Source organism: Artemia sp. Qi Xiang Cuo, chromosome 4 (genome assembly GCF_049724085.1).
Source record: "Artemia sp. Qi Xiang Cuo chromosome 4, ASM4972408v1, whole genome shotgun sequence".
Lineage (NCBI taxonomy): Eukaryota > Metazoa > Arthropoda > Branchiopoda > Anostraca > Artemiidae > Artemia > Artemia sp. Qi Xiang Cuo.
The window spans coordinates 62,408,817-62,480,905 of record NC_142797.1 but is presented as its reverse complement, the minus strand read 5'-3'; the positions used below and the strand labels follow the sequence as shown (position 1 = coordinate 62,480,905).

The window sequence follows — 72,089 nt, the reverse complement described above, 5'->3', positions numbered from 1 at the left end:
ATAATGACACATAGTATATTACACCTTATTAATATATATGAATAAAAACATTTTTGGTCTAACATCCTCTTATTCGAGATCGGTATGTTCTTCTTGTGACAGTAATGGTTGGGAGGTATATCATGGTGATTGTAGATGAACATTAATCAAGTTTTGACTATAGCTTCTTGACCCTATGTATCGCTCACAAATCTGATAGCCTCCAGTTAAAGCAGAAGGTTTCTCTGGAATATTTCACCCATCGACTCTCTGAGCAAAAGAACTTTCCATCAATTCATCTTTATATTCATTGATGATACTGTCTGCAAATGCCCTTTTTATTTTACCTGTGATTTCACTGTCTTTTGTTACATTATTTTTACACAGATAACAATTTTGGCACGTAGACAAGATATGATTAATGACATTAGAGATGGAGTATGCCTGTCTTCTTCTTGTCTTCTTTACAATGCTAATACCTAAAAGATGACGATAGGATCTATCGACAGGTAGCATGTTACCAGAAGCACTAGCAAGAAGATACCCCTAGAGATAGGGGGAGGGGGGGGGTTAGAGGGAGGGAGGTTGGAGGGAGGGGGCTGGTGGAGGGTGGAGGGTGGACGACTGTGGCATACTGGGGGGGGGGACTTTGGGCCGGAATAAAAAAATAGGTATGATTTACCTCATGTACTAAGCTCGCAAGCCTTTTAAATGCAGTGTTTACATACCTTTTTCTTGTTTTGATATTGCTCTTTACCGACCTCTGGAGATCCAGGTTAAAAAATATTTAATAATCTGTTAACTATAATGGGGTCTGTATAAACCACCCCATAAATTTTATTAGAATTAATTTCTTTACCCACTAAGAATATAAAAGAATAATTTACTTCTTGCGTGTAGCTCTCGTCAATATTCCTTTTGTTTGAATGCATCATTATATTTCAAATGCCAATTTTGAACCGAGAAAATAACTCATTGTCAGAGTTTTTATACCCGTGTTCAAGGTTAAACATAAAACTTCCACACCTAACAAATTAATTTACAGACAGAAATTTCATAACATCTCACCAGGAAACGAATCACCATACCATGAAAATATGCACGACTTTTAACAGAAACATTATTTAACTCCAATACCATGGTTTCGTGAACAGCACGAATTTTCATGGTAGGTTGAATCCGGTCATTGTACTGTCTGCTTGTATGGCGGGAGTACTGCCCGCTACTTATCGTTATAACTATATGGTGGGACTGCCCGCTCTCTATCATTATAGCTATATGGGGAGACACCCCGCTTCCTTATATTATAGCTACACTACTCAGGGCATAACTTACAACCCGTGCCCTGAAGGCTGTGGGGGACTGTCCTCCTCAAAACATAATTTCTATCTGGAAATCAACTGCGTTCAGCAAAATGGCTATCTCAAAATTTTGATTGGATGTGTTTCGGGAAATGGTTGGCGTGGAAGGGGTGTTAGTCGCCTTGCAATCACTTTCGACTATTAAAAAGGGCACAAGCCACTCCAATTACCAATTGAATGCGCCCTTTTCGAAGTTTCAATGACAACTTCTTCGATACGAAGTGCCCTGCTCTAACAGAAAAAAAAATAATAAATTGTGCCAACATCGTTCTTATACGCCCTCAGGGTATAACCTAAAACCCTTGCCCTAAGGGTTTTGGGGGAGTGTCCTCCTCAAAAACATATTTTCTATCCGAAAATCAACTACGCTGAACAAAATGGCTATCTAAAAAACGCGTAGTATAGAAAACCTTATATCCCCCCGGGGCATAACTTACAACCCTTGCCCTGAGGGCTCTGAAGGGGTTTTCATCCTCAAAGACCTAGTTTACAGAACTTAAAACTACGTTGAATATTCTGTTCAACGTCCTTTGACGTTGACGAAATTCAAAGGTCTTCATTCAAAGACCTTTGAATTTCCAATCGATTGAGCCCTTTTTCAATTTTCTACGACAAAGATTTCAATAACAAACTTATATGCCCCCTGGTCATAACTTAAAACCCTTGCCCTGAAGACTCTGGGGGGAGTGCCCTTCTCAAAGGTATAATTTCCTGAACTTTAAACTACGCGGAACAAAATGGCTATCTCAAAATTTTGATTGGATGTGTTTGGGGAAAAGGTGGGCGTGAGAAGGAGGTTAGTTGACCTCCAATCACTTTCGACTATTAAAAAGGGCACTAGCCCTTTGAATTTCCAATCGAATGAGTGCATTTTTGAAGTTTCTACCACAAAGCCTTCGATAAAAACCTTATACGCCCCCAGGGTATAACTTACACCCCTTGCCCTGAAGGCTCTGGGGAAGTGTCATCCTCAAAAACATAATTTCTATCTTGAAATCAACTACGCTGAACAAAATGGCTATACAAGCCACTCCAATTTCCAATTGAATGAGCCCTTTTCGAAGTTTCTACGACAACTTCTTCGATACGAAGTGCCCTGCTCTAAAGGAAAAAAGTAATAAACAATATATTGTGCCAATATTGTTCTTATATGCCCTCAGGGCATAACTTAAAACCCATGCCCCGATGGGTTTGGGGGAGTGTGCTCCTCAAAAATATATTTTCTATCTGGAAATCAACTACGCTGAACAAACTGGGTATCTCAAAGTTTTGATTGTATGTGTTCGGGGGTTTCTACGTTTCTACGACAACTTCTTCGATTCGAAGTGCCCTGCTCTAAAGGAAAAAAATAATAAATAATATATTTTGCAAAACATTTCTAAAATTCCTTCAGGGCATGACTTAAAACCCTTGCCCCGATGGCTATAGAAAAGTTTCCTCTCCAAAAACATATTTTCTATCTGGAAATCAACTACGCTGAACAAAGGGCTATCTCAAAGTTTTGATTGTATATATTTGGGGGGTTGATGGGCGTGGCCCTCCAATCACTTTGGACTATTAAAAAGGGCACTAGCTCTTTGAAGTTCCAATCGAATGAGCCCTTTTTGAAGTTTCTACGACAACGCCTTCTATAAAAACCTTATATGCCCCCAGGGCATAACTTACAACCCTTGCCATGAAGGCTGTGGGGGTGTATCCTCCTCAAAAACATAATTTCATGATTTCTATATGGAAATCAACTAAGCCGAACCAAATGGCTATCTTAAAATTTTGATTGGATGTGTTTGAAGGAATGATGGGCGTGGGGGGAGGGGGGGGGGCTAGTTGCCCTTCAATCACTTTCGACTATTAAAAAGGGCCCTAGCTCTTTGAATTTCCAATTGAACGAGCCTTTTTTGAAGTTTCTACGAAAAAGCCTTCTATAAAAACCTTATATGCCCCAAGGGCATAACTTACAACGCTTGCCCTGAAGGCTGTGGGAGAGTGTCCTCCTCAGAAACATAATTTCTATCTGGAAATCAACTACGCTGAACAAAACGGCTATCTCAAAATTTTGATGGGAGGTGTTTCGAGAAGTGTTGGGCGTGGAAGGGATGTTAGTTGCCTTCCAATTACTTTCGACTATTAAAAAGGGCACAAGCCACTCCAATTTCCAATTGAATGAGCTATTTTCGAAGTTTCTATGACAACTTCTTTGATACGACGTGCACTGCTCTAACAAAAAAAAAGTAATATATAATACATTGTGCCAACATCGTCCTTATATGCCCTCAGGGTATAATTTAAAACCCTTTCCCCGAGGGTTGTGGGGGCGTGTCCTCCTCAAAAACATATTTTCTATCTGGAAATCAACTACGCTGAACAAAATGGTTAACTCAAAATTTTGATTGGATGTGTCTGGGGGAAGGATGGGCGTGGGGGGGGGGGCTAGTTGCCCTCCAATCACTTTCGACTATTAAAAAGGGCACTGGTTTCTCCAATTTCCAATCGAATGATCCCTTTTAAAAGTTTCTACGACAACTCCTTCGATACAAAGTGCCCGGGTATGGAAACAAAAAAATAAATAATACATTGTACCAACATCGTTCTTTGCTTATGCAGCGCGATTGCGCTGCCTATGATAAACGATGTCATCCTGTATACTGGGAAGTAGTTTCTGAAAAATTCTACTCCACTTTTTATGATTGATATTTTTTTAATCCTCTTGAAATGAGTTTATATGTAATACGATGTATTTTTTCTCTGTTTTGTAAACATGAATTTTTTTAGGATTTAGCCTACAGGCTTTAATAAAAACTCACATTGTCTTGTTATCATTATTCATCTCATTCATCATTTATCATCTGGTCTTCAAAAATAAAAAATAAAAATGCAAGTACCAAAGAAGAACTTCCCTTGTCATGAGACAAAGTTGTTTTCTTAACTACAATATCGCTGATATAAATGCAGCCCAATACTTACAGGAGTCTGCAACTTGCCTGAAATAAGACACCTTCCCTGTTTCAGAATCTGAGTAATCAAATGCAGTATGAAACCATGTGTCACCTCATTCAGAAGAGAAGAGGCACTTAAGTTTACAACATTCACCTAACACAGTGGTCAGCAGCCATTTTAGTTACAGACTCAAGCATAAACAATGCGACTATTATTTAAATACATTCTAAAGACCACACTGGCTATACATGACAAATGAAACTCAGGGAGGAAAGAAAATAACAAAATGAAAAATAAAATAAAAAAAGGTGAAAAAACGAGGATTTTGTCAGCCAGTGGCGAACCACTGACTATTTATTTTTGACTATTATTTAATATATGAGAACAAAATATGTTCTTGTGTGTTATAAGCCTAACGCTGGGACTATTTCTGACCATCAAGAATCGAAAGTGTCATTATAGTTTCACTATTAACTTTTCATTTTCAGTCGGTAAGACTTGATACACAGAGAGATGTTTTGGTCTGACTTATGGAAGCTGGAAGCGAGTGCTCACGAAAAACGGAAAAAAAGGTGCCTTCTTGTCTGTTTCTTATCTTGACTGTGGCGAACAAGGTCAGATAGAATAAATTTATTTATAGATGAAAGAATACAAACATCAGTGCGAAAATACTGAATTGCACCACATTGCACCAGAATTTTTTTAAATGTACGAAATTTTGTGCGACTGTACTAAATTGTACCAGAAGAGGTGAAATGTACCAAAATGGTACAATTGTACCACTGTTAGCATCACTGATCGAGAGGCATGAAAAGGACATTATCATTTGCTATGGCCCAGTTTCAGGGCACAGTTTGTGGCGTAATTTTGGAAACAGTTTGGGAAAAAGCTTTTGTGAGGAGACAGCGTTTCGGATTTTTGCCTAATTGTAGTCACACATTCTCCCTTGACTGCATCAGATCTTGGCGATTAATGGAGACTCTTGTAAAGAAAATGGTAAAATCATGTCGTAAGAGTGTCGTAATTCATTCTGACTTTCTTTTCCAAGCAGATATTGGGTCGAGTCGAAGGAAGAAAAGCTGAAGCTAATCATGATATGTAAACAAACATTAAGTAATAAACTTGTCGATATTAGAAAGACTTGGCTTTGACTTACTTGACTTAAAGTTCTTGCTCGGTAGTGTCGCCAGCGTAGAGGGATTGTCTGTTGACAGTGTCGAAAGCGGATCGAAAATTTACGACGGCAATGTATGCCTTCCTTTTATATTCTAGAGTTTTCTCTATCAGCTGTCTAATTGTATGAATTTGCTCAGCAGTGGACCTACCCGTCATAAACCCAGCTTATTGGTGGCAACAAAGGGGATGGAGGTATTTTGATGCTCGCTTGAGGATTGTTGTGCTATTGTGATTGTTTTGCCGCTGATCTTGCTATGCTTTGTTGTTGATTTTGTCCAGTTTTTGGTACTTTATTACTTTAGTTCTACTTGATAAATGTCTCATCAGGTATATAAAAAGGAAAGAAATGGATGCCATAAAGGTTTAAGATAAATTTCATTAAGGTCTCATCAGGTATGTAAAAAGCAGGTAGTAATTTTACTCTGGAAATGTAGTAATTTTACAGATCGGCGAACTAGTCAATGGAAATAGTCAATGGAAATAGTCAACGGCGAATTAGTCAATGGAAATAGTCAATGGAAATAGTCAAACACTGGAAATAGTCAATGGCTCGCTTGTTGTTGTTCTAACAGCCCACAAACTTGATATTCCAGCACATGCGACTAAAGTACCAAATATGAAACTTTAGTTATTACGTTCATACTATTTTCAACTGATTGATATTGTATGGGGAATTGCAATTATATCTATTTTGGAAATAACACCACGTTCGATAAAGGAATGACGTAATTTTTTTTAGGCACTACTATGATGTTTTTGCAATTTGATATGGCTTTATAACTAAAATGACTTCATACTGCCATGATGTATGGAGAAGAATAAGATAGATTGGAGATGGCAAAATATACATGAGAGCTATGTCAATGGTTCTCTAATGAACCTTTTTCAAAGAAACTAGTATTTAAGAAGAGAGAGTCATAACAAAGACAGATAATATGTTGGTTAAATTTGATATTTTATTCAGACTCGGAAAGACAAATATATTCGTTCAGTTATGTTACGTTAAGTCAGAGTTGAGTTGCGTTGCTTATTAACAATAGTCCAGGAAGGGAACAGTTTGACGTGGAACAAATTGCAAAAGAAATTATTCTTTATATTTCCAACTTAGAAAAATGTGCTGGTTCCCAATAATTCAAGGTTTGCTCATCTAGCTGTTTCAGAATTTATTTTTAGGTTGATCTTGATTTTGAGGAGGTAAAATTCATGTATCTGTACAAAGGCATACAACAACAAAAAGATGTATAGAATAAGGTAAAAGAACACGGTTATTATGAAATCACTTTTATTTGAACTCAAAATTAAAACTTAGGTTTTTTTAGATTGAGGTTGATTTTAAGGAGATAAAACTCGTGATTCCATATAAAGGCGTACAACAACGAAATTGATGTCAAAAATAGGGTGCTAGATCACGGTGATTATGAAATTCACCTTTATTTGAAGGTAAAATTGAAACTTTCATTAATGTAGTTCGGTTGAACGATGAACATATATCAAACTAAGATTAAATTTTAAGTCATCGATATATAATTCGTATCATTTGCAAAGAAGATATAGCGGAAGAGTCAGAAAAGATCGTTTTTTTAGAGAAAGATGCAGTCTCGCCGAATGAAGCTGGTCGATCAATGAACCATGAAAATGTCAAAGCAGTTATTGGGGTTCTGTCCATAACTCATGAAGGTCAAGCTTCTGAATAAAAAATCTATTGAACATTACTTTGCATTGCAAAGTAGTGCAAATGTATTAATTTGCATTTGCAAAGAAGATATAGTGGAAGAGTCAGAAAAGATGGTTATTTTTAGAGAAATATGTAGTCTCGGCGAATGAAGCTGCTTGATCAATGAACCCTGACAATGTCAAAGCAGTTATTGGGGTTCTGTCCATAAGTCATGAAGGTCTAGCTTCAGAAACAAAAAATCTATTGAACATTACTTTGTATTGTTGTCCTAGGTTTAACAAAGTCAAAGCTGATAATCTTCCCATTTATCTGGATACTTCGACTTCAAATCTGATTGTCTTTTTTGCTCTGTGCCAGTTACTTTTGATAGAACGAAGAAGACAGAAGACAGTTTCAAGGTTAGAACGAGAGACTTCGAAAATACACTAAAAGAGCTTTGTAGAAAGAAAAAATATGGCTAATCAGGAGCAATGATGACTAGAATTCTTACTGCCACTGCCAACCTGCACGCTGTTGATGCAGTTTACGACAAATCCTGCTACTAAAACTTTCTAACGGAACGTAATATCCTTCAACAAGTATAGCAGAATTCCTTCACAGTCTGCTAAAGGAAAATCTGGTCGACAACAGAACTTGAATCAGGATGAGGAGTTTGAGAGAGTTGTCAAGCTTTTTCAGGTTAACGATGGTGACCAACTAACACTGAGTGATATTATTAGTATGATAAAAGAGCTCATGGGCGACTCAGAGGATTCTGGATATAGTGAAAGGTACATGAAAAAGCAGATGCGAGAGAGATTTGGTGAAAGCGCAGTATTTTTAGAGATAAACTACAGACAGAACGTTGTTGATCACAACGTCCAAACCTTTGATGGTAACGACACTTTTCATGGTAAAGGAAAAATTGTTTGTCTGACACCACTTTAGGGGTCTTCAGCAATACTTGAGAGAAAGAAGGTTTTTTGTGTCAAGGCAGATAACTGAACCGAACAGAACTATCATTAAGTATTTCAGACAGACCACTAGGACAACCTAACTGTTTGCAGGATCCGCTACCATGGGCTTAGGTTCTGAGCCCCTCAAAATATTGTGACTTGCTATGGAAGATGTATAGATTTTATCCCGCACCCTTGCCTAGCTGGTGACCGAGTTGTATGTTGATACGCAGTAGGGCTCTCGCACAGGGAAAGCCTCCATTCTTTGCGTACCCATGATAGATATTAGACCAAATGATCCCATGTGTATCAACTCAACATTCAGTTTTGTTTGCGAGCAGTGTTCCAGATACGGTGACTCCAGTATTGACCTTCGATCAGCCACTTTACTAGAGAGCTCTTACCATTATTGCTGCCGAGACGGATCCGTCCTATCAAAAAAATCTTCCTGCGGCCGGGTGATTTCCACACACATATCAGTTATCTTGGGGCTGTTGGACAGATTATTTGAGGCTCTGGACTTCAAGGCAGGTTGAAAATAATATACAATCGGACTTTTAGTTGAGGTTCCGAGACAAACGGGAAGAGCCTCGCCTCTGGTTTACCGTGTAAGCCAGATAGAAAAAAATATTGCAAAAATCGTTTCTTCCCTCTAAGAAGTAATCTGAAATTTGTTGTAGATGAGGAACTCTTTGACGACATTAAGAAGCACAATCAGTTGTGGAGAGTTCAGTCAATTAACGACCGTTTTCGTACCGTTTGTTTTTTTTCCCTGAGGGATAAAAACTGTGCAATTGATGAGCAGATGATCCCATTTCACGGGCAAACGTCGTTAAGGCAGTATGTATCCAATAGACCGACCCCCGTAGGCCTCAAAAACTTTGTGTTGCCTGATCCGGAGTGCCTCTTACTTGACTTCTATATTTATCAGGTTGCCACTACGCTTCCGGAAAGTATGCGATGCCATGGCTTTGCAGCTGGAATCGTACTCAGGCTATTCTAAACTCTCCCACGCGGATCTTACCTCTATTTTGGTCAATATTTGATCTAAACAAAACTACTCGACCTTCTGTGTGAAATGCAGATAAATGCAACTGGCACAATCATGCGAAATAGATTTGTAGAAGAGACCGTACCTCTGAAGCCAAAGAAAGACATGAAGAAGAAAAGGAGAGGGTCGAGCGTTACATTCGTGCGAGAAGATTGGAAGCTAGCCATCATGGAAAGGTTTGGTACAGGAATTGTGACACTAGGCTCAAATTGCAAGGCAGTAGAAGAAGAAACACCAGTGGAAAGATACGACAAAAAGCAGGGGAAGCAGATCACAATCTCTTGCCCAAGGTCTTTAGCTGACTACAACAAGTTAATGGGTGGAGTGGACATGCCTGACTGTATGATCATTACCGATTCGCTTCCAGAACTAGAAAATGGACCGTAAGATTCCTGCATCATTTTATTGATACTGTATGCTCAAATGCTTTCATCGAGATGCAGGGTCATGAAGAAAATAGCAGGCTAAGCTTGAGCAAACATCTTATATAGTTTTCACGTTACAGAGCCCCTTCTCTGTTGGCCAAAATTTGGGCAGGATGTTGAGGAAGATGACAGTTTTGAAATACTTTCGGCTGGTAATTTCAATAAACGCCAACCATTACCGCCTGAGAGCTAGAGCAGCCATTCACTTACCCGAATACCAAGACCTGAAGAACACGAATAGGAGCCGCCTTCCTTGCTGCTCAATGAAGACGATGTGATGGTTTGCTGAATATAAATTGTTTCTGTGTCTTGTTGGTGACGGAAACTGCTTTTCTTGTTTCTACCAGTAAACTACGGGTAGAAACAAGAAAAACAGTTTTTGTTTCCATGGAAAATAAATTTCCTGTTTCTTTCCCTTGGTGAACATAAAAGTGTTATGTCGTTGACATGTGTGTCTGATTTACTCCGTTGGGAGATGTACACGGGAGTGGACAATGGATTTTGGAGAGGGAGAGCGAGTGAACATTTTTTAAGAAAATTTTCAAAATCAGTGATTTGTTTAATATATATGGTGTAAAATTCACGCGTCTTCATTACCAATATCTATGCCGGTAGTCAGGAGGCTATGAAGACTAATCAATATAATACCAAAGTAGCCTTATCTTGCATACAAAGATGCAGTTCTTTGTCAAAAAAGAATTACATTTTTAACATTATCGGGGTTGCAGCGATAGATGCAATCAAGTAACGGAAGAACAGGTCCAATAGTAACAAAACTAACAGCTCATAACTCCTATAAATGGTGATAGATTTGAACACAAAGTACACCATTAGAACCCCCCTGTCTGAAAACTCAACAAGGACACTTACAGTCCCTTGGCTTGAACAACAAGGAAAATTTATTGGCTTGAAAAACATGGAAACTGTCCACAACAGCAATATTCTGCATCGAAAGCACTTTTTTTTTCCTTTCACTTTGTTCTCCTCTGTTAGATGGACACTGGAACATCATAGAGAGCTGTTTAATGGCTCAATTCAAAGTAAATTGATAAATATAGTTGTTTGTGCAATTGAAAAATATTGAATTAATTCCTTGTAAAAATTGACATTTTCGTGTATAAGATTGTGGTTGCTGCGATACCTGCAACCTAGTAAGACAAACACCGCCAATATTACATGAATGATCGATATAGTTAGTTAAGAAAATTTTAGTTATCAGATCGGTAACTAAATTAATCATTTCATCTAAAGAAAACTTATAAAAATAATCATGCTTATAAAATTATGAAAATAGACAAACTTTGTGAGTATTTTCTCTAATGCACTTTCACTTTTCCTTTTATCTGCGTTAAGTAAACTGCGTTAAGATTTGTGGCAATATTCAGACTTAAATGTTATAGCAATAGAATTTTTTCTGACAAAATTTTGTGATTTGAAAGAAAAAAAAGACAAGATCCAAATTTAGTTTTCATTTGTATGACATAAAAGATTATGGATTACGTCAACTTATGCATAAGAGAACTGAGGCATGAAGGAGCGGAGAAATGAGCGGATGGAAGTTCAAGTGTAAAACAAAAGAAAGCAAAATTAATGATAGACTAGGCAGGAGCCAAAAAGCCCTGTGGATCTTTAGCTTTCTATTTACACACCCTGGGATGGAAACAAGGAGGGGGGCCTCGGGCACAGCCCTCCCCTAAAAAATTCAATTTTTTTTAATTTCTTGGTAGTTCATGTTTAAATTATCAAAGACTTTTTTTTTACAGAGACCAAAAATCTTTGTGAGAGCATCCAGATATTCTGTTTTAATAGTATTTTATCTCATCAGACTTAAGCCACTTTATGGAGGTTTTGTACCATATTTCTTAAAATTTTGGAAGTTTTTATATCTTAATAGCTTTGTTGCAAAACTAAGTATAATAGGTGACGCGTTTATTGTAATATAATGTATCTAGAATTCTACCTTTAGATATTTGCTGACTATAAGAGAAGGTGACTCATAAAAAAAGAAGGTGACTAAGAAAGTTGGTTGTTATTATTGCCCAACAGCCACCAGAATTTTTTTTTATTGTATAGCCCCCTTTCCTTCCTAAAATCCTGTACCATAACAACGAAACTAACTGAACGCCTACACCGTAGCATCGAAACGCCTGATGTAGGCTACTGTAACAAGGAAACTAACACAAAGTTTATAAATTCAATGCTGGAACAAATAGGCAGGTATGCGTTTTTGTTACTTATTTTGTAACATTTTTGAATTTTCTCCCCAGGGTTGCCAGCTTGAAAGATTTTATGTCAAAAGGACGCATTCCCATGTGTCGGGACACAATAACATAAAAGGGCAAAAAAGTGACCCATGTTAGAAATTTGGGACATACAAAAGGTTAAAAAAGGGATTCATTTTGTATATTTATGACAAACAACGAAAAATTTCGTAACAGAATATATATTCTGGTTAAAAAAAATTGCCAATTTTCCCCAAAGTAGTGATTCCTCTCGATATTTATTTTATTTTATTTTTAGCATAGATAGATAGTTTTGGAGACCACACTGCCTTTCCATTAGTTTTTTTTTGTGTGAAATTTTATCACTGTTTGTGAAACAATGTCTATTATAAGGATTTTATCCCTATTTGAACTTTCATTTATTGAGCATACAGGTTTTGCCAAAGATGTTTTGTCAGTGGATTTTCTCCAAAGTAAGGGATTTACATGTTTATGCGAGATTTGTGCTTTCAGGCTAGTCACTTTATATAAATATTTGTATGGATTCTTTATCCGTTTTCATTATATTTAATTTTAACTAGCCGCTTTGAAAGAGATGTACAAAGTATCTTTCGGTCTGTAATACAATTGGTAAGAAACAAAATCTCTTATTACTGAGATTTCAAGATGGACACACTTTAGCTAAAAATGACACATTTTTGGATGCTCAATGGGTCACAATCATGGACCAAAAGTGTTTCTCACTCTTCAATAGGATGATTTTCTTGCCGAATTTTATTTCTTCTTCTTTTTTAGCTATCAATCCATGTATTGAACCAAAATTTGCACTCCTTGATCCACGTAAAGTGGGGCAAAATAGGGTTTTGTCTTGAACTAATTCATTATTGAAGTACCAAGGACAACAAAAAACATGTTGTACTGCCCTCTTTAATAGTCAAAAGTGAATGGGGGGGGGGGGGGTTAATAAGCCCCTTCCAGCACCCTTGACCTCCCCAGCACCCCTAATTCATGAACTACCAAGGACAAAAAAACATGTTGTAGTGCCCTCTTTAATAGTCGAAAGTGATTGGGGGGTTAATCAGCACCTCCCCAGCACCCCTAATTCTTGAAGTACCAAGGACAAAAAAAACATGTTGTAGTGCCCTCTTTAATAGTAGAAAGTGATTGGGGGTTTAACCGGCCCCTCCCCAGCACCCCTGACTTCCCCATCACCCCTAATTCTTGAAGTACCAATGACAATAAAAAATATATGTTGTAGTGCCCTCTTTAATAGTCGAAAGTGAGTGGGGCGGAGGTTCACCAGCCTCTCCCCAGCACCCTTGACCTCCCCAGTATCTCTAATTCTTGAAGTACCAAGGACAACAAAAACAAACATGTCGTAGTGCCCTCTTTAATAGTCGAAAGTGATCAGGGGGTTAACCAGTCCCACCCCAGTACCCTTGACCTATCTTAGGTTTGCTCATACCTGAAGACCACGACTCTCCAAGATTTTTGTTTTAGTTGTTTCAACTTATAATGTTTTTAGGATAAGTTGTACGGTCAGCTCTAGGGGCTGTGTAAGTTTCCAGACAATTATTCTCATTTTTACTGTTTTTGGTACTGTAAACTAAAGCAGAGAGAGTTTAGGAGCATAAAAAAGTTTGAGGCTAGCGCGCTAAACGCGCTTGTTTATTATGATGCATGCATTCTAATGCAACTTTTTTTTTCTTTAGAGAATGTGCTTTTTTCCTTTTTTCTTTACGTTGTTAAGTTGCTTGACTGTCTGCGTGTGTTTGAGAACCCTTTGGCAACACTACCCCTCAGCACTAAATATGTTTGAGCACAGTTTTGCCAATTCACGAAAATGGAGGGAGGGTAATTTATTCTTCAAAATGCAGGATATAGCAATAGTTCCATGCAACCCTCCCCGTCTCAATTGACACCCTTGTTTGAGTGTAGGCCTATAGGAAATCAAAATGCATCTTAGATATTTGGAGGAATTTTAAATGTATATTATCTACTGGAAAAAAGGATGGGGGCTCATAATCTTTAAAGTAACCAATAATGTTGGGACTAAAAAAACTAAGTTTTGTCTTCTATAAAATCATACGGTGAAATTTTTATCATTAAATGAATATTTTGGCTCTTTATTCACCACGGCCGTACCCAGGATTTTTTTCTCGGGGGGTGGGGGGGGGGGTTACTCAAAGATCTTTTCAGGGGGTTTACAACACAACAAAACTCAAAAACGCACAAAATTTGTTTATATCCACTTTGTTTATATGTCACGTTTTTACGAGCCAGACAAACATTCCGGGGGGGAGGAGGTTCAAAGCACCCTAACCCGCCCCCGCCCCCCCCCGGGTCCGGCCGTGATATCCATGGGTGTTCCTCAGCAAAGCACATGTAAAAATATAAAATATGAGCTACAATAAAATGGCTGGTCATTAAAACTAAAATTAGAACACCTAATTTTATCCTATTTTAATCCTAATTTTATCTAATTTAACACCTAATTTAATCCTAGAATCATTTCTTCAAGATTGAACTTACTTGAGGTAATGATACATGGAAAAGCTGTGAGTTTAAAAGAACGGTAAAAATCTCGACATTACACCAGCTTACGGTACTACTCCCCCCCCCCCTTTCGTACACGCGAATAGATGTAAACATTCATTTTAATTTACCAAGCCTTACTTAATCAGTTACTTTGCTTGTGACGTCAGTTGTATATTCAAGCATGTAAAATATGCCGCTCTGGTTTTTCCAGTTTTGCTTCTTTTGACGTCAGTATGCGCAACTGTTACTACTAGCCAACTTACCTCAAAAAGTACACAAATATCTTCACGTGTAGTCAACCCGTCAGAACCCGCATACCCTAAAGCCATACTGATCTGGTATTTTCACTTACGTCTGTTGCAGCCTCGAAGAGTTTCGACTTCCGAATTCCTTCAGTTTCTATTAGAACCTCATTGCTGAGGGTAATCCCCAGAAAACTCAGTTACATCACTACCTTAAATGTTGTTGTGGCTAAGGAATCAAACCAAACTACACAACTAATTGTGGGTTCATGTCCTATTACATACTTAAAATTGTGCCTTATTTTAGATGTAATCTAGGTACATTGCCATCGATTAAATTACAACTAAAGAAAGAAGCCCTATAAATTACAAATATAAATTATAAGTTGTATGAGGTTTAACCTAAGATTCTTTACCTTTCGAGCTTTTGTGTAAATCTAAGAGATTCCTGTAGGGTAGTCCCCAAAATTCTTCTAATTAACATAACACGGAAGAGTTTATTAACCTAAAATTTATCAGGTGGTTTTAAGGTAAATTTTAAAACTAAAATAGACTTATGAGGTTCATGTTACCTCTTTGAGACACAAAGTTCATACCCTGTAATTTTCTCCGTCATCATCAAATAAAACGTGAGTTAAAAAGTTTTTAGAAAAATTCCCAAAATGTTACTTTTAAGGCAAGGATAAAGGAGCTCATTTCAGCATCAGGTCAACTAAAAAAAAAGAAAAAAAAAGACATGCGAGTTATTAGACCTCCGTCTACAATTTTTTCTATCATACTAAAATGTCAATTTCGTGTTCAACTGAATACGTGTTCAGTTAGATACAGTCGCGTAGTTTAGGAGGCACGGTACAAGAGGACACGGAGACAGGGTAATGGCAAGTTCGTGGCCGCAAAAATGACAAGACTGGAGACAAAGTCCGTCACATTTGTGAAATTCCGGGTGTTATGAGGAGGAGAGGGGCATAGAGTGCACATATAACTTAAAACATCCTGTGATTCTGATTTTTAACTGACTTTATAACCATCAAGTAATTGCGAAGATTAAAACACGATCTCCCCTATCTTAAACACATGAACGAACGATTCGCTGAACGATATGTGTTTTTAGGAGAATATATCTGCCTTCTTGTGATTAAAAACAACGAAACAGGGGGGGGGGGGGGAAGAAATGAGGAAAAGGCACTAAAACCAAAAGCTTATAACTAAAACAAAGAGAATAAAATTGTTATTATTGCCAAAAATGCTGCTTGTTATTCTTAGAAATGGCAAATACGCGTCTACAATCAAGTTGAAACTAAAAATCACTGTATTAGAATACGATTCCAAGTCTTCAGTCCCCATTGCATTAAAGAAAATGGGACTCTGCAGCTATGCAAGTTATTGCACCTATTTCATTTCCCATGAAATTTATATTTACATACGCCAAATCTTGTACTTCGAGAGTGGATACTTTGATTTTGCCGAGAGAAATATCGAGTTGTCAAGTAATTAAATATAAAAAAAAAACACTGAAAGTAAGGAGCAACATTAAAACTTAAAACCAACAAAAATTACTACGTATTTGAGGGGGTTACCCCCTTTTCAGTACCTCTCTTCACGCTAAAGCCTTTTGCAAAGAGTTGGAATAACTTATAAGAGTGGAAACTGGCGCTTGTGTAAAGAAAACACCAAGGCCATCCAGCGTCTGCCGGTACTTGGCATTTTTTCAAGTTTAATCGTATTTCCTACAGGAACTGAGATCAGACACTTACTCCTACCCTAATTTTACCGATTACACTAATTAAACTTTGTCCCGTACTTGCTGCATTAATTTTAACCAGGTCTGAGGACTGACAACGGGGAACACGCCTCTTAAAAATCATCATTTTTTATCTTATTGACCCTTGGTACTTGTCGCATAAGGTTCAAGTCTGTGAATGAAAACCCTGCCTTTACTTAATATATACCTCTCTACTTAATATACTCTACTAATATACTCTTTATTCTTTTTTCTACTAAAAATAAACCTCCCTACTTAAAACTGGGGATGGAAATTGGTCTTGGATAATTTAAGGGTATATTTTGTGTCTCCGGTCGTACAGAAAAAGAAATCATTTAGGTTGGAGGGGAAGATATCTTCAAGGGGATATGGGTATATTTTCTGCCTGAAATCATACAGATTGAAAAGCCTTGCATGTTTTCGAATCAAACAAGCCGCAACCTACCTCATTTTCACTTAAAAGTTGGAGGTGGGAGATGCTGAGTGGGCAATTGTTCCAATTTAGTTTTCTAATGATATAGATTGGAAGTCCTTGCATGGTTCTGATTTTAAAAAGGCACAATGTGCCCACCATGCTGATACAAAGTTAGCATTGCAAGGGATGAGGGAAAGGACATCAAAGGGTCTAAGAGCCTTGTTAATGCCTCCCTCAATACTCATTGGAAATGCGTGATCCTGACTCAATTAAGTTGCAACAGGTCTACCTTTCTGCGAAAAATTTGGACGGAAAGGGGAATTGTTGGTGGAGACAATTGTCCATTTTGTACCTCAAATCATACTGAAAATCATTGCAGGTTTGCTATTCAAACAAGGTGTAACAAGCCTATATTTCTACTAAAAGTAGGAGGTTTGAGACGCAGATATTTTCAAGGGGGTGGGGACGGGCTCAGCTTGATCCTTCATTCATGCATATTCAGCAGTCTATAACTTTGGTCCTGTCGTTCAAACAGGGTGTGACATACATGCCTCTTCATGGTCCATTTTTTACCCCCAGCTAGTTTTTTCAACGAATCAAGTCGTAGCTTATTTTTGAGTCATTATCGAATTTTTCCTTCCGGTGTGTACTATAACAAAGAAGTTGTTATTATCTTAAAATTATCAAAATTGTGTATCTTATGAATTAAGTTATGCAAAAAAACTTCTGTAACCTACACTGACCAGCTCTTCAATGATTGTACCTTAGCGATAAAAAAAAAAATTTATCCATCTTAGTTTAAATATTGATTTTCTTGTCGTGGGACAGTTCTCTAATATAACTACGAAGAAAAAAAGCAAAGCAAAATCCTCAGTTTCTTTAGAAATGGGAAAAAGTCTAGAATTTAGAGGCGCATATAAAACTAGTCTTCTCATTCAGTTCCGAGCCCGGAACAAACCCAACTGGATCACAGATAGAAATGACCTGTAAAACTAGATAGCAGTACTTTCGGACCCATAGGAAAAGGCTTTTTTTTTACTTTTTTTTTATTATTATTATTAGCTTCCATTCTTGCTTGAACAGAAATTTTTCCTCGAGAATAGAAACACAAGTTGAAGAAAAATATCATGGCAAAACGGCGTTAGAAACTCACTGACATGGATTGTAAAGCACGACTTCATCTCACACACTGTTGGCTCATATTCAAGGACAAGTGAAAACCACGCTTTATGGTCCAGGGAAGGATTATATTTAGCTTTCCAAAATTTGAGATTATATTCACCAATCTGGCCAGAGATCTAGACTTTCTATAAAAACCGTGGTGGTTAGACGCTTCCTACTTTCTCGCGATAAACTGAAATCGAAGGCATAAAAAAGGACAAAACAAATTGCTGCTGCCGCAACATAATTTTAATGATTTCAACTTAAAACACGGAGACATAACAGACACAAAGGCACAGTCGGAAGCAAAATAGGCACAGAAGCATGGTTGGAGGGACATGGACTTGCATACTCTGTGATCAGAAACATACTCAGGGGGGATTCATGGGGACAGATCCCCCAAAAATCTAGATTTTGCGAATTTATAGGTTGTTCAAGAGTTTAAAATGATGTTTCTTACCCCCACCCTTACCTTCGAAAAAAGTCCTGCGTATGTGCCTACTTCAGATGCCTGGAGTGCTTGCTTACTGGCGTTTTAATTAATGTACTCTCCCCTTGATAAATACCCACCCCCAATAAATTCATGCGAGCATGTTTGGGCCTTAATAGACATATACATCTATGCGTATCTTGGCAACAAAACGTTAAAAGCAGTCAATTCTAGAGCCCCTAAGGATTGGAGCTCGTAATCCCGGATGCTGTGTACGACAACGGAAAGACGTAAATGGGGTAATCCCCAGAAGACCCCAGACACGGAAGAGTTTATCTACCTAAAATTATTAGGGAATTTTTAAGATAAACTTCGAGAGCTAAAATAGATTTACATAGTTGTTATGACCTCTCTGACCTCTGAAGGTCATACTCTGTATTCTGCTTTGGGACTGAAAAACATGAATTTTAATAAAAAAAAATCTCAAAAGAAAACTCAAAATATTACTGGCATAACCCCAACTGAAAATAGTTCGGTTAAGAAAATAGTTCGAACTCCAGAAGTTCCTCATAGTTTCGAAGTTACTTTGCATTCAAATTTTACAAAGTTTTGTGCGGTGTTTGTGGCTATTTTTAAATCTATATAAAAAGAAGTATGCCAGAATACAAAAATACCCGAAGGAGATTAACAGTTCAGCAGCCAGTGAATATAGCTCGACGATAAATGTCAAAAAATAATAATAACGAGGAGAGTGTTTGTAGCTGTACTTAAATTTGTAAAAAAAAAGAAAAAAAATTTACCCTTTGTGAATAAAATTTGTAGCTTTGAAGTTGGTAGATATACTTTCAGCTCGTCCAGTGGCGACATGATCTGGAGTTGCTGTGCTCATCATGGTACTTCAAAAAATGTTACTATCTTCTACTATCTAGATACTTCAACTATCTAGCCATTAGCTATTTTAAAGATTCAATCAGATTGTACATAGTAACAGTTTATGAATCAGGTAAAAGGAAATACATAAAAAAACAGAAGGGGTAATAGGAGATAGAGGAATACACTAAAGACGGGAAATTAAAAAGTTAAACTTTGTCACATGTTGACCAAAAAAAAAAAAAAATTGCATGCTGATCAATGGTATGCTTAACGCGGGTACCGATCTCCTGATTTTGTGCCTTTGGCCGGGAATACAATGCTTGGTTGGGGGCAAATCATCCGACGCTCCCCGTGTTTTTCCCTCCATATTTCTCCAGGTTCCTACTTCGAACTGAATCGACCCTGGCCGAGCTTACAGAGTCACACCACTGGCACCACTGGCGGATCCAGGGGGTGGGGGATCCCACCCCTCAACATTTTTCTGGTGTCCCCATTCTTTTTTTCTGTTTTTCACTCTTTTTTAAATAAATTTGTCGATTTGGTCAATTATTGGTGTCTATCTTACATAGCCCTCCTCCCCCAAGATGTTGCTTATTGGCACCCTTGTCACATTTCCACCCCCAAGATTTTACTCTAGATCCATCCCTGGCTGGGACGTGTTCCAAACCAAATAATGAGCCACACCAAGACTCGAACCATTGCCCTTAGGGACACCGGATGCACACGAAAAAAAGTTTCTAGTATACCGCAGTTTCTTGTTTCATATAAAATTTGATAAGATTTGTGGAGCTTAATGCTGGTAGACTCTCGTTTAGTCAAGCAATTACAATTATATCTCCCCATTGATAAATTAAACACATATGTGGCACTTCGGTTTGAGTTTTAAACTTACTTCGGGGGCTAAACTTCTAAATCATTCATATTAGAAAAAATGTTTTGTGTTAAGTATAAATTCTTCATAAGTCCTATTAGCCTACCTCTGAAAAAAAAATTAAACAAAAACACTAGTTTTTATTAATAACTTCTGAATTCTATTGATAGCCAACAAAGCTTTGACCAAAGATATTGATATTTTTTGGGTTGGTAAACACAGTAGCTTGAGAATCTAGAGGTGGTCCCAATAAAGGGGTCACAAACTACTATTACCCTAAGTTCACAAAGGAGAGAAGTCATCCTTGCAATTTAATTGCTAATTTTGACCATTTTGATTGCTTTGTCAAGCATTTTATCACGACTGAATAAATTCAACTTGTATCAGCTAAGCGATTTCTCCAACGATTTTTTTTTTAAACCAACAGTAACAGCAATGGAAGAAAAAATTAGTATTGAACATGATTTGATGAGAAGCTGATTATCGCTGTCCAGTTAAAAAAAAAAATTGACGATTAAAGGAAAAACGGACACAAAATGCAGTTTTGGTCCTGACAGCATGGGAGTAAAATATCATCGTGATTCGTTTCGACCATGCTCTTTCAGCTTCGAATATTTTGCCAGTATATTCTGGGGACATCAAAATCCTGTGTCAACAAAACGGCAACTAAAATTGCTTATTGATGCGATTGAGGAATAATGTCTATCCCAGCACTTTTTTTTCTGTGTGAGCTAAGGATTAGAGGCAAAATATTTAACGGGAGCCATTCTGGCCATCCTCTCTTTACTTAATTTATCAGTGGCATCCCTTAAACTGCACATGAGCATAGATCGACTGGTGTGTCGTCTGTTTCGCAGATATATTTTTAAGGCTCATTATTATCAAGCCAAGTGAAAAAAAATTTAGATTTGTTTTTTATTTCGTTAAATATGTATGGTTATTTAAGCTCCCACTTAAACAAAGAAAACTAATAGCCATGGGGATTCCCAACAGGGCATTCATATCAACTGCACTGCAGCAGCCTGGGCATTTTTCTACTGAGTTTCGTATAAACGATTCTTCACTAGGTCAATTCCCATGCATCAACGAAGAAACGGAATGCAGGTGAAGGAGAAAGCACGTAATAAGTAGCTTACAAATATCAAACAGTTTGTGGTAATGAACTGTAAGTGAGGAGCGACCCGGGTCAATGGTAACCGAAACTCTAAAATACGGAATTTTGATACCAATAGACACATAAAAAGAATTAGATTTAAATGCTGATTTCAAATATATAAGTTTCATCAAGTTTAGTCTTACCCATCAAAAGTTACGCGCCTGAGAAAATTTGGATGATTTTAGAAAAAAAGGGAGAAAGACCCCTAAAAGTTATAGAACCTTAATGAAAATCACACCATAATATTTAGCGTATCAGAGAACCCTACTGTAGAGGTTTCAAGCACCTATCTACAATAATGTGGAATTTTGCATTTTTTGCCAGAAGAAAGATCACGGATGCGTGTTAATTTTTATTGTTTTTCAGGGGTGATCCTATCGACCCAGTGGTCCTAGAATATCGTGGGAGGGCTCATTGGAACGGAAATTAAAAGTTCTAGTGCCCTTTTTAAGTGAGCAAAAAAAAGGAGGACAACTAGGCCACCTCCCACACTCATCTTTTCCCAAAGTCACCTGATCAAAATTTTGAGATGACCATTTTGTTCAGCACGGTCGAAAATATTATAACTATTTTAGGATGAGTTAATCCCCTGAAGTCCCCGGGGGGAGGGCCGAACGTTATGAGCTTTACCCAATGTTAACATATAGTATTGGTTATTGGGAAGCATACATACGTTTTAAGGGGGGATTTTTTCTGGTAGGTGGGGGGGGGGTTGTATGGGAGGATCTTTCCATGAAGGAAGTTTTCATGGGAGAAGGGACATTGCTATGAAGGGGGTGCCGGATTTCCCAGCATTATTAAAGAAAAAGATCAGAAACTAAATAAATAAATAAACAAGTTTTTCAACTGAAAGTAAGGAGCAACATCAAAACTTAAAACGAACAAAAAATATTACGCATATGATTGGGCTCACCCCCTAGTCAATATCTTGCTCTTTAAGCCAAACATTACTTATTACTTTCATAAGAGCTATTTATTCTAATTAACGGCTTTTGTGATTAAGGGTTTTTTTCTAAAGAATTGGAACAAAATTCGAACTTTAGCTTAAAGAGCAAGGTATTGACTAGGTTGTGAACCCTCTAATATACGTATTAAAAATCTATGAGTATAGAAGTTCGTTACGTAAGTTAATTCGTAAGTTACGTATATTTATCACTAATAAAAACGTTCTTAAATAAATTAAACAAGTTTCGAGAAAGCCACTTAACCAAATAAAAGTAAAATTAATCTGCAAACTTCATTTTAAGTATTCATGTGCGGTGAGCCAAAATAAAACCCTGCGTTAATTCAAAAACGTTCAAAAATTAAGTATAAAAAAACAAGTTTTTTTAACTGAAAGTAAGGAGCGACGTTAAAACTTAAAACGAACAGAAATTATTCCGTATATGAAAGGGGCTGTTCCCTCCTCAACGCCTCGCTCTTTACGCTAAAGTTTGACTTTCTCACAACTCTATTTTTTTTAAACAATTAACGTAAAGAGCGAGGCGTTGAGGAGGGGACAGCCCCTTTCATATACGGAATAATTTCTGGTCGTTTTAAGTTTTAACGTCGTTCCTTACTTTCAGTTAAAAAAACTTGTTTTTTTTTATTTAATTTATATCCGAGAGTTACCCTGCACTTGTGCCGGAAAAAGTACAATTAACTTAATGTCCCATTTGAGTTTTTGAATTTATTTTCATTTGCTAATTTAGAAAAAAATGAACAATGCTATGGTCATACAGGGTCGTATTCAGGATTTTTTCGGGGTTGGAGTTTGGGGGGGAGGGTTACAAAAGGTTTTTTGGGGGGATGGGTTACAAAAAAAGATATAAAAAACGCATGAAAAATTTGTTTATATTCATCTTTGTTATGTTTTTACGATTCGGACAAACATTTCCGGGGGGGGGGGGTCAAACCCCTAATTCCCCTGGAAACGGCCTTCTGGTTATATAATATATTCATAAAGAAAACTAGATCTCCGATGCAAAGGCCCCGTGGAGTGATAAAACAACTGCTATAAACGCTTATGCTGCCGTTGATATTTGCACATAAGTTATGATTATTGCCAGTTACTATTTGCATGGTCCCCGTGTAATTAGAGAAATTCTTGCATAAATTGTTTGTCCATGAAGTAGATGCATAGCTGTGTTTAGCCCTCCACATAACTGGCTTGAGCCCTCAACATCTTTGAAAATCCAGATCATTGGCCTACCACAATCTTTGGCTTACAGCAAATGGCTTACCACAATTTTTAATGGAGGCAATTGAAAAATAGATAAATAGATATACTGGACATACTCCTATAAACCCAATTGACAATAAATTAATATTGAAATGTTCAATTAAAATTTCCCTCAGTTTAAATTAAAATCATTTGACCACATATTTACTGAAAATCGGGTCAGTTGGCAAGTTAAGTCAATCGCTCAGCAGAGAATTCTTGCCTAATCTAACTGGTGAATGGTCTTTCATTTATTCTGTCTTTTTTTTTTTTTTTTTGATTTGCTTGTCTCAATTCAATGTTTATTCTGGTATGTTCGAGTTTACTTCAAAAGGCCAATTTTCTTTTAGCACTGAAGACGGTTTGACGGAGGCCCTTGTCGAAATATCTGCTTATTTTCACTTCTTTTCGTTCCACAGGCTGACATTATCCTCGTTTTTCGGTTATTTTATTTTATTATTCTTTTATTATTTTTCTGCTTTGCCATACGTCATGTATAGCCAGTATGGTCTTCGATTTTTTTTTTACCGCAATTGCCATTTAAGGTAATGAAATGATAATGTGAAATGTTTGTATCTTTTAGAACTGAAGAAGGTTTGGCGGAGGCCCTTGTCGAAATATCTGCATTTGTCAATTCCACTTCTCTTCTGTCCACTGGCTGATAGTAGCCTTGTTTTTATCAGCTGTTTAATTCTATTATTCATTTTTCTTCTTTTTTTTCGTAAATCATGTAACCCAGTGTGGTCTAATAATGTATTACAAAGTTAATCGTCAAACCCTGTATCCGCGTTGTTTTTCCTTTACTTTTATTAAGACTATCTACTATTTACTGCGGCTAATTAAGCATCCGTGAAACGATTTTTTCCACAAACTTGCATTTCTTAGTGTACGGTTTATTTTCGGATACAGAAGAGTGCATCCCCCAAAATCTCCCCCCCCCCAACCCGGCAATTAACCCTGACGAAAATGAACAACTTTGTATTTTCTGCTAATGTTCGTGTATTTACAAATGTTAACTTTGGGGACACTTTCAGCTCATTTTTTTGGGGTGGGGGTGGTAGAAGGGGATTAGAGCGGAGGAGATTTTTCTGACAAAATTTTTCAAATTGGCTATTCTCTGTTCATATTTAAAGAGAGTGCCTTTTCCAAAAGACGAAATGAAAAAAATTTCCGAAGGGTTTTAAGACAACACACTATTAAATGAAATACGCTGAAACGACCGGTCTAATCCTCTCTTATTTTTGTTTATTTCCTCTCTTATTTTTGTTTAATCCTCTCTTATTTTTGTTTATTTCCTCTGTTATTTTTGTTTAATCCTATCTTATTTTTGTTATTCTTATTTTTGTTTCAAAATAGTTGTTTGTTTCTTTTTTTTCTAAAATAGACAACACACTATTAAATGAAATACGCTGAAACGACCGGTCTAATCCTCTCTTATTTTTGTTTATTTCCTCTCTTATTTTTGTTTAATCCTCTCTTATTTTTGTTTATTTCCTCTCTTATTTTTGTTTAATCCTCTCTTATTTTTGTTAATCTTATTTTTGTTTCAAAATTGTTTTTTGTTTCTTTTTTTCTAAAATATACAACACACTATTAAATGAAATAGGCTGAAACGACCGGTCTAATCCTCTCTTATTTTTGTTTATTTCCTCTCTTATTTTTGTTTATTCCTCTCTTATTTTTGTTTATTTCCTCTCTTATTTTTGTTTAATCCTCTCTTATTTTTGTTAATCTTATTTTTGTTTCAAAATAGTTCTTTGTTTCTTTTTTTTCTAAAATAAATTATAATTCCTTTTTCTAAAACGCGAAGACAGCAGGAGTATTTAGTTTTACACATTAAATTATCTCCGCTATATCTTGAAGGCTAGGATAAATAAAAACCTTTCTTATAAAATGAAGTGTTAATCAATAACAACAACAAAAACATTACTTTGATCTTTTTTGCTTTCTCAGTGCATCTGTATTGTATAAAATACCGCCTTTTGGATCATCACAGCAAATTTAGGTGAGGAGTTTTCAAAATATCAGCCTCTTTTGACGTATCTGGCGTTGCTGATTATGTTGCAGGGAAAGCTCTCATTTGCCTTATATTTTGTAAAATAGTATATTTTAAACATAGGGTTAAGTATAGAAATATCACCGAGGAGCGTTGTGTTACGGAATAACACTATTTTTTTTTCTTTCTTTTTTGTAGCTCTGTAACGGTAATACGTTGAAATTCGAACTTTTCTGGTACGCGGTCTCTGAAACAGAAAAGAAAAGTTCCTCTTAAGCTGACAAAAAAAAATTCCAGAACGAGATGGAGGAAAAAATCTAGTATACTCTATATTATAAACAAGAAGTAAAACAAAATTATCCGAACTTCTAAACTTGTTGAGGACCATATATTAATGGAATCTTGTAAAGCAGGGAATGATTTCTTCGAGACGACACTGAAATCTAGTACCTCTTTTATGCTTCCAGGAAATAATTATCGCAAAGTCAATATGGCAATTCCCAATTCAAACTTTTGCTTTTACGAAATTTTCCATTTTTACTGAACATATTGAAAGTCAATATGCATAAGAATCTCGGGCCTAGAAGTCCAACTGTGATCCAATCCATAACTGTTGGAAGGGAGTTTTTCAATTTTGTCATCTGCACACTTAGTAGAAACGGTTACCAGATTTCAACCAAATTTGACAGGAAATAAAACGTGTGTCCTAGTTGCGTCTCGGGATATCCAAATATAGCCTGGCCTCAACGTGAAGACAGGAGAAAGATCCTCAAATTTTTGTTGTCTAGGCAGTTAACGAGAAATGTTGTCGGATCTCGACCTAACTTAGTAGAAAACTAAGTTAGAGTCCTAGTTTTCATTTTTGGAATCTATACCTAATCTATAATTTGTAGAGGCCACGCAAATTTAATCCCTGAATTTAAATTCGTCAGGACATCTACCATAAGAGGAAATAATACCTGGAACTACTATGTTTAAATGCTGAATTAATAAACAGTAGAATTGCTTCCAGGATCGACGTTTCTCAAGTTTTGGGCTGAAATTAATCCAAGAAGTTATCTAGGAATATTGGTAGGCCTACTGAAAAAAAAATAGATTTTTCATTGGATTCTAGGATTTGACAGAGAATGTAAATCCTATATAGTGAGCATTTTAAGTACGTTAAGTTTAATTTGGAAGATTGTTTTCTTATATGATAAACAACAATGTTCTATCGTTAAAATAATTATATTTGCTGGTACATAAATAAATTATAAGAAAAAACTTTAAAAAAAATATCACAGATTCATTGACAAAGAATTGGCATATTTAAATAAACACTGAAACAAACTTGAAAAAAACAGGAGATTCAATTTAACTGTCGCAGGTAATCATTATCAACTTCTAAAAGCCTTTCCATAAGACACTCTGACTATAGTAAAAACTTAAACACTTTTTAATCTCCAGTACTCAGATACTTCATGGATATGTCGTAGAGAATTATAGTAGTCTTTCAAAAATAGAAAGTCCCTCAAGTCTCTATATGAGTTTTCCTTATTTCGAAAATCAGCAACTAGTAGCTTGCGTGCAGCATCTTCGTGTGGTGTCACACTGCGGTCAACTAAAGAGGCATGTATATTGCAAAGAACGGATCTCAGCTTTAGTTCAGAGTAGGCAAAATTTTTCAAAAAATCACCACCTTGAATAGCCATATCAATCACAACTTGTTCAAGTTCAACTGCCATCTCTTGTAGTTCAAGGTATGTGTCCTTGAGGAAGTGGTCAACGTCCTCTTTTTCTCTTGTGTCTTCAGTGATTAGGTATTTTGGTACTCTATAATGCACTTCACCAAGGGTGTGCTCAAGGTCATCATAATTTGAATGCATCACTTTTTCTGCCTGAAATAAATAAAATCAATAAATAAAGGCAGTTTTGGGGGAGGGGTGGAAGGAGCATTTGACGCCGGCGTAGAAATTTTAGACGCTCAAAATTTGAAACAAATAATCTTACGGTTATAACCATTTTGTAATTTTTGATATTTTATTAATAAATTAATAAAAAAAAAATTAAAATAAAAATGAAGGAAATCAACAAATGAGCTTCACCAATCCACACGCTTTATCATATTATAAGAATTTTTTAGTGGTTTTACGACCTAGTTTTACAAAAAAAAAAAATAGAAAAAAATATCAGACTAAATAGCCTAAACTCGGTAGGTTGCTCCTTTTTGGAATGTTGTACAATTTGTAAGAAGACGCTTAAAGCGCTGGTTTTCTTCTGCAACATTTATGCTATTTTCCAGATAATCTATCTTGCTCCCTTAACACCAATATTAAAAATTTTATCGCTTAGTCACCATTATTAAAGTGTGAAAGCATGGCCAAATCAGCCAAAATTTAATACTGAAAAACCGCAATGAGTCACATTTTACACTTCGGCTAGACCGCTGACCACTGAGAACTGACTCTGAACTTTGGATATGACGAAGCATTTTGCCCAAATTACAGTGTATTCCTCTGTACAACTGTACTTGCGTGGACATAGGTTTGAGGAGGATCTGGATGATCCAAATTTTTAAGAAGAAAAATCTCAGCTGTGACGGTAATTTAAATTTTCTCAAACGAAGGTCTAAAAATAGAAATCCCCCCTTCAGCTTAAAAGATAAAACCCCTCAATGTTTTAAATTGAATTAAAACTTATTATAATTTACTTCCGTACGGGAAAGGGACTAGAAGCAGTGGCATCAATTAGAGGCCGAGATCTACCCTTGACTTTGAAAATCAATTTTGCCCCCTCCCCCTATATTTTGTGGATTGACACCACTGGCTAACAAATATTTAGTATATGTTAACCCCTTTAATCCTGAGAAAATAAAAGTACACAAAAAGTGAAAATTTGTGTAATCGTAGTCAAGGCAATAATGTTTACCTAGTAAAGAGCACGAAACTTTTACGCCAATAATTTTTTTTCAAATTTGTTTGACCCTGGAAAATAATTTGCAGGCTCACCCTCCTCGGAAAGATTTCCTAGGGTATCGATGCTCATTATGTTGTATTAGCTGTATCTTATAATTATCAATTGAACATAGGCATCCGCAACCTGGATCTGTTTATCTGAACACTCTGATGATATATCAAGCTATTATATCCGCTTCCTGAACAGTTTATAATTGAAAGTAAAACACAAGCTCCCCCTTTAGCACGCGAGAGAGACCCTAGCTGTTCCATGGCAGGTGTTTAAGGGTATAAAATCAACTCGGACAGGTCAAATATGAAAATTACTGTAATTTGTGATAGTATCAATTGGCTCGGTAAAACCATAATTTCACCACTATTTGACTCCTACACATGAAAAATTTTTAATATTCTTCCGTTCCCACGACCTGGTGAACAAAAATTATTTACACCACAAAAATGCCAATTAAATAAGTTTCTTAAATCGAAATGCGATTGACAAAGTGTTGGCAACGATTACATGTCTAATCTCCTCTGCAAAATTTGTAATCATATTATTTAAAATATAATATATAAAAACACTCGATAATTTTTGGCATCGAGGGAGAAAACTGTTATTTCAATGGCACCATGGTTGACCAGTAAATTTAGACTTTATCCTCAATTTAATATATGTACACAGGGAATGGCCTTTGGGTCCGTGCTTCCCTCTGAAATATTAACATTTATGCAGATTTTGTATAATTTTTGAAGTTTCCAATTTAACTGGTGTATTCGAATGTTTTTTTCAAATTTTTGCTTTCCTCGTCCCCAAGGGATGGCAAAGGGTAACTCCTCAACCCTTACTTGGGAATATCAAATTTAAGTAACGAATAAGGTATGTGTGTTAAAGTGAAATATTAGTGATGTTTTCTTTTAAACATCAATTCTGTTTCAACTTTACATTCCCCGCCCCTCAAGTGTGATTCCTACACCTGTACTTAGTATAGAATGCTAGCACATCTGCAAGAAGGTCAGGTGATGCAGGTGCAGACAAAGTTTCTCCGCGGCTTAAATGCCCTCAGCTGATGATTTTAGAGAAATCTACGTGACACGTGGAAATACTGTTTCAGATAAAGCCGTTTTCGTAAGCTATGACATACCCGAGGGGTTGCTCTCTCAGAAATTATATACACCAGGCGGCGCGTGCCAAATGTAGCGCAACTGTGCCAAACGTTTTGGGAAGTGGGTATGGCATTTTGTTCAGTGTGTCAAGCGTGGTGGAACTATGCAGCACACATGGTGTTCCACGATGTACGCCAGATGGTAGGAATTCAGCGCCCCCTCGTATATATCGTTAAAAAAGGAGAAGACAAATTTCCTTAACTCAACAAGATCTAGATCAATTTCAAAAATGTGAAAAGGAAAATTGTGGGTTTTTATCTTGTGGGAATTTTCAAGCTTATTGAAACCGATCACGTGCTAAATTATTATAAATAACTATGTTTTACGTAGACATTGGTGCAACCGGAAGTGATGCGTAGGAGTGAGAATGTCTAATTCCGATTCAAATTAAGCGTCGGCTTAAGGGCAAAGGAAATGGTTTTTTAGGTAATGAAAATATAATAATTTGTTTAAGTAAGTGGCCCAGGAGATAAAGATGACTCAGATGAATAGTCAACAATTGCTATATGACAAAAGTCACATCAAGTTTTATTTCTGTATTCCCGAAACGTGAATTGTTAAAACAAATTTTATTGGACTGTAAAACTCATCTATTTTCAGAATACGAATTTACGATATTTCAATTTCATTCCAAGTTATTATGCCTCCCCCTTTTGAATAGTTTTTTGTTTTTATTATTATTTTTTTGGTCCCATATTGATGTTCTGTCCAGTATGATGCTTCTATCGCATTGAGTAAGCGACTCCAGTCTAAGAATTGTCTCTGCTAGAATTTGAACATGCATCGGTAAATATACTAGTTATAGACAAAAATCCCTTGCAAATATAAGTCTTATCTGCAGGTTAACTAAAAAATAATTTAACAGCAAAATTTTTCTGTAGATTCAGTACAGGCTCGTACAAAAAAAAAAATATAGAGTGAGGGCAATTAGCAAAAACAAATTTTGTTTGGTAATTTGAATAAGAAGTGCCTAGAAGTTCAGGAAAACTTAGAATTTTGGGGGCTGGGAACTAGCCCTCCCCCTTTGCGCATTTTTGACTCGGCATATTTTTGTCGTATATTATCAAGGCAGTCGTTCAACCTTGTAAATTCAAAAGCTCTCACTCAAAAGATCCCATCACCGTATCAGTGAAGAAGATCAGTTTCCGGTTGTCAGAGTGATTTTTTAAATTGATTTTTTCTTTATTGTTTTTAACACCCCCCTAATCGAACACGAGAATCATCACCATTTCAAAAAAGAGTCCGACCCCTGCGGAACCTTTAATTAATGTCTCAAGCCGGTCAGTTTAAGTGTCGTTGTATTAAATTTGAAATTCCCTAAATTTTTTCAAAAGGTCGGCGTTTTATTTACACAAACTGTTCTAACCCATAAAACTTAACTATAATTATTACCCTTTACTTAGTGCTGACATGGGTAACGAATTGAATAGTAATGAAACTCTTTAAGGGAGTAATAACTCCAGTCGTATTACATCTACTCTCGCAAAGCCTTAATCTTTTTTTCCGGAATCGCCAATTTTTTTTTATTTGGTAGGTAAATTCTAGGGTAAATCCTTATGGAAAACAGACAATACAAGAAAAATTTCTTTATGATAAAAGAAAAGTTTTTGTGGATTCTCTTTTAATTGCTATCTGAACTAATTTTTAGATAAAAACTTTTTCCTACCCTGAGAAATTCACGAAACATTTAAAAGATGTTAAACACTGATCAGATGATATAAATTTGTAAAATAGTCATTTATCTAAAATATTAAGAATATAATGCTTAATATTATGATATTTACGAATAATCTTTGTGTTGATGTATTAAAAAGCCGAAAAAACAGACGAAATTGTTTCAGTATGTAAAACATTGCTTCCAAAAGTATAAAAAATACAGAAACGTATAAAGTGAAAAATTTCTTTCAAATTTATGTGTTTTTACCCTCCTCTCTTGGGTTGTCAACCCCCACGCCAAACTTTGCCTATTCTGTCTGAAAAGGTCTATTTGGACATTTTCCCACTTTTGATATAATTGCCAGACTGTTTCCTAAGCCGTTCTCAAAGGGTAATCAGCAAGGAAATGTAGATCATGAGAATCAAAATATGACTGAACTTACAATGCCCTCTTAATCCTCCCATTGAGTACAGAAGGAGAACAGAAAAGCAAACAGCTTTTGTCAACAGCCTCAGACATTTGAAGCTGTTAAATAACACCTACAGTAGCCTATATAGGCATGACAAAGGAGACATATACATGCAGGAAATCTTTCAAAATAAGTTAGGTTTTTTACGGTTCTTGAAAAGGACCATAAAGAGCCTCCCACCGTCACCTTCATCACAGAAAGGTACGCATGTTCCAACTTGTTTGAACCTGAGCAATGCAAGAGTTTTCAATCTGTATGACTTGAGAACTAAAGTGGGACAGTGGTTCCTCGAGCCAGTGGCTCCCATTTTTTTAAATAAATATATATATATACATATATGCATATATATATATATATATATATATATATATATATATATATATATATATATATATATATATATATATATATATATATATATATATATATATATATATATATATATATATATATATATATATATTCACTGTCATTGGTACTTAAAACTTATCGTTATGTCAAAAATGCTCATTGTCCGAAATAAATTGATCAGGATTACAAATACATATGTCAGATTTTATAATATACAATATCAGGATTATATACACATATGACTTTTGGATATCCAAAAATTAATAGAGAAGCGGAACAAACTTGACAGTTTATGACATAATTCAGAGTACAGTGATACATAGACCAAAGAATTTCCACGTTTCTTTTATCTTGTGTCAACATCATGACTAGTTATCATGACATCATAGCAATAAACTTAGTCTTTAAGTTAGTAGGGTTCGACTATCCAAAATAAAACATTTTATGTAGATTTTTGACAGTTTAAGTTCAAGGTACTATGCTCAGTTGTCAGCTGTGTTTAGACACGTATGTTGGAATCGAATTTTGGGAGGAGGTCATAAACTCGAAAAAGCGCAAGAAAATGTGAACTATATTGAGATTGTAAAAAACTGTCAGAAAATTTTTTTTAAATGTTTATACTTTTTGTGAAGAGGCGCACTGCTCCCCACATAGGTACATGACAGAGCCTCGTGTGTCCCTTAGTTATTTATAAAGTTCAAAAATAAACTAGAATGGTCAAAATATTTCGACTTAGAAAATTCAAGTTGAAGGTCCAATAAATACATTTAGGTCTCCAATTTTTCGCACCATGGTTCCTTACAGATTCATACTAGAATATTTTCTGTGGGGTTACTAGTGGTTCAACCATGGTTTGTTCACTATGCACTATATGTATGTTTTGACGTACAATGTGACTATGGGGAATAAAAGCGTATTCATAGCTTACAACAAAAAATATTATTTTGTTTCAATACAATACTTATTACCCGTCAACAGTCTGATACCCTCGCAATTTCGCTGCGTTTATATTACTATATCATATTGCTGACTACGCCACGTAAAATGGTGCAGCCCCTGAAAAGCCACGGTGCAGCACCCAAAAGCTTAACAGTTTTGATTTGCCAAATACTGAAGAGATAAATACAGTGCATGTGACAAGACCCACAGCCTTTAAAACAAAAGTTAGCCTTTAGTAAAATAACAGAGTGGAACTTACAAATAATTCTTTAAAGCTGTCAAGTTGCTTTAGCGCTGCATCTACAGACGCTCCGATATTTGACAAAAGCTGCTTTAAGGAAGTTTGACCAGCAGATTCATCAACAATGATGGTACCACATGGATTTACCCATTTTCCAGCTGATTTATCATCTGAACTTGCTGATAGATCTCCATCTGCTTCATCAATATAATCTATAGGCATGGCATTGGAGATAGGCAAGTGTAGTACCATAGTGAAACACAGAACTACTGTAAGGGCTCTCCGTAATCCTGAAAATGATTATATTGGTTCAAGCTTCAGATCGCAAATTAGAAATTAATGATGAGCTGCACTTTCATTGTTTTAAGTGGGGGCACAAATTAAGATGGGCAAGGAGGCAATTACCCCCTAGATTTTGAAAAATATCTTTTTTTGTACCTTTCTTTTAAAAAAATAAAAAAATATTTACCCCCGCACTACATTTTCGTGAATTGGCACCACTCTGTCAAAAGTTTGAAAACATTAGAAAAGAAAATAACATCAAAAACTCAAGAGGCAGATAGAATAACTAGAATATACATCAAGACAGGTGTGTACGGCGGAATTCATTGAGGGGGGGGGTGTAAAATCGATAAGCGTAGAAAACTGATGATTTTTACCAGGGGCGGATCTAGAGCAAAATCTTGGGGCCCAATACGACAAGGGCACCAATAAGCAAAATCTTCGAGGGGGGGGGACGTGATAAGGGCGCCAATAATTGATCAAATTGACCAATTTACTTTTTTTAGAGTGGAAAACAGAAAAAAAAGGAATTACGGCACCATAAAAATCTTGGAGGGAGGCTGGGGTCCCCCGGCCTCTTGATCTGCCAGTGATTTTTAAAAACAATATTGAAAGCCATAGTAAAACCTACAAACAACCTAAGGATAAAGGGAGAACTAATTAAAAACCCACTTCTTCCTTACTAAAATGCTTGTACGCCATAACAAGCCCAGCCTTAAATTAACAATGATTCACATTTAGTTCATGACCTTGCTACATTTACTAACCCTACCTCAATCAAACGGCTGTCAGTTGGTAACCTTGCATAACGACCGCTCTGATACTTGTAATATTCATTCACAAATTTGAATTTGACGAGTCACTGATTTACTTACCGCTATTTGGTATCATGCAATTACGTGAAGATGAATCATTTACATGAAACTTTTGGCTGCGATTCTTTATTGAACCTGTCTCTTAAATCGGAATTGGGTCTACTTTTGTTTAAGATACTGGTTTAAGATTGAAATCATATTTGACTAATTTAACGCTTAACTAATACTAAATAGTGGCAATCGTCACACCCTATCTGGATATAAATATTCAAGTAGCTCTAAAGGGGTATTTGAGATTTTTATCTGGGTTTGACATTGGTTTCTTTTTTCTTTGAAGTAATTTTACCATTGCTTCCTGAAAAAAAACACAAAGTTTTTAAATCTACGGAAGAGTGTTGCAACTGGAAAAAAGAGGCCCTGATCGGCAAGGATCTCATCTAAAAAAAAAACTAGTCAAATAAAGACCCTTTCCTCTTGTTTTCTGCCATTGAAGACTGGAATCCCCTAACATTTATTTATAATTTATCAAAAAGAAATGCTTCGCTTCCTGTCTCTCTCCCAATCTCTTTTCTTCTCTCTCTCTTTGAGAGAGAGAGAGAGAGATCCCTTTTTTTTCGTAGTCTTATGTCTACCTCTTTTCTTTTCTTAAAAGTTAAAAAAAAAAAAAAAAAAAAAAAAAAAAAAAAAAACAGCTTCACGTTTCATTCACATGGGAACTATACTTGGACCACTAAAGATACGTTATCACGTCACCTGATCTCTTTTCCTATTCAAGATAAAAATCTTTAAAAATTAAGTATCGACTCAGTTCATTCAAGTTTTGCCAAGAATAAAAGTCACGGCGTGGGCTGTGAGGTTAACGATCCAAGACACTCAACACTAATTTGCATGTTCCAGAGATTTAGAAACATCTTTTAATAGGAATAGGTCCTATTATAGCTTGTGTAAATCTAAAAGCTGATTAAACTGGTTAATTTTCTAAAAATGATTCACATGGACAGTATTAACAATGTCTAATAATGAATGGAATTATTAGACATTAATTGGTATCTCATTAATTGGTCGTAAAACTGTGGGTAAAATACCTGAAACCGCCACCGAACAAAATTTAGTTAGTAACCCCCTCCCTCCGAACAAAAACCTTGGATACGCCCCTTGTTTTAATGCACTTAATAAGTTTCAGTGCTGAATTAACTGGTGGCAATATGAACAATGTCAGGCTTTTCCTTAAGCTGATAACTTTGGGGATTTTTTATATTTTATATCATTGTTAAAAATAATTAATTACTTGGTCTTTACATACTAAGCGTAGCCTTGGTAATTTCTTTTATGGATATTTCTTTTCTTATATAGATATCTCACATATTAAATATGTATTTAATAATCTCATATATCATACACTAATCTTATCTTGTCACCTGTCATTTTCTGTTTGAATTAATCTGATCTCTCTTTTAATAGTTTATATACCGTCTCAACGGGCAGCCATCCGAAAAGAGGTGTTAATAATTAATTCTCTGTAATAAGTTCATTATCTATTAATAGTTACATCACCTAATTTTAGATCATGTGACATAATTATTTTAGACACAGAATCAAAAGCATTAGATGGAATAAAATCCTTAATTACTAAGTAATATAAGAGAGATTTAATATAATGAGAAGAAATTCATTGCTTTTTCTATCAGTACTTGTTTTCTATTAAGTGTCATTAAAAAAAAAAAAAAAATCTTACGTTTCAAAATTTTGAAGGAAGACTTCACTTGTAAATCGGTAGCGAGCTCTCGAATGAGGCTATTTTCCATCACCACTATATAACTATTTTCCATCTTTTTCTTAATTTCTAGTGGTTTTGATGACACTAGGTTACAAACTGATTCACTTTTTCAGTGGCACCTTCAATTTATCTAAGTTACCTGTAGCGACAGCCTGATATATTTCGATAAAAGGTTACGAATTTTCCCAAACAGGGATTGGTAGAAAAATTTCCACGCTTGATCCTGATTGGTCGATAGAGCCAGCGGTCTGTCTCGGTAATTTTTATACCACTATGTTAAGCCATAAAAACAAATCTCTTTTCTTAATTATTAGCAAATGATTGAAATAGGGATTGACTCTCGTTTTTAGGTTGATATGGTTTGTTTTTATTAAGAAACCAGAATGAAACTCGCTTGAGTAACAGTTCCAAAATAAATGATTAAGAAATGTCCCGAAGTTCGGAAGTGATTAGTTAATATATATTATAAACTAATTTCTTCAGACGCATAACAAGTAAATATTATAACTAAAGCGGGACAAAAGACATTATAAAAAAACGTCTGCTTAAAAAACAACTTTGTTGGATAGCGTTTGGGAACTATCGAGTTTTCTAAGGATTTAGGAAAGGATGGCCTAACAAAATACAATTAGATTGAATAAATAATTTTGGGGTTTAAAGCATTTTTGGTGTGGGCTTAAAGTAAATAAATATATAAGTGGCATTGGAAAAACGGCCTTATAAACAATGCATATTTTGAGCATTCTTAAAATATATTATGCGGATGTATTAGACGAAAATATGGAGGCTCTTGAGAAATAGTTCCTAAGCCCGCGAATTCTGAAGTGTATATAGAATTCATTATATTAGAAACGTAATGTTTTTGGGTATTCTGAAATAGATGTTAAGAGGAGAGCTTCAGAAAAAAGGAGGATTTTAAGAAATGATTTAAGAGTTGTTGATGTTATGAGAAATAAGCACACAAAGCTTGAAATGAAATTGTTTTTAATAAAGGCAAATGACCGAAAACCCCAACTTTGGCGTTTTCTAAAACTGTCAAAGTTTTCAAATAGCAACTTTGAAAGTTTTCAGAGAGTAAAAGAAAAGTTTAAGCGTTTTCCCCTTTATAGCGTTAATAAATCCGAAATTGTTGAGACTTTAAGAAATGAATACCAATGTATATTAAACTCAATCCATATTCCTTTTTCTTTTCAATAATCTTGGTTATTAAGGTGATTTTTTTATTGTTGATGTTATGAGAAATAAGCACACAAAGCTTGAAATAAAATTGTTTTAATAAAGGCAAATGGCAGAACCCCAACTTTGGCGTTTTCTGAAACCGCCAAAGTTTTCATAAGACTTTGAAAACAAAGTTTTCAGAAAGCAAAAGAAAATTTTAAACGTTTTCTCTTTTATGGCATTAATAGATCCAAAATTATTGATACTTTCAGAAATGAATACAAATGTAAATTAAACTGTCAATCAATATTTCTTTTTATTTTCAGTAATCTTTGATATTAAGGTGATTTTTTTAATTGGTGATATGAGAAATAAAACACATAGCTTGAAATAAAATGTTTTAATAAAGGTAAATGACAGAAAACGTCAACTTTGGCCTTCTGTAAAAAAGAAAAATTGCCCAGATATATATAATAATCCAAAACCTTGATTCTTATGGGGAAAAATCGAAAATAGATATGAAACTACTCTATTATTTACCAATAAAAAAGACTATGTCAATTAAAAACGAAGATAAATTAGAGTAAAAAATAGTTTTTAAAAAAAAGTAAAGAGCCATATTAAACCAAAGACGAGGAAAAATAAAGCCAAATAAAAATACAAGCGAAAAACGACAATAAATTACTACCAATAAATAGATGAAACCCAAAACAAACAGAAATCAAAATAAATAACCAAGTCATGTTTTAAACCAGTGATTTCTAAAGCGTTCCAGGTGGACCCCCAGACCCGTGCCAATGCCAAAAGTCCCTTAGTACCTGTAAATAAAATGAAATAAGTTTTTCAATATCGTATCTACTGAAATATTTCCAATATTCGGAGAAAAAAATTAAATTACAAAATTGTTAAAGTCTGTAGCGTACATTATAGAGGGAACAAGTGATTAATAGATTGTTTGCCTCCTCCCGCATTGTTTGTATCCACCCTATATTTTGATAATACCTTTTTTTACAGGTATTTTCAATGAAAATGCCCTTTTTGTATCTTCTTTGAAAGAATTGAAAAATAAGACAAATTTTGCCCCCTCCACTAAATGTTGAAAAATACATTTTGTCCCCGGAGCCCCTAAATTTTCGATAATTGACACCACTGTTCAAAATCAGTTCGTTTTTATTTGACATAATATTTTTTTATATTGGCTAATAAAATAATATTTTTAAATGTTCATTTGGTTTTTCTCCATAAGATTCTACATTTCGGATCATTATATATATATATATATATATATATATATATATATATATATATATATATATATATATATATATATATATATATATATATATATATATATATATATATATATATATATATATATATATATATATATATATATATATATTTATATTTATATATATATATATATATTTTTTGACTGAATAGTTCAAGAAACTTTAACAGTGTTTATATTATAGTGCTTTTGGTGGATGGGCACGAAGAATGATATTCAAACAAATGGGTTGAAAGTCCTTTTGAAAACCACCCATAGCCGCTCCTAAGATATTGCAGATACGCCCTTTTGAATAGCATCATTTAATTTAGTTTACCGTCTCCAACAATATGCTCTGAAAATTCCAACGTAATTCTCTTGCAATTTTGAAAACCTGGATGCACTTAAAACTTTTTGATTTATGTCAATGGTAGTAGTATTAGCAGGGCTGCCACCGAGGTCAGTATTTCCCTAAAAGTCACTATTTTTGACCTTGAAAAGCACATCAGGCCTATGAACTGCGTTCCCCTCATAATGCGTAGTGGTTGGCCATGTGCGAGATTATTTTGTTTTATTCTATGGTGCTTGGACTTTTTTTTTCATTCCCTTTTCAAATAATGCTTAAACGTGCGAAAACTTGTAATAAAATGGTTTTGTCAGATACACATCTGACACACATGTAGACACATCTACACATATGTAGCGCAACAAAAACATGATTTGTGTTTCACCTGATCATTTCACAATTGCAATCATACTATTCCTTGTCTTAAGAATGTCCAGGACACAGTTTTGGCTGTTTCAATGGCATGCTAACGAAGGCCATGGTAATATCCACTTGGTAGCACCGTTAGATATTAATGTTTTTTTTTCAGATTTTAATGTTATTCAGTGTTGAAGGTTCTTGCAATGGGGAAGTGCAAGTTCAACTCCACTTGGATAAAAAAAAAGTCGACGACTTGGGACGATGCGTGGGTAACTGGTGCGCATCCACAAAGAGTGATGAAGAGGCTTTTTGTAAAGTTTGTTGCAAGACTTTCAGTTGTGGTAAAGGGTGGCAAGCGATACTACAACATTCCCAGTGAGCAAAGCACGTATAAAATGTGAGAGCTTCGCTGAATTCCTTGCAGCTAATTCTTCAGCCAAGATCTGCTGCCTGTGAACATTCGACTCTTGCCTCCGGAGATGATCACCAAGTTGAACTGCAAATGATTGCAAAGAGAGATGCGTCGCTAAAGGCAGAATTGATTTGGGCTCTAAAGGATGTGGTATCAGATATGTCAGCAGCTTCGTGCGATGGTCTCGGTGATGTTTTTAGAGCAATGTTTGGAGATCCTGCTGCTAAAGACTTCAGTCTTGGGCGAACCAAGCTCGGTTATATAATAACAGAAGCATTGTATCTCTATTTTAGAAAAAAGGCTCCTTGAAGACATTGGCTCTTTTTTTCACATTGCTATATGATGAAACAACAAACGCTGAAGGTGTGAAAAAACTGAACGTCATGATATGATGTTGGTCTGAGCTGGCAGAAAAAGTTTTCTGTTGTCATTTGGGGAGTTTCTTTGTTGGAAGAGCCACAGCAGAAGATTTGCTAGCACATTTGCAACAGTCCTTGGCTAATACCGATCTACCTTCTGCTAATCTTCTGATGTTGGGCAGCGAAGGTCCAAATGTCAACAAGAAAGTGTGGCGACTTTTTAATGAAGAGGTTAAGTTGCTATGTAGTGACAGAGGCCACAATGATGTTGGAACCTGTAACATTCACATGATTCACAATGCATTTTTGAAAGGCTTAGAAGTTCACGGACAGGCTGTTTCTGACCTTGTAATTCGTGTGTGCTAATTTTTTCACGGGTGGCCCCTAAGTGCAGAGGAATACACGAAGATACGATGTTCCCCTGGGCTTCTGGTTCATCGTTTTATGAAACATGTTACCTCCCGGTGGCTTACTCTTGGAGAAGCAGCGAGGAGGCTCCTCGAGCAGTGGGATGGACTTACTGAGTTCCTTTTGAAGTACATTCCGTCAAAACAGAAACAGTTTATGAAGTCCAGTGGATATACTGAAATCGTTTCGTTGCTAAAATCACCTGCAACAAAAGCTCTGGTTTTTTTCGTCGTCTCACTGGCCGACCTGTTTGCTGGCTTCACTTTAATGTTCCAGCGGGAGGATCCTCTGGTCCGTGTTCTAAATAAAGAAATGAGCAGGAATCTGCTTATCCTGCTGAGTAGGTGCTTGAAACCTGATGTTCTAGCGAATATTCACAGGAGACAGAGCGTCGTGGCCGCAGATTTAGACGTGTTTGATAGCTTTCTTTCCTTAGAAAACGTAGAGTGTGGCCAAGGAGTTGGAGAATGCCTTGCAAACCTGTCAGAGTTAAAACTTGCTCAGTTTCGTACCAAGTTTGAAGAAGCCTACGTTTCTACGTCCAAGCGTATTTTGCAAAAGATGCTTCCCCCTGGATCTGTCTTGACATATTTTCGTTGCCTTCGCTATGAAAATCGTAAGCTATCCAGAAGTTCCTCCGACTTGTTGAAGATCTGTCAAGTGATGCCTTTCACTGTAAACTGTGACAGAGTCAAAGATGAGTGGGCGCTACTACAGCTTGAGCCTGAGCTGACAATTGCCACACATAGTGTTGAAGAATTTTGGAAGTATTTTTTTTTTACCTGAAAGACGGTCAAGGTAACCCAAAGTACCCCCTTATCTCTGGGGTAGTAAAGGCCAGTTTGTCCCTGTCACATGGCAATGCCGATGTTGAGAGAACCTTCTCAAAGGCAGGTCGTATTTTAACCGAGGATAAAACCTGCATGGGTTTGAAGATGCTAAATGCAAGGCTAGTGATTTGTGATGGTATGAAGAGACACGGAAACCGACCTGGAGGTTTGCCAATTACACGAGAGCTGCTTGATCTTGGCTTGGCTTCAAATCAGAGTTACAAAGCCCATCTTGAAAATGAGCGTAGGGAATAAGATGGAATGGAAGCGTGTCGAAAGGAGGAAGAAGAGAAAATTGTCAATCAGAAAGAAAAAGAGCAGCTGATAGCAAGCGAAAAGACGAAGATTGAAGCATTGGAAGAAAATCTCAAAGACATAAAATCGAATCACACAGAACAAAGAAAAGATACTGATAAGCTGATCGAGGAAGCAAATGAAAAACTAAAGAAGGCGATAAAAGCGAAAGACCTCGTGGAAATTGGGATTGCCCAGGCAATGGTTGAAGCAGCAACGAAAAGGCTAAGTGAAGAAAGAGAAACCGCCAAGAAAAACGAGTGCATTCAGCAGAAAGTGTCGAAAAGGCAGGCAAGCTTGATTTCATCGCTCGTCCCCAAGAAAAAGAATTGATTTGAAGGCGGTGATTTCTAAAGTCAGTACTGTGCAATTCTCAGCGTTTGTTTTGTGTTTCCTTTCCTTTTTTTTTCATTGTATCCTTGTATATGAATAAAGCCAATGTATCAGAAAAAAAGCTAATGATGATCATCTAGACCTGAATTCAGTGTCTAGTTTTCTGAAGCTTACTTGTAATGGTGCCAAAATTGGCAATCTTTACCAGTCATTGTTATTTGTGGGTCCCTAAATATGGTTACTTTTTTTAATTTTGGTTACTATTTGGTCATTTTTTTTTACTTCAAAAGTACCTAAAGTTACTATTTTTACGGTCAAGACTTGGTGGCAGCCCTGTCTTAGAAGTATTAGCAGTAGCGGCAGCAGTAGTAGTAGTAGCTGTAGCAGCAGCAGTCACTGTCGCAGTTGTTAAAGTAGCAGTATCAGTCACAAGTATTCTCTGTCGTAATTCAAACAAGATTCAGTCGTAGTTACAAGTAGTTGTTGCAGTTGCAGTCAAAGTAGACGCAGTCGGAGTCAAAAGTGGTGGCAGTAGGAGTAGCAGTTAGTCGTCATTGCAAGTATCCTCAGTCGCAATCGCAAGTAATGACATACGCAGTCTTAATCAGTCAGAGTCGAAGTCCCATTCGTAAGTTTTTGCAGTCACAAATAGTTGCTGTCGAAGTCATAACTAGTCACAGTAGTAGTAGCAGTTACATAAGTAGCAGTCATAGTAGTAGAAATAGTAGAAGTAATAGCAGTAGTAGCTGTAGTAGTAACAGTTATAGTAGTGGTAGGCGTAGCCTTGAAAGCATCAACTTAATGCTTTCAGGTCGTTCGTAGGTGTAGCCATTCCTGAGTTATTGCTGATACGCCTTTTTGACAACCTGCACGCATATAAAAATTTTTGATTTAATTCCATATCCACCTCAAAACTCCCTGGATGTTTCACCAAAATCCTCTTTTCCATTACAGAAACATTGTGAATACGCCCTTTTGACAACCTGGATGTGAGTAGTGGGACCCAATGCTTTCAAGGAGAGCCCTATCAAAATTCCAAGGACAGCCCTATCCCTTTTCCAATGAGTTTCAAAGGCAGACCTCTGACGTCACGGCACACCTGTTTCTAGGCAAAATTCCCTCCCTTGGCAAGAGTTCAAAGGTCAGGTGTTTAAACTATGTCATACCCCCTTTGTTTTTTCTACAGCACACATATCCCTTTTTCCATAGTATTTCTGCAACATGCCCTCTGACGTTACGGCAGCCATAGGGAAATTAACATAGGGATATTAGCATTGGATTTCAAAGGCACCCATAGGGAAATTAACATTAAGTTTCAAAGGCAGCCATCTGACGTCACACCCGTCAAAATTCTGGTTCTGTTGAAAGTGGTCTGGTAGGTTTTTGTCGCGCATTTTTACGTCATATGACACACCATTATTGATTCATGTAGAGCCCACTCCTGTTTTTCGCGCATGCTCTCTGACGTCACGGCACCCATAGGGAAAATAACATTGGATTTCAAGCACATGCCCTCGGATGTCACACAATATACCTCTACAATGCTGTCAGCTGTTTCTAGGCGACGGCTGGCAAGATTTACAGGTAGTTCTACTACTTGGAATGTGGTCCATATAATAGAAAAGTTCCTAGCCCCTCACTACTGTTTCTAGCGCAAGCCCTCTGATGTCACGGTGCGCACCCACGTTTCAAGCGCATGTTAAACCATGCGACACAGCCTCACCTTTAAAGGGTCAGATAAGTGGAGCTGCCAACCCCTCGCACATACGCAATGCGGTTACCGGTTCTATTAAAGGGAACACAGTTGCCAAGACTCTGTGAAGCACCCCTCTGGACTCCAATGACGTCATACGACTTACCCCTTTTCAATCAGACAGATATGTACTTTGCGGTAGGAACCCATGGGGGGATCCCCGCTTGTAGCTCATACCTTACGTAATGATTGTGCAACAGTGTCACGTAATACTTTTTTTCATTAAATTGTTGGTGGTACGTACTTTATGTAAGGTCGGCGCATCCATCATTGCCAGACAATATCATTTTGACATTTTTCACCCCCTCAGGACATTTTCTTTTTCGACGTTTCATTTTTCGCTTGAAACTCTATTTATTTTTTCCAGAGTTCTTGACCCCGCCAAGACTCGAAGGGTCATTCCCTTCCAATGGTAAAGCGTAATTCAATGGTAATTTTTAACAAGAAATGTCTGAAAAGTGTTTTTGGGAAGATGGGGCGATGACGGAGGGGTGTCTCAGAGTAGCTATAGTGTGGTAGTGTGGGCGAAATTGCTCGCGAAAACCCGAATGAATGACTTGAAATAAAATTTTTAACCAGAAATGTTTGAAAAGTGTTTTGTTGGGAGATGAGGGCGATGACAGAGGGGTGTCTTAGAGTTGGTATAGTGCCATACTCTGGTGCGCATTGCTCGCGAAAACCCGAATGAATGACTTGAAAATAACATTTTTAACAAGAAATGTCTGAAAAATGTTTTGTGGGGGGATGGGGCGATGACAGAGGGATATTTTAGAGTAGTTATAGTGGTGTACTGTGGGCCAAATTGGTTGCGAAAACCCGAATGAGTGGGTTGAAATAAAATTTTTAACGAGAAATGTCTGAAAAGTGTTTTTTTGGGGGGGGGTGATGACAGAGGGGTGTCTTAGAGTAGTTATAGTGTAACATTGTGAGATGAAATGCTTAGAGTATCAAACACTAGTAAAGAAAAAAAGGGGGGCTTCTCTGTTTTCAAAGGGGGGGGGGTGTCATGTGGAGAGCTGGTGCTATTGTGAAAACAGTGTCGTAGTACCATTCCGCTCTGGACCGTAAGTATACTTAATATCGGTTTGGACATCTGCCCTTCTCGTAAGATGACCTTCCAAGCTCTCCAATTAGGTATTTTTGCTTAAGATATACATCGCTGTTAATACGCAATACGCATGTGTATGTGGCGTGCTGGATTTCCATGGAGTCATTTTAGTCTTGTTTGTGGGATACGCTTGCGTCATTCATATTAGACCTCATCACGGGAAATCCAGGAATCTTCCAGAAAAACAATATATCAATGGCTGGAATTTTGCCAGGGCACGAATCTTGCTAACTGAGCGCTAGAAACAGGGGTGCTCTGACGTTAGAGGGTTGCTGTAGAAACTCAACGATAATTTCCCTACTATTACTACCCTTAAATTATCTCGTGCAAGACCGTTTTTAGCCTCTTTTATCACCTAGCCGACGCCGGGATTCCGTCCCAGGAATAAGTAGAAACAGACCAAACTCTCCCACCGCACGTAGGATGGCCGGATTCCGCCCTCAAAAAGAGTAGACACAGATCAAAATTCCCCCACAGCGCCCGGGTTGGGCGGGAACAAGAATTTCCACCCTTTGTACATTTTGATATTTCTTTGAAAAATATACAGAAACCGTTCAGGGGACTGGACACTTCCTCGGAGATGAGCAGCAAGCAAGTCGGTACCTTAGTGGTTGGTGGCAGGATAACAATAAACGTACGCTTGAATCTCCTCCCCCACAGACGGTTCCCCTTCCCGTGGAGTCCTCTCCCTTCGTCTTTCCTTAAACTTGGTATGTTATTCTTTATCCTTTTAAAGCCACAATAACGCCTATAAAACTATATCTATTATTAAGTCGCCCTCTGAAAATGAATGCTAATAGGAAGGAGCTGGAAAATATTGTTAGGATATTGTGAAACATCCATGAATTTATTTAATGAAAAAGGTGTATTTTCTTAAAAGCTCTCAATATGTCTTAAATTTGCATCTAATATCACTTCCCCCCTTCTTATCCTATTGGGTTTCAGGCAAAAAGTCTCGGTTTTCCATAATACATGGTTCTTTTTGTGTATGCTATGATCCCCTCGCTCAAATTTTTGCTGAAAAATTTTGTCCTGGGGGTGTGTCGGGCTGGGACAAACCGTTCGCCGGATGGGACACTTCCTCGGACATGACCAGCGAGCATATCGGTACCTTAGTGGAGGGAGGCTGGATAATAATAAAAGTACGCTCGAATCTCCCCCCCCCCTCCATAGACGGTTCCCCTCACCTGGAGCCCTCTCTCTTTGTCTTTCCTTAAATTATGCATGTTATTTTTTATCCATTTAAAGCCACAATAATGCCTAAAAAATTACATCTATTATCAATACATCCTCAGAAAATGAATGCTACTAGGTGGGAGCTGGAATATATTGTTAGGATATTGTGAAATATCCATGAATTTATCTTAATGAAAAAGGGGTATTTCCTTAAAAGCTCTTAATATGGTTTAAATTGCATCTAATATCACTGCCAGGGCGGAAAATGAATGCTACTAGGTGGGAGCTGGAATATATTGTTAGGATATTGTGAAATATCCATGAATTTATCTTAATGAAAAAGGGGTATTTCCTTAAAAGCTCTTAATATGGTTCATTTTGGATATAATATCACTCCTTCTTCCCCTACCCTGTGGGGGTTGCAGGCTTGAAGCCCCGGTTTTCTATAATAGATGGTTCTTTTTTTGTTTGTATGTTAATATGACATTTTCATCTTTTATTTTTTTGTCGTGTTTTTTAGCTGTCTGTTTTATGTTTTATTGATTGTCAATTTGTTTTTTTTCATTGTCTGTGTTTTCAAGATGTAGTCTTTAGCACGAGTAAGACAAGCATTTCCCCTTTATTAATATCTTGAGAACAAATTTCCCCTGGAAATAGATGTTTTCAAAGTGCGTGCCAAATTTGGCAGTAAACATGCCGTTCTAACAAGTGCCAACAAATGGGGAATCTCAGGTTTCGTGCACTAGTTTATTTTCAGAAAATGGTTCAAGATACAAAATATTGGCAAAATTTTTATGGACGAGTTTCTTGGGGTGCTTTACCATTGGAAGCGAATGACCTTTCGAGTCCTGGCGGGGTCAAGTACTCTAGAAAAAATGAATGGTGCTTCGAGCGAAAAATGAAACGCCAAAAAAAGAAAATGTCTTGAGGGTTTTCGGTGAGAAGTGTCAAAATGGTATTATCTGGCAGTGATGGATAAGCCGACCTTACATAAAGTGTGTGCCACCATTAAGTTAATGAAAAAAATATTACGTGACGCTGTTGCGCAATCATTACGTAAGGTGTGAGCTACAAGCAGGGATTCCCCCATGGGTTACTGTCGCAAAGTACATATCTATCCGTTTGAAACGGGGTAATTAGTATGACGTCATTGAAGTCCAGAGGGGTGTGTCACGGTGCCTTGGCAACTGTGTTCCCTTTAATAGAATCGGCAACCGCATTGCGTAGGTGCGAGGGGTTTGTAGCTCCACTTATATGACCCTTTAAAGGCGGGGGTGTGTCACATGGTATAACAAGCGTTTGAAACGGGGGTGTGTACCGGGACGTCAGAGGGCATGTGCTTGAAATCCAATGTTATTTTCCCTATGGGTGCCGTGACGTCAGAGAGCATGCGCGAAAAACAGGAGTGGGTTCTGAATGAATCAATAGGGGTGTGTCATATGACGTAACAATGCGCGACAAAAACCTACCAGACCACTTTCAACAGAACCAGAATTTTGACGGGTGTGACGTCAGATGGCTGCCTTTGAAACTGAATGTTAATTTCCCTATGGGTGCCTTTGAAATCCAATGCTAATTTCCATATGGCTGCCGTGACATCAGAGGGCATGTTCCAGAAATACTATAGGAAAAGGGATATGTGTGTTGTAGAAAAAACAAAGGGGGTATGCCATAGAATAAACACCTGACCTAACCTTTGAACTCTTGCCAAGGGAGGGAATGTCGTCTAGAAACAGGTGTGCCGTGACGTCAGAGGTCTGCCTTTGAAACTCAATGGAAAAGGGATAGGGCTGTCCTTGGAATTTTGATAGGGCTGTCCTTGAAAGCAGTAAGGCCCCACTACTGATGTGTACAACTTCTTTTATTTAATTCAACATCCCCTTAACATGCCCTGAAAGTTTCAAGTTAATGCGTTCCTCAGATATCACATATCTGATCTGCTTCTTATAAGCCGTACTAAAACTGGTTTATCTAACATGGTTTCTCGTGTTGCTTCTTCTTTTTCAGACATAGGCCTTTCTCTTAATGTAGATAAATGTAAATTTCTTTCTTTTAATAATATTTCTAGTACTTCCCTTCGCTGTAGTGGCTTTATTATCCCTCTCGTAGATTCTCTTCGATGGCACGGTATTTTTATTACTAATAGTCTTCCGAGCTTGCGCCAGCGCACAGTCTCAGATATTAATATGAAAATTAAATTAGGATATGCTAAGATTGTTGCCAATAGAGGTAAATATAATAAACTCGCGTTAGCCAAGCTCTACTCAACTTCTTGTGACCATTCAATTCTTTTTGCTTCTGGTATTTTCCTCCTTCTGAAGAAAACTGAGTTAAAAAGAATCCGGATTAATTATTTTAGATTTTGTAAATTTTTGTTGTTTCTTCCACCTTGGACCAAAAACCGGGTAATTATTAATAAATTGCTTGTTCCTAATATTACTGAAAAACTGGAAGCATTGCACAGAAAACTTTCAGATACTGCTTGTATCCGTTTTTCTCCGCACCATCACCTTATTAGGTTTTTTCAGTCGTAAGTTATTTTTCTTTTATTTGTTTAGTTGTTTTTCTCTGTTTGGTCATTCTACAATTTAGATTTGTAAAGAGTGAGTAAAAATCCAATAATGATAATATTAATGCCATTAGATGATTATTATATTTTGCAAGTTGTCAGTTTTTTTTTTTTTTTTTCCCGTTTTACCCCTCCTTTCCCGTTATTTATTTTTTTTTTTTTGCTCTGGTTTCTTTTAAATTATTATGTGTTACACTGTAATTTGGTAATTTTTGATTTATATATTGTCTTGTGTCGCATTTTTTGTGTTTTTCCCCGTGATACTCCACGTATTGTACCTCTGTATAGTGTGGGTTAAAAATAAATAATAATAATAATAATATCAGTCATTTTGACAATCTGAGATACACGCAGTGCCTTTTGCTTTAGCTCAACATCCCAATAACATGCCCTGAAAGTTCCATGGTAACAACCTTGGCTTTTCCTTGGATATTGCACACATGCTCTTTTTACAATCTGGATACACATAGTACCTTTTGATTTATATTTGCACCCCTCTAAGCTTTTCCTGGAAGATTTTATTCAATAACCTTTTCTGTTCCTGAGATATTGCATCCATGACATCTTGACAACCTGGATACACTTAAAATCTTTTTATTTAGTTCAGAAGTGGTAGTAGTGGTAATAGTAGCCAGTGGCGTCATTTGGGTTGGCAATGGCGGCAGTTGCCCCCCCCCCCCAATAAACTTTAAAAAATATTATATATCCCATTTCCCTTGACTCCTTGGATGTGGACCTTTTTTGCCCCCTCAATAAAAATGCTGGAGCTACGCCCCTGGTGGTAGCTGTCGTGGAAGCAGAAATAGCGACAGCAGCAGTAATGGTAGTCTTGAGACTTTCAGTTTAATGTCCTCAAGAGATCTTGCTGATACCCCATTCTGGCAGTCTGCCTGCACATAGAGCCGTTGGATTTAGTTTTTTATCCCCATAGACCTTCCCTGAAAGTTTCACCATTTTACCCTGTCCTGATCCTGAGAAATTGCATTTATGTCATTTTGACAACCTGAATGCGCTTAAACTCTTATGACTTAATTCCTTTGTAGTAGTAGTAGTACCAGAAATAGTAGTCGTAGCAGTAGTAGTAGCCCTTAAAATTTCAGCTTGTCATCTATCATAAGAATTGTACCGGCTAGCAACATATTAAGTAGGCTAAGAAAGCAAGTTTGTATTTGGAGTGCTTTCTCTCTCTGGCTCAAGCTTCGCATGTTTAATTTATAAGGTTATACCTGTCCTAATCATCGTAACGTAAAATGGTGTTTCAACCAAGAGAAAGAGAAGAAAATCCAGTCCGATGAAAACATATACCTTCTTGGACCGTTTGGCATACACTGAGCTTAAGAAGGCAAGGAACGAGTAAGAACGGAACATAACAGGTCAGCCGTTCTCAGCGAGAACACATGAATGTGAAAGAGTTACCTCGGAAGTTTGCTGCGCATTGGGTGGTTCGAAGATTTAAATTCAACCTACTTTTGGCTACCCAAGGGAACCCACCACAGAGGAAGTTATTAAAATACACCTTGTCATTAGTCCAACAGTGACGTGTGACAATTCCATACCTCATTACAACTGGAGCGAATTTACGTCGTCACAGCCAAAAGCTTTAGAGACGAGTGGAGATTCTGGGTGGACACTGCGGGTGCCTCTCGAGGCACAAGAGGATCTAAGGTCTAATTTGAGGCTCAAAACAAACTCATTTCTCTGAATCCTAATCAATACTGCTACTTTTGAGAATGCACCATGTGTACAAGCCAATGCTGTGTTACTTTGCCCAGAACATAAAACCTAGCCCAACCGGTGCTCGGATTTCTAAGAATGCAGTATCCACAGGCTAAGGCTACTTATGTGACCCGAAAATATAACATCTATTGATTGTTTCCGGTGTACCTATTTGATGGTTGGAAACAATTTGGTTCTGTGTCTACAAACAACATCGTCTCAGATACACTCTCCTGATGGTTTTGAGACTAGGTCAATGCTTTGCATCATTATTCATAATCCCTGCGTAACCATCAGCATAAAGACAAATTTTTCTACCGTTAATTGAATTGGAAGGAGTTAAATTTTGACCAATTAGCACAAGTAAATATTCCCCCGGCCCTGAAGATGAACGTGCTCTGCGACTTTGGATTGTAAGGCATTCTCCGCGATAAAATATGGAAACGAATGTCTCTTACTATAAAATGTAGGCCTATTGCTTTAAAAAAATTTAAATCATCTCCGTGATTATCTTCGTGAGATCCCTGAATTACGAAACATTTAAACCTTATTGCACCTGGTCTATAATTTATTTTATAAAGTTCGGCACCTGTTTATCGAAATCTATACGAGTTCAGGCACTCTCGTGCGAAAGCCAAGACGGGATCCGAACTTGCGCACGCCTCTGAAAACCGTCTCCTCTAATCCCTTCGCTTAAGGTACTTGTCTCCTAATTATCAATTAAATCTCACTGTTGTGCTGAAGGTGTGAGAAGGGATAAACGCCTTGAAGAATCATCGCTATCAGGTTCTATTGGCCCAAGTTATTTGTCCTGTAAATGTGAGGCGAACGGTGAAACAGAATACTTCTACACTTTTTCTGCTGAATACTGTTGTCGGTGGAGAGGTCAAATGCCCATTTTGAGCCTGCAAAACGGAGATTGAAAACCCCAAATGATTTCAGTTCATTCAAGGGGTCACATGTCTACCTTTCTACTAAAAACGGAGGGGTGGAAAGGAGTTGTTGGAGGGTCCTTGGCCTGCTTTGGTCCTCCGATCACGCGTAAGTGAAAGTTTTTGCGTGATTTTGGTCTTACGAATGTGCAAAAAACCAAAATTCATGTTAAGACTATGGTGGGGAGGTAGGAGCCCTCTCTGGCCCTCATTATCTTTCCAATCATGCCGACCAAAAATCCTTGCGTGATTTCAGTTCAAGAAAAGTAGATCCTGATTTTTTCCACTAAGAAGCACGTATTCAAGGGGATGGGAGGGAACGATGTTAGAGGTGCACAACTTTCATTAGAATTTTTTTTAATTAATTGAAGTTAAAATCACGCAAGGACCTTTATTCTGTATAATTGGAGGTCTGAAAATGAGCTCCTGAATCTGAGCCCCTCTCTCCGCCTAATTAAAGGCAGGGTTCATAGAAATATATCCCCTCTTTTGACTCATAATTACTTTCAGATCATTTAAGGAATGGTCACACACAATTAAATGTTAGTCATTAAAAATGATTGATAAACTGAGGAACAACAGGCAATTTAGGAAATTTTGATTTACAGAATCAAACGTACTCTAGATAAGAATCGTCATCGATTGGGTTCTAGACGCTTTTCGCCTTTTCTGAATGTCGTATAGATATACGATTATGTCTGGTCTTGAGTCTGATTGGATCTTCTTTTATCTTTTTCAACTAATTACAGAGTGAACTATTTTTCATGTTGAAGAAGTAAAATAGAGTAGCTCAGATGGACCGTCTCCCGTCTGAATGCACTCTGGGCCTCCTCTTTCACGCATGTTCCCACTTTGGACTTCGGCTCTCAAGCGTCTTCCGAGTGAAGTTTGTAACCATTCCTAGAAAAAAAGCAAACAAATTACACTTTTTTGTGATATCTTTTGTATAGGATTTAACAGGAAATTGCCTGGTCGAACCAAATAACTACGTAGATCAGCTCAATGTGCACAACCCAGTTAAGAAACTTCTTGGAGAAGAAAATATCATCATTCAAGCCTTTGGAGGTCAATCTGACCAACTCCATTTCAATTTCTTTTGACATTTTAGTTTCCAGACACTCAATCGAGTCTTGCGTCTATTTATGAAGTCCTTGAGATCCTCCCTAAAGCAAAACCAAAGTAAATAACAAAAAGTAGATTAGTTTATTTCGTTAGATATAAGTTAAAAGAAAATCAAAATTTAAAAATCAATGCTATAACAAACTAATGAGCATTGTCCGTGCTTAAGTATATATTTTATTTTTTTTTCTAGCTGTATGGGATAATAGATAGCATAAATGGCATAGCTTTCGTTTAATGCGCTGCTTTTTCTAGAATTACCAGTTTTCCTGAATGAACTCAGAATTTAGAGAAATGACGGAAAAAAACTTCGTGGCTTTACACGAAAATTTGTGAACTGTCGAAAAAGAATAACCTATTTAAAACAGTTTACTCAATTTAGGGGGGCTTTAATAAAAAAAAAACAGAGATACTTTTCAAGAAACATGGAGACAAGATGGTGGTGGTTCTGGTCTCTCTCGCGCCCGGGGTAAAATCTTTGGTTAGTGCCTTCCTGTCTCCCCCTCTGGTGTTAAACAGGTATGTGTCCTATTCCAATTCCTGTTTGGTATTGCTATGGACTACATTCTAAGGCATTCTTCAGATTCTGGAGTGAAGTTTTGTAGCTGGCATAATATCTGACCTGGACTTGGCTGACAACGGTGTTCTTCTCGAAGAAGCGAAACAACGACTGCAGCTGCTAATAGACACCTTAGATGAAAAGGCCGTAAATGGGGCTAACAGAGAATGTCAGTAAGACAAAGAGCATGGCTACATCTGACTATCTACTGACACTGAAATGCAAAGATAAAGCAATTGAGCAGGTTAGTGAATTTTAATACCTCGCGAGTTAGATTGATTATAATGGTGAAACAACCAACGAAATCAAGAATAGGATCGGACAAGCTACATTGGCTTTTAATAAGTTGAAATAAATATGGCACAGTAGGAAACACTCAATGCGGTTGAAGCTCCGCCTCATGAATAGCAATGTGATGTGCATTCTTCTCTATGAAAGCAAATGCTGGGAACTAAATGTCCGACTGGAGAAACCCGTCCTAGCCTTTGAAAATATGTGCCTTAGAAGAATACTGAACATATCATGCTAGGAAAAGCTCACGAACATAGGAATTTGCCAGAAAACTGGTCTACCTTGGCCACGTCCTTCGTATCCTAGATGATCGACTTCCATGTACATTTTATGAGTGGTGCCCTGAAGGAAGGCGCAAAAGAGGTCGTCCAAGACACAACTTGTGACGGGCAGTATGAGAGGGGAGATGTCTCTTCAACCACAGTGAGAGGACGTCAGGGTTGCCGCTCAGTCTGGCGAGGTTTCGTAGATGCCCTATATGCCATTCCTGGCGCTGGAGGATCTAAGGTCTAAAGTAAATGATCTAACATTACTGGCCACCGACACTGCAATCACTAAAAATACTTGACAGTCAACTCTTATGTTTGCGAAGACCTCTTCCTCTCCGCATTTTGCAACTAATCCTAACACATCTATTTCTCTCAGAAAATGTATCGGTATTGAATTATTTTTTTCATGTCTTGGAGTTCGTGGAATAACTGAAAGGAATCTAAATTACCGCAATATTTTACTTTTATTACTGCTTACTTTTCAAACACGCGGTAACGAACTGCAAGTAAGGAGCGATCCGGCTCAATAGTAACCGAAACTCTAGCAAACGTGATTTTGATACCAATAGAAATACAAATAGAATCAAATTGTTATGTTTATTTCAAATATACAAGTTTCAATAAGTTTATTCTTACCCACCAAAGGTTACGAGCCTGCAAAAATGTTTAATAGTTTTCAAAAAGGGGGAAACTCCCCCTAAAAGTCATATAATCTAAATGAAAATCTCACCATCAGATTAAGCGTACCAGAAAACCCGACTGTAGAGGTTTAAAGCTCCTATCTACAAAAATGTGGAATTCTGTATTTTTTGCTATAAAATAGATCACGGTTGCGTGTTTATTTATTTGTTTGTTTTTGTTTTTTTTTTCCCCAGGAGTGACCGTATCAGCCCAGTGAGCCTGGAACTTTGAGAGACGGCTTATTCTAAAGGAAATGAAAAGTTCTAATGCCCTTTTAAGTGACCAAAAAAATGGAGGACAACAAGAACCCCTCCCACATCACCTTTTTTCCCAAGATCGTCCTATCAAAATTTTGAGATAACTATTTTGCTCAGCATAGTTGAAAGGCCCAATAACTAGGTCTTTGGAGACAGCATGACCCCCACAGCCCCCGGGGAAAGGTCTTTAAGTTATAAAATTTACACATTGTTTACGTATAGTATTTGTTATTGGGAAGTATGCATACATTTTTTAGGTGGGGAGGGGAGGAAGAATTTTTGTCTGGGGGAATTTTGCATGGGGAGAATTTTCTAAGGAGACGGAAGTTTCCAGGCGGTGAACTTTTCAGGAGAAATTTTACACTTGGGGAATTTGCCAGGATTCCTATACGAGATTTCTTCATTTGTCTTGGATTGAATTGTCCAAAGCATATTTCCGTGAGAGGAAGATTTTTTTCGAACAGGTGGAGCCAGATATTTGATTTAATAAATGATCAGAAATTAAATAAAAAAACAAGTATTTTCAACTGAAAATAAGGATCAAAATTGAAACTTAAAACCAACAGAAATTATTACGTATATGAGGGAGTTGTCCCCTCCTCAATACCTCGCTCTTTGCGCTAAAGTTAAAAATTTTCCAAATTCTATAAAAACGACTCCTGAAACACAAGGGAGGAAGATTTTTCCATGGAGGTGGAGCCAGACATCCTGGCATTATTTAAAGAATGATCAGAAATTAAATAAAAAACAACAAGTTTTTTCATCTCAAAGTAAGGAGCAACATTAAAACTTAAAACAGAAATGATTACATACATGAGGGGAGTTGCCCCTCCTTAACACCTTGCTTTTAACCTGAAGTTTAAGTTTTGTCCCTATTCTTTAAAAATGACTCCTGAAACACAAGGGTGGTTTAATTAGAATAATAATTAATTTTTTTAAGTGCCAAAAAAATTTAGCGTGAAGAGCAAGGCTTTGGGGAGGGGGGCATCACACCTCGGATACGTAATAATTTTGTCTGTTTTTAGTTTTAATGTTGCTCCGTACTTTCGGTTGAAAAAGCTGATTTTTTTCCATATTTTTTCAAGGAATGGTGATGAAGATACAGGAAAAATGAAAATATTGGATTCAATTTGCTTATACTTACTGCCAGCTGCACTCTCTACTTTATTTTAATAAAAATAAAACCTTAAAAATTACAAAAATAATTAAAGCCGTTAGAGACAAGGTGGTAATGCCTCCGCTCGGCATGTGAAAGATATGATTGATTTGCTTCAGAAGTGCGAAAATGAGGAGTTAACAGTGCCAACGTACGTAATTATTTCACCAACTGAAGTGCCTGTAATTCCTGTTGTTGCTTATCATAAACTTGCTTCCAAAATTTGTGCTCTGGATAGTACCCTCAACTTCATCAAAGAATAGGTAACAGCTTACGATTTAAATTTTTTGTCACTTCCCATTCCTTATGCTAGTCCCCATATTGAAAACACCGCCACCGTTGTCATTTCAAAAGTGCCTACTAAATTTGACGACCCTTCGAAAAGGGCTTGCGCTATTAGCAAAATTCCTGGTCATGAAGCTATTCACAGTATAAAGCCTTCTGGCGATAAGCTGTTTGTTCAGATTAGTCAATCTGTACCAAATATTTTCAGCGATGTGGTTCCAATCGTATTGAATAGCTATGACGTCTTGATGCGTGAAAAGAAATTTCATGGCATTGTCAAGGGGGTGCCCGCTAATTATGGTGCGATGATTTTTAGGGAATGTGAAGGTGGCATCGATGTCGAACGTTCCCTGGCTGTGAAAATTACCTTTGCTGATACTGTAGCCGAGACTAATAGCCTACGACTCGGGCCCAAGGTGATTTATGAATCCTTCCGGGTCTCTGAATTCCCACGCCCGTCCCGTTGCTGTCATAATTGTCAATCTCCCAACCACAGGAAAACCAAATACGATAAGCCAACAAAATGCAGCCACTGTACTGGCTCTCGTGTATCATCCTGTGATTCCCCCCATGTTTTGATCCAAAATGGAGTTAATTGTGATGGTAGTCACGCAACGTATAGTCTAAAATGTCGTAATCTGCATGATGTCCTGAGCAAACGTGTGATTCGGAAATGATTGTCGAATCATCCATCTCAATCTGCTCTTTTAATATCAATGGCACGAAAGATAACGATGGCTCAATAAATCGAAAAACGAATGATTTTGCCATTTTGTTCTTGCAAGAACATTTACTTCCTGTCATCTCCGTTAACATTCTATGAAGAAGCAGCCACCACCTTGTGTTTACCATCAATGCCCGTTAAACAAAAGGCCGACCCTCCGCGGGCCTTGCATGTGTTATCAAACGATTGGCCACTCCTTTGCCACCTGTCTTATTTCATTCCTCTGATAATATTATGGCAATACGACTTGGTCACCTTGCATTTATAAATGCATATCTTCCCTGCGATCAGAAACGTCTAGCTTCACTTACTAAGTTTTCTAATGCCTGCTCATCTCTTAAAACTCTGTTATGCAATATTAAAAAGCGTGGGTATTGGTGGCTAGTGATAGGTGACTTCAATTGTGACGTCCATAGCTCCTGTACTCTTACCAACTTATTTTTAGATTCGTTGCCAATTGGTTACCGCATAGTACCCAAAGGTCTTAATTACAGTCATATTCATAATAGTGGTACTGTGACCAATATTGATCATTGTATCTGCTTCGCCAATGTTCCCTGTTCTGTCGTTAACGTTGACGAAGATGAACGTGATTTAAACCACCATCTCCTTTCCCTTACTGTGATATTAACCGCTGATCCATCTAATTATCCTTGTGCTGCTACTTATAAAAAATGGTGTAAGAAACGAGAGTGGAGCAAAGCCAATTGGCCTTTATGTATTTCTACCCTAACAGCTCTGTAGTCCTGCATCAAGATCCCTTTTAATCTACTGTGCACGAGTGTTTTTTCGCCACAAGCCAGAGTGCAACTGAATGTTTATTATCTTCACTTAGTTAAGTGCATGAAACAAGCTGAGAATGTAGCTGTTCCCCTTGTCCGGGTTAAACTCAAAACTCGAAGTTCAATATGGAAATAAGACCCGGGTCTTAAAGCCGTCAAAAATCGTGCTAAATTCTGGCTTCGCATCTGGACTGCGTGTGGGCGGCCCTTGCGAGGCCAAGTGTTTGATATGAAAAGTAAGACAAAAGCGGAGTTTAAACGGTTTCTTTGTTCGGTTCGATATAATAATACTGAGATCTCTAAAAGTGCAGTACAATGAAAATAAGTCAATAATGCATCTAAATTTGACTCATTAGAGACCAGTGATGTTATTCCAGATTCGTCTTGGCTTAAGCATTATAAAAATATTTTTGTAAGATTGAGTATAGGGTTCATTATCATTTACATTGCTTAGTTTCTAAATTTTTGCCACCTCAAGTTTTGCAACATCATGTTATTCCTGTATCAACTAAAAGTATTCTGAATTGTGTGCTTAAACTTAAGTCTAAATCGAGTGATTCTGATGGGATATAGCACTCACCATTTACGTTGTGATTTTCCGGCTCTCGTCGCTCAGCTCCAATTACTTTTTCAGTACTGTTTATGTTTTTCAATGGTGCCTGATTCCTTCGTTTGTGGAACGGTAACTTCGATTCTTGAACCTGGAAGAGACACTTTTGATTGCAGTTCAAATAGGCCCATCACGGTTGCTTGCAATATTAGTAACATTTGTGAATATGTTGTGCTCCCATATATTATTGAACAAACTGCGAAAGACTCATATCAATTTGGGTTTTAACCTCGTATTGGATCCCAACATGCGTATAAGGTTTTAGCTTTAATTCTTTATGATGCCCAGTCTAAAGGTTATGAATTACATATTTTCGCTTTGGATATGTCTAAGGCCTTTGTTAGTATTTGCCATGCACAAATGTGGCACTCTGTACCAGAGTTTGGAGTGAACGCTTCTGTCATACATGTATTTAAATTTTGGTACAGTAATTCGTTTCTTCGTTTAAAATCTGGTAGAGGGTACTAAGGTAATATACCAGTTCAATCTGGAGTGCGACAGGGTGGAGTGCTATCACCTTATCTATTTAATACTTGCACTCAAAATGTGTTACTAGGAATCAAGCCTTCATATTTTTTTTACAATTTATCTGATGTGTCTGATATTGCGTGTGCAGACGACCTGCTAGTTTGAAGCCGAATCAAGTCTATTTTGGCATTATCTGTGCAACGTATTTCTATGATGTTTCGGTATGTTAGTCTGTTTTTGAACGTTGATAAATGCGAATATTAAGTTTTCAATCCCAAATCATGCTCATAATTTGTCCTGTGGATCCTCAGTAATTCACAATATTGCGAGTTTACGGTGGTTAGGAATTAGTATTTGTCCTACACTCACTTTTTTGCGACTTCAGGTTCTGAGAGATGTTAAAGATAAGTCGAAGATTGGTTATGCGAAAATTGTACCTAACCGTGGAAAATATTCGCGCCGAGCCTTAGCTAAAATCTATTGCACATATTGCGACCATTCTGTCTTGTTTTTAAGTGAAATGTATTCGTTATTGAATAAGAATGATTTGCGCCAGATCCGTATTGCTTATTATAAATATTGTCAAGTTTTACTGTACCTTCTCACTTCATATCGTAATACACGTATTATTGAGAAGTATGGAGCTACCGACATTATCCAATCGTTTGAATTGCTTAATACTAATTTAGCTAGACATACCTTTGTGTTCCTAGGCCCAAACCATAATATTATCCGTGTGTTTTTGTCTGTGATTAAGGTTTAAGTTACCTTTGCTTCTGTGTATTTTATTTTTCTTCCTTTTTAGTGTAATTTACTCTGCTTGTTTTATATAAAGTGGGTTATAAATAAATTATTATTATTATTATTATTTACTTGATATTTTGCGCCCTTCAAATTTCTGCGCCCGGGAAAGTGCCCTCTCTACCCCCCATTAAAGCGCCACTATTATTGGGGGCATGATTTTGGGAAATAAAACATATTAAACTTTTAGGCTTTTAAGACTTCACCGATCAACAAAAAATGGCTGATTAAGATTTTTTTTTCTAACTAAATGTGTAAACACAGTGTAACATAGTTTGATTTTAGGCAGCCAAGCTTTATTTCCTCTCCTCCTAAGCCTATGATCCCTCTTGTCTCCTTCCCATTAAACACTAGTTATACTCATATCTGACTCGTATACAAACTTACAAGCTGCACGAACATTTCTATTCAAGGGACTGCATAGCCTAAGGGGCTCCTAAGCTTACTAGTTACACTCAAGTCTGACTTGTATTCAAACCTATAATTTGCAGAAACGTTTTTAATAAAGGGGCTGCACAGGGTATGCAGCAGGAATAGACATCACACATCACGCCACTGTCTCGGTCTTTTTTTTCACCAGTTTTGCACCGAGTTCTATTTCCGTCCTTTCAGTCCTACTTTCGGTATAAATAGTATTACTTAGTGCAGAACCCGTTGATTTCAATACGCAAAGGGTAAACAGGAAATTTAAACTTCTTTCTGCGCAGTACTTTCGATCAAAAACATGATTTTGAGATTAACTTCAATGTCTGCACTGTTTTGTCAAAAAAAAACAAGCGACACACCTTTATTTGGGAATTACTCCTTTTACCGTTTTCTTAGAAATTGTTTGACCTCTTTTTTAAAGATTTCTATCGCATCAAGTTTATAGATCTAATTTTCCTACAAACATTGCATTGAAACGAAAAGGCGCATTGACAGCGCCTTTAAAGTCCCCAGACGAAAAACATTTTAACGCTCCGACAAAAGGGTATTAACAATTCCGGCAACAAAATTCCAGATAAAGTTTCACTTCAATGTATTTAATATTCCCTGCCAAATAAGACAAGGCTTAATCGCGAGAATTGCCCACTAGCCGAAGACGCAAAGTTTTATTTAGGGACACCCTAGACGGTCAATCATTTTCATCAAAAGCTTCCGTCAATCAATTGATTAAAGCATGATTGCCGTCTAGGAACCGATTGAGTCATTCAAACTTTCTATCAATCACCGTCAAAGCCGTAAACCACCGTAAACCGTAGCTGGGGAATTTTCCACATTGATCCAATTTTTCAATTCAATTAGGCTTTTTTGCTTATGTTTGAGCCGGGAGGGGGGTGTAATAAATTTTGCCTCAGGTACCACCAGACCTAGGAATGGCTCTTATTAAGAGCATAAAACCTGTAAAAAAAACATTAATTCTAAAGAAGGGGGTGGAAACAAGTAAAGGAGTGCATTCTTTGTGAAGATTATACCATCAGCATATAAGAGACAGCACTCTAGAATCTCCTAAGCAAAGAGCCATGTCTTCAACTTATTATTTTATTTAGACCACTTCGTACGAGGGGTAACAACTGGGCATTTTGAGGGACACCTGGAGGCATGAGGCACGGAGGCATGCCTTCGGAGGCACGCCGGAGGCATATTCCAAAGGGCGCAATATGTAAATATATACAGCTTGCCTGTTATTCGGTATCTGTCGAATATTTCAGCACCTTCAAAAGCGATCTTTTAAAACTTGGAAAAAATCATTTACGGGTTTATTTGGCAAGGAAAAGAACCCCCAAGACCGAAAACCACTGATATGTACCTAAAGAACAAGAACAGAGGACTGCAAGTTGTTGATATCCATGCAAAAACTAGGTAACCCTACGATAGCACTGATGGTGTCACTTTTTCCTATTACACATGAAAGCGTTGCCACCAGCTCAAAAATAAAATTCCGATTTTTCTACAAAAAAAAATCCCAAAATTTCAAAAAAATCCCGGAACATGGTTTTTAAGTTATACAACATAGGGCTGCGCGGTGATGACGTAAAAAGCAAGGTGCGAAATTCAAAGTACCGTGAAACGTGGTTTCTAGTTGTAACTAACAACTGATTGTCAATATTCCTAGTATTATTTCGACGTGAAAACGTTCTGGTGGATTAGTAGGATCTACGACAAATATTTTAGGCCAAAACAATTCGCCAAAGTTCCGAAAAAACGTGTCTACGCATCCACGTTTCATCGTTATTTGAATTTCCCGCCCAAGAATTGACGTCACGCTTCGCAGCCCTATTCAATATGGCTTGGCCAGCGGTAAAAGCTGCCTTTTATCAGGTCTTCACACGTCCCTTTCCCTTTTATCATACCTGCTTTTCTGTTTAGTGGCTACAACGATAAGAATTCCAAATAGGGATAGGTCCTTTTATTAGACAGTGAAACGAAAATATAAAACAAAAACTCTAAATATTTCGATGACACAGTCGGTCATTATCATCAGTAGAGTTACTACTATGCTGGCTGTGCCAAGACGCACCCTTGGATCTTGGATTCTTAATTGTACTAAAAAAAAAGGAATCTGCTGCTTTGACACGAAAGAATCCGGAAGAAACACAGATCCTTTTTTCCCGAATGTACTTAGAATCCAACTTTCTAGGTATTAAACCCAGGCCTTTGGGTATTTAAAGAGAAAACTGTAAAGCAACAGTCAGAAAAACTGTTACTACCGAGTTATTAGTAAAAAGCGCTAAGTAAAGCAACCAACTAAAAAAATAACTAGTTTCTCAGATATTTATTGGTACGGTTCAGTAATCATTTTGGTAATCACAGCTCCAATGAAAACCCTAAAAAACTAGACAAATGAGCTTCAGTAAATCAAACTAAGCTAGGTTAGCACAAGTATAAACACTAAGTCTTCTACTACTAAGTCTTCTACTGAGCATAACAAGTTTTCCGATGGTATTCATCGCTTCTGCTACCCAAGATCTCGGAATGCATTCGAGACTCATAAAATTATATCAAGAACTCAAGCGAATGGGGGACGAGGGGCACACGCACTTGAGCTGGAAGGACCAGCCCCGCCGTGGGTGGCCTCCTCGTCCGTAGGAGACATGGTTTAAGATTCTGTTTAGTTCTGTGCCCTCATGCACGTAGGTATTAAGGTTATTTTTGGTTTTTTGTTGATGGGTTGGTTGTATTTTGTTTTTTTTGTTGATTAAGGTTGGTCGTAAAAAGGGCTGAAAAAAAAGAAAAATAAGAAGGAAAAAAGTGCCACCGCAAGAATGGGTTTCTTGTGGACAGAGGACGACCAGTCTAAGGGAGAGCAAATAGTTTTTTTTTGTGTTAAAAAATTTTTAAGTTGTAAGAGTAAGCCTTTCGGAAGACCACCTTTAAGATTCAAATTCGGATTAGTGAAAATTGAAGGATATGAATTTTATGAACTTGAAGTAAAAATGCAACCGGAAAAGCGTCTCCTAGAGGGGGAAGGACACCCTGGAACGGGGGGAGCGATAGATATTTGGCAAGAAAAAAGTTAAATGGTAGTGTGCCTTCATGTCCACTAAAACATTGACTGGTATATAATAAAAAAAAAAATTTGAAGTTTAGGTGATATGATGATGTATAAAGTTGTAAGATTTATATGTTTTTGTATTAAAATATCACCGAGTGGAGAGGAGGAGCGGAGAGAAAACAAAATAACAACTACCTCTGAAAAAATGTTAAACAAAATTCCTTCTGTTGACACACAGAACATGGCGATGGTGGTGGTTATGGTCTTGAGGTCAGTTTTGGGTTTAGGTGCCATTTTTAACATGATGATTGCAATGCTGACGAGACATAAAAAAGTGGAACCCTTTCTTCTGGATAAATGCATTTAGCTTAGTGAAGCCATCTTAGCCAAAGCAGAAGGTAATACTTGTATTAATTTTCCTTGACGTAGCTTCTATTGAATATATGACGTGTATACTGGAGCTACGGTAACTCTATTCTGGCGACATGGCAGCTAATGTGTTTCTACTTCTAAGTTATAACTACTGGAATAGAATTCCCTTGTTGTCAGGAAACGGCATCGCCACATTCTGCGTGTCAATAGAGTGGCATCTTCACCCAGACAAGTAGCCAAACTGTATGACCCGCCAAACTAATACTCTCTTTCCCCTGCCAACCGGTCTGTAAACGCACCACTCACCGATACGCAATTCCGATTTCACACCGACCTCTGCATTGGTTTGTGGCGACTCACGTAGTCCTACTTGTCAGCCCTGGACCATTACCCGTTTTAATCGGTCACTGCTCAGCTTCTCAGAGCTTTCCCTTAGAAGCCACAACAGCGTGGATTTTTTTTCTCAATGTTATGGAGCCGTCAGAAGTCTTGACAAGACAAAACCTAGAATTCTTCATGTTCGTCACAGGCTCACTAACCCAATTTTTCTCAACTTGATGTTTCACACAGTGAGCAATCACTGGCAAATCTTCAAAGGTGTCGTCACTTTCCGCGCCCGATTCAGTGTCAGTCGCGGAAGCCTTTTCCTGCTTATCGGACAGAGTATTTTCCTCTGAGCCATCTTCTGAGTTAATGTCGTGAAGTACAGAAAGACGAACATTCGGTACTTGGTGACCGAAAGCAGAAAGTACGTTGTCGGGTATCAAGGCTTTCATTATTCGCTGGATTTCAATACGAGCTCGCCCTAGCTCGAGCTTGATTTCATCGTCCCCGGGCAAAGAAAAATCGGAACTGACAGACACAACACCAATGGATGTAACTCGCTTGGCCTTGGGCATGGACAACTGTTCATTAGAATATTGAGCTTCAAAATCCGTTTGGAGGAAGTTGGAGGAACGAAAACGTGATTACAGTACTGTAAGTGCTGGTTTGAGACCGCATCTTCCTAAAATAATCTTCACACGGTTGGCTATTCATGTCGGAGAGTTTGAAAAGACGTTCGAGCCCAAGCCGTTTGAATCGACGAATTAGAAGCACTAGGGAATGCATATTTTTCTCTAGGCAATGGTAAAGGCTCGGGTAAAGGTTTGTGGTAATAAAATTCTCGTTCAAAGCATAATGTCCACTTTTTAGGACCCAGGATCTCCAATGTCGAACGCAGTAAACAACACGATCAAGTAAAGATAACCTCTCAATAGGAGAAAGTTTGCCGTCGTAAAAAACGCGCCGTACGCTTTCCATAAGCCAAAGATAAAACTGTGCTCCTTCGCTTTCAGGTGTGCCGGAGGCACGAAGGAAGGGACACCTGCGACGGTCAATTATTAGCCCCTCGTTTCTGGAGCACCAGAATCACCCTGTATTTAGATACCCTTCCTCTAGGCCTAGCCTATATTTACACAGAATGGTATAGCGTATTACTTAAGCAGGCTGGACCCCCCCACCCCCACACAAAAAAACTATCACTTGTCCTAACTCTATACCTATGCTTGGTTTACCTAAAATTTGGTTCCTCTTGATCTGGGCCCTCCATATCAGCAAAATTACATCAGAATAATTTCAAACAACGGCGAGAATTAGTGTTGCCAGCTTCTGGTGCAAATTCACTGTCAAATCTAAAAAAAATCCCTAATTTTTTAACAAGCAACGAGGCCGGGTGTCTCGGAGGCACGGAGGCAGGCTGGAGGCACGGAGGCATGCCGGAGGCACAGCCGGAGGTACGAAGGAAGGGACACCTGAGACGGTCAATTATTAGCCCCTCGACTTCGTATGGAAGGGGTGGCCGTCGAAATGTTGAAAGGGACTCATTAGACTGAATTGAAAGTCGATTAAAGTCGAAAGGAATTGGAGGGTAACCATAGTCTCCTTTGCATTTGTTGCTAACCCCCCCCCCCCCCCTACCCTTAAATCCTCAAAATATCTCATCAAAATTCTGAGACAGCCATTTTATTCGAAATAGTCAAGATATCCGATAAATAGGCCTAGAGGGATGGTATAACCCTCAAATGGAAACAATATAACCAGTGGAACCATATTGCAGACAATTTTGTATGTTCGGGAAGTTTTGCCGCCGATAGTTGAAATGTGATGTATTGTCTTTAGTTTCGTTTTTGTCGCATTATTATGTAATAGATACTCTAACTGCATTATTGTATATTTTGGATTTATGCGCGAAAAGCAAAAGATTTCTGCGTTGTGATAATACTAAATAGATAAGTTTGAAAAAGGGGGGCTATTTTGATACTGGGAGGGGAGTTAGCTCAGAAATTTCTGGGGCAATTCTCTGGGTCAAGAAGGTAAAATATTTCGTTTTGGAAGGGGAGTGAGTGAGATCGGGATCAAACTTAAAGAAAACAGAATAAACAGGGAGAAACAGGGATGGATAATTGCCTCCTAGATTTAAAAAATATAATTTTCGGTATTTTTGTTTAAACTAAGAAAAAATACACACCAAACTTCCTGGATTTTGAAAAAGAAAGTTCTTTTTTGTATCTTCATATAAATGTCGAAAATATCCCCCCCCCCTTGTTGAACACATTTTAATGAATTGGTCTCCCTGATTGTGAAAGCTTGGAAGGGGGGTTTGCCTACTCTATCTGAGATTGAAAATTCTAGGGTCCTTTTTAGCAATAAAAGTGATTGGAGGGCAACCGACATTCCTCCCATACTCTTTTCTGCTATCCGGCCTAATGTACTCCCACGATTTGGACCAAAATTATTGGATATTATTCAGTAACCTAATATGTGTGCCCATAATAAGTATAATAAGTTTGCCCAACCCATTTGCCAGTGTAAACCGAAAGACGCTACGTGCACCCGAGTTTTCGAATCGTCTGCAATGACTTTTCGGTAGTTTTGGGGGGAGGGGGACATTTGGGTTCGAAGTTTGGACTTTGTGAAGGGAGGAGGGGTACTTGTTAATTATCCAGAACACACTCAAGAAGATTCTTTTGTCGGATCGAATAAACCAGTTTTTCTCTCGCATTCGGCTATAATTAGTTTGTTTTTTCGTGAAATAAACAATGATGCAGGTATATTTTAATTAAATATTTAATATATAGAGGTCGTTAGGTATTTAATGTTTTGCGTTCTGGTTGGCCTCCTTTCCATAATTCTTTGTTGTAGTTTCCATAATTTTGTTATTAAAGTATTTTATTTTCATCATATTTTGATAAATTTCATTATGATTCACCAAAATTCACTTCTTGTTTGTGTCCTGTATAGTTAGCAAGTACCAGAGGAGGTGTAGATCCAAAGACACGATGTGCATCCAGTCACTGTTATACAATATCTGCAATATCTCGGGAAAGGGTCGGGGATGAAGTTGAAACTTTGCGATACTGTTAGGGAAAACAAGGAGGGATGGATTCTACGAGACTTCAAATTTTTTATTGCAGGAAGGGGGAGGGCTAAAAAATGTTTTAATTTTATTTAGTTAAACGTTTTGTACTTAGAAGCTTCTGTGGGACTTCTAATCTATGCAAGTCAAGTAGTGAAGTAAAATTAAAAGACACTATGTGTTGCCCGGCCATAAAACTGGCGTATGCGCACTCTCTCAGGAATGGCTTGGGGTGTCGAGTAGAAGCTTTCAGGGAACATTGAGTAGGGGAGTGAACGTTGAGCTATGACTTCGGAGGAGAGGGTAAAACTGAATCAAAAGATACTATTCGCATTCAGGTTATCAAAATGACGTATCTGCAGTATCTCAAGCGCAATTCAGTGGACGAAGTTGAAATATTCTGGCAATATAGGAGATAGAAGTGGGAGGGACAAGGAACTTCACCTCCCGCTTGTTGGGAGGAAGAACGGCTCATACTGTTATGACTCAAATCTATCTAAAAGTATTATAACTATAAACCCCTATGGGCACTAGAATCCGTTCACGTCTAAGTAGCGAGGTACATTAACAGACTATGCGGTGTAAGGTTGTCCAAATCGCTTATCTCCAAGATCTCTGGATTGGCTGCGGATATCAAGCTGAAACTTTCAGAGAGTGTTAACAGGGACAAGCGGATCAATTTTGTATTTAAAATTAGCAACTTTATCCCAAATAGGGCCAGGTACAATCAAGCAAGAATTCTGAGACAGTGTATCAGTATAGGGGTTAAACTATACAAACACATTGTATAAAACATTTTAGTTTACGAAGAAGTGCTAGGTACTGCCAGGTAGTGGCGTTTTCTTTAACCATCAGTGGATCCACATACTGTTTTGCCTCGTTATATCCGACTCACAGGCACGAAGAAACTAATGAACACTCTTGCATTGCTTAAAACTTTGCTTATAAAATAGTTCCATTTCTTAGAACCTTGCTGATAGGGGGAATTCCTCTTTCAACAATATCTCAAAGCTAAAGGACACCTTAGACGGTCAATCATTTTGATCAAAAGCTTCTGTCAATCGATTGACGTGTGCTTCAATCAATCTTCAATCGACTATTAAATCAACCCTTCAATCTTGACCAAAGCTAATTTTAAGTTTAATTTTAACTCACTTGCCATTTCAGAGTTGGATAGTGAGGTGTCTATCGTATGTCAAATGCAGAATAATACTGATTTGGCTATTCTTGCATGTGCTTTGGTTGCGCTAAAGCGGGGGGAAAAAATTGGAAATGTCGTTGGTCGAAGGAATGGTATAAGCTGAAAAATCGCTTCACTCATAATCATTTACTGAACGTTCTGCACGATACGGAACAAGAGGACTACAGAAAATTTATCAGAATGAACCAAGATAGTTCTGATTGTTTACTCAAGTTAATAAGGCACAATATAGAGAAGAACGATGAGAGCTGCACTCCTTCTCTCCTCAGATTGCACAACTCCACTTCAAAAAGTGTATCGTTGATAGTTTTTTCAGCAAATCATTTTTGGTCTGGGCGTAGCTTCTTCATTTTCATAGCCCAACCTTAAGCTAGAATCGCCTCTTCTGTCTGAGTTTGCTTGAAGTATTCTGTAGCTAACTCCACAAGTTGGTCAATGGAATGTGGCTGATCCTTTTTTTTCTCTTTCCCTTTTTCCACTTTTTTTTCCATTTTTTCACTCTAGCTGAAAGTTCCGCCGACAAAATTTCTTGCGGATGAACTCGGGTGGAAATTTTTTTCTTAGCACACTTTAATTTGCAAAAACAATGCAATTTTTAATGGTTTTCAAAATCATGCCGGTAATCCCCTCCTCCGTGGAAAAGTTTTCTATCAAAAACCCAGCAAAAAGGGTATTTTCCAGCAAAGGTTTTATGGGAGGCAAGAGATGTACAACAGAAACTTTAAAAAACGCACCAAAACTGTGAAAACGATATCTACTCCCTTATAATTTCTGGGAATAGTTCTGGTCTACGCTATTATTATGAAAGTAAAGAGTAAAATTGAACCCCAAAATGAGCAGAATTTATTTTGTATAGGAGGGGGACTGCCTCTTCCTCATCTTTTCTTCCACCTCATGATCGCAAAAACTTCGGAGTGTGCTCATTAGATCAGAAATTGAGAGTTCTAGTCCTTTTTTTAAAGTGCAAAGGGATTAGAGACCAACCAGTCGCATGGGGTGTTATTTTTCGAGGTGAGACTTTCCGCGGGGGTGGGGGGGGGTATTTTCCGGGGGATAGGTAAACACCGCCCACCAAATAATCGAGTTTCTACTGCTAGTACATTTATGTACAATTCTTACCTTTGTTTCTTCTGTTTCACCAATTTTAACCTGATTCCTAAGGAATGCAAAGTCGTTACAGTATAACAGGAAAGGCTGTGAGATGTCATATGCTGACGCTCAAGACTTCTTTTTTTTGCTCAATCGCCATATATTCGCGATTGAAATTCGTTCTTAATACATTAATTTTCTATTTTAGTTCGAGAACTGTATAATCTGGTTTCAATATCTTTACCGCCTGCAATACCCTGCCCAATGCTGCACTTTTCTTTTTTCGGTTAAAATAGTCTTTACTGTTAAATTTCCATAACTCAGGGTGATCCCGGTATAACTTAATTAATAAACAAATAAAGTCGCGTTCAACATTTTTGCTTTCTTTCGGTATATCTTCCATTGTTGATGGCGCGTGATTCACCCAATATTGAAGAAAACTAGTCTAGACGGTCAACCACCCTCGTCAACCGATTGAGTCTTTCAAAATTTCTATCCATCACCGCCAACGCTTGACTCAAGCGTCAAACAGGTTCCTGGACGGTCAATCATGCTTTAATCAATCGATTGACGGAAGCTTTTGATCAAAATGATTGACCGTCTAGGGCGTCCTTAACTCAGAAGAAAATAAAAAGCATACTCTTAATAATGCGTTTTTTTCTACTTCAAGTCATTTTTAATTTCGTACAAAGCCTTTTAGGTCTTAGCTCTTGAACCACAAAGGCTCAAATATCGAAAGATTATTTGTTCCAAGAATGGAGTTCTCAGATTGCCAGAACATAAAACATATTTTTATGCTAAAGACTTGCAGGTTTTGCAGAAAAGTTGAATGGTTTTCAGATAAATATTTGGGGGGGGGGCTCCCGTCTCTTCCCTTATGTGTTGGAATAACTTCAAATCAAACATAGTTAAATGTGAAACTGCGTGTTTTTATCTCTTTCGGGCTGAGGAACATTGAGTTCTAGATAAAGTTTTGAAAGCTTCGCTTTGTTGGTCGAGTGTTTGATCATCTGGTACATAGTGGCCTTATCTTTACTGTATTATATTTGCTGTTGATTCAATTTTGTCAGTCCCATTAATTTTGCGCAAATTGAGTTTCGCTAGGTTGAGTTTTACCGGATAGGATTTTGCTTGAGGTTGAGTTTTGCTGGGTTGAGTTTTATAGGAGTTAAATTTATCTTAGATTGAGGCATTCGGCATTGTGTTTTGATCATTAAATTCTACGTGGTTTGAATTTTCGTTCAGCTGGTTTGTGTTAAGTCGAGTTTCGTGGACATGGATTTTTACTTGGGTTGAGTTTAGCTGGGTTGATTTTATTAGGTTAAATTTTGCGTCGGTTAGATTTTGCCGGGTTGGTATTTTCTAGGGTAAAACTTGCACACGTTAAATTCTATGTGGATAGAAGTTCGTAGTGTTGGGTTCTGCTGGTGAAAACTAACATGGGTTTAATTTTAATTGTTGAGTTTCAAGGCCGTATCCAGGGGGGGTTACCCGATTTGAACCCCCCCCCCCCCGAAATTTTTGACCGAGTCGAAAATAAGTCGAAAATTAGTAAAACCTAGGTAAAAATCAGTAAAATTAGTCGAAAACTGAGTCAAATATTAGTAACCCCCCCCCCCCCGAGAAAAAAATCCTGGATCCACCCTTGTTGAGTTTACTGGGCTGAGTTTGACAGGGTAAACTTTGTTTGCACCAGTTAATAGCAAACTAAATAACTTTATTGATCGCGTAAGGACTACTTGACTCTTGCCATCTTTTCAGCATTTGATTCTGAAATTTGAAGGGCAAAATTACACGAGGCAAAAGATCTCTCAATGATTGACTTCACAAGTTAGCAACACTTATGCAGCTGATAACACAAGGAGCACTCCTAGAGATGTTTCTTAAGACTAAAGCCTCTTAAACTAAAGTAATGCAAAAATCAACTTTAAAGATGATCCAAAATAAAACCATTAGTTCACGATAATACATGAGTGATATTATATATAGCGTAAAGGGCGAGGTATTGACGAGGGGGCAACACCCCTCATATACGCAATGGCGTCTTTTCATTTTAAGTTTTAATGTTGCTCCTTACGTACAGTTGAAAAAAACTTGTTTTTTATTTAATTGTTTTCCTATTTCCAAAATTATGCATATTTTCATGTGCTAATAGCTGTTGATTAGTAGTTTTAAAAAATAATATATCTTACAGATTTACAATCAGTAAAAACAATGGAATTCTTTGTTGCATATATTTTAATCAAAACTTTGCTTTTAGGGTTTTGGTTTTTATAGGCAATAACGCCTTCCCCTCACAGTTTTTTATTACTATCCCTCTGATCTCAGGCTCTATCAAATCTGAGAAAGGCTACTACCCCTCCTTCAGTTCCCCTTTTGTATATGTACGTTTAACATTTACTAAAAAAAAAAACAGTTTCAAAAGGATAATCACCCCTAAAACGCACTCCTCCGAATATTCATTTTGATGTGGAGGGTCTGAAATATTAAAAATAAATTATAGGGTCATTATTTTTACAGCTGCTTCAATCTCAGTTCTTCTAACAAGTCTTTTTTTTTGTACGGATGGCTCCCATGGACGACAGCAGGGGGTAAGGTGGTCAATGCCCCCGGGCCAATAAGATAAAATTAAATAATGTATGTAATTCGGAAAACTATTAAATTTCTAGCCTTATCTCCTTCTATGTTTGTCCGAAGGGGAGCTAAAGCTTAAAAAACAGGTAAAAACGCTCTTTTTGAGGCTTCTGACACCCCCATTCACAACCAAAAGGAAGATCCAGTAATCATCCCCTATAGTAGCGGATGTGGAATTACACACAGCTGTATATATATTTATGAAGCCTCAAATTAATTAACTCATTTAAATGAAGCTTTAAAACAATGGCCCTAATTAACTATTTATTTTCAATGAACTTACGTACATCTTTAGAAAATAATGTGTCATCATGCGGCATTGCGGCCTATTATACTGGAAAGCTTAATATACAGTTTTTTAAATAATTCTAAATCGATTTGCTACCTCATACTTTCACTCGAGAACATTTTTGCCTTCTTTGAGCCGAAATTGTTGTTTAATCCGACAAAATGCTGAAAATGCACCGAATTTATCATAGAATAATTTCTTTTGCTACTTAAAGAGGACACTAGAACTTTCATTTTGCGTTCGGATGATCCCTATTCAGATATTCTAGGACATTTTTCAGCACAATCACCCTTCGTAAAAAAAAGACATACACATATCTGTGACAATCTTTCTCGAAGGATAATTTAAAGAAACGTTTTCAAAAAACGTAATTTTTAAAGAAAATTAAAAAGCCAAATTAAAACTTAAAATGAGCAGAAATAAAGTCGTATAATAACTTCAATTTAGAACAAACGTAATTTTTATCAAATAAAAATTAACCTTGAAAAGAACAAAAATTTTAGTATTAGGAACTATTATTGCTGAAATTAATTCTATATGTGCTAAAAATCTATTTAATTAATTATATTCGACAAA

The 72,089-nt window shown here is 37.2% G+C and overlaps 1 protein-coding gene across 1 annotated transcript; it reads right to left on the bottom strand.

Moving 5' to 3' along the window:
• Positions 1-26,665: 26,665 nt before the first annotated feature.
• On the bottom strand, positions 26,666-36,093 carry LOC148953312 (uncharacterized). Its single transcript, XM_089087618.1, has 3 exons — positions 35,989-36,093; positions 33,175-33,446; positions 26,666-27,279 (listed from the first exon to the last, which is right to left on the bottom strand). The coding sequence occupies exons 1-3, from the start codon at positions 36,080-36,082 to the stop codon at positions 26,827-26,829; spliced, it is 819 nt and encodes a 272-aa protein (XP_088943744.1). The 5' UTR covers positions 36,083-36,093; the 3' UTR covers positions 26,666-26,826.
• Positions 36,094-72,089: the final 35,996 nt, after the last annotated feature.

Bases quoted from the DNA above. Each gene is read 5' to 3' on its own strand.
- LOC148953312 (XM_089087618.1), bottom strand. From the start codon at position 36,082: ATGGAAAATAGTTATATAGTGGTGATGGAAAATAGCCTCATTCGAGAG. The intron at 33,447-35,988 runs GTAAGATTTTTT...AATCATTTTCAG, and splicing joins TTCCTTCAAAATTTTGAAAC to GATTACGGAGAGCCCTTACA. The intron at 27,280-33,174 runs GTAAGTTCCACT...TATTTATTTCAG, and splicing joins ACAGCTTTAAAGAATTATTT to GCAGAAAAAGTGATGCATTC.